This window comes from Mercurialis annua, linkage group LG8 (assembly GCF_937616625.2).
Source record: "Mercurialis annua linkage group LG8, ddMerAnnu1.2, whole genome shotgun sequence".
In the NCBI taxonomy this organism is placed as follows: Eukaryota; Viridiplantae; Streptophyta; class Magnoliopsida; order Malpighiales; family Euphorbiaceae; genus Mercurialis; species Mercurialis annua.
This window is the reverse complement of record NC_065577.1, coordinates 3,489,502-3,561,590: the sequence shown is the minus strand read 5'-3', so window position 1 is coordinate 3,561,590 and position 72,089 is coordinate 3,489,502. Positions and strand designations below refer to the sequence as shown.

The 72,089-nt window shown below is 29.4% G+C and overlaps 5 protein-coding genes across 13 annotated transcripts in view; 3 read left to right on the top strand and 2 right to left on the bottom strand.

Moving 5' to 3' along the window:
• The window catches only part of LOC130014484 (uncharacterized), a 3,825-nt gene extending 1,944 nt beyond the window's left edge, over window positions 1–1,881 (top strand). For 2 of the 3 annotated variants that reach the window (XM_050352828.2, XM_050352825.2), the window contains 3 exons: window positions 1–16; window positions 271–357; window positions 707–1,881. The exon at window positions 1–16 is cut by the window's left edge and continues 234 nt beyond it. In XM_050352828.2, coding sequence (XP_050208785.1) covers window positions 1–16; window positions 271–357; window positions 707–1,756 — 1,153 coding nt within the window. In that variant the 3' untranslated portion in view covers window positions 1,757–1,881. The remainder of the gene's footprint in view (window positions 17–270; window positions 358–706) is intronic. The other variant, XM_050352826.2, reaches the window with a different exon arrangement.
• Window positions 1,882–24,905: 23,024 nt separating this feature from the next.
• Window positions 24,906–30,853, bottom strand: LOC126661067 (methylmalonate-semialdehyde dehydrogenase [acylating], mitochondrial). Its single transcript, XM_050354827.2, has 19 exons — window positions 30,714–30,853; window positions 30,526–30,635; window positions 29,941–30,012; window positions 29,670–29,831; window positions 29,510–29,588; window positions 29,264–29,418; window positions 28,955–29,018; window positions 28,637–28,716; window positions 28,220–28,285; window positions 28,021–28,071; window positions 27,756–27,907; window positions 26,972–27,062; window positions 26,779–26,859; window positions 26,403–26,480; window positions 26,269–26,304; window positions 26,121–26,164; window positions 25,958–26,036; window positions 25,271–25,361; window positions 24,906–25,191 (listed from the first exon to the last, which is right to left on the bottom strand). Exons 1-19 carry the CDS (start codon window positions 30,739–30,741, stop codon window positions 25,079–25,081), a joined length of 1,632 nt encoding a protein of 543 aa, XP_050210784.1. The 5' UTR covers window positions 30,742–30,853; the 3' UTR covers window positions 24,906–25,078.
• Window positions 30,854–31,895: 1,042 nt separating this feature from the next.
• On the bottom strand, window positions 31,896–40,193 carry LOC126659882 (methylmalonate-semialdehyde dehydrogenase [acylating], mitochondrial-like). Of its 6 annotated transcripts, none has more exons than XM_050353203.2 (19): window positions 40,087–40,193; window positions 38,955–39,529; window positions 38,019–38,113; window positions 37,771–37,842; window positions 37,507–37,668; window positions 37,355–37,433; window positions 37,119–37,273; window positions 36,767–36,830; window positions 36,533–36,612; window positions 36,036–36,101; window positions 35,289–35,339; window positions 35,021–35,172; window positions 34,518–34,608; window positions 34,217–34,297; window positions 33,738–33,815; window positions 33,524–33,603; window positions 33,340–33,418; window positions 32,900–32,990; window positions 31,896–32,201 (listed from the first exon to the last, which is right to left on the bottom strand). In XM_050353203.2, exons 2-19 carry the CDS (start codon window positions 39,502–39,504, stop codon window positions 32,062–32,064), a joined length of 2,166 nt encoding a protein of 721 aa, XP_050209160.1. In that variant the 5' UTR covers window positions 39,505–39,529; window positions 40,087–40,193; the 3' UTR covers window positions 31,896–32,061. The 6 variants fall into 6 exon arrangements, with proteins under 6 accessions (XP_050209160.1, XP_050209159.1, XP_050209161.1 ...); XM_050353202.2 differs by having other exon boundaries at window positions 38,955–39,524; window positions 40,087–40,192; XM_050353204.2 differs by lacking the exon at window positions 40,087–40,193 and having other exon boundaries at window positions 37,771–37,855; window positions 38,955–39,061.
• Window positions 40,194–60,273: 20,080 nt separating this feature from the next.
• On the top strand, window positions 60,274–62,256 carry LOC126659883 (40S ribosomal protein S15a-1). Of its 2 annotated transcripts, none has more exons than XM_050353205.2 (4): window positions 60,274–60,382; window positions 60,764–60,921; window positions 61,027–61,187; window positions 61,960–62,256. In XM_050353205.2, the coding sequence occupies exons 2-4, from the start codon at window positions 60,789–60,791 to the stop codon at window positions 62,056–62,058; spliced, it is 393 nt and encodes a 130-aa protein (XP_050209162.1). In that variant the 5' UTR covers window positions 60,274–60,382; window positions 60,764–60,788; the 3' UTR covers window positions 62,059–62,256. The 2 variants fall into 2 exon arrangements, with proteins under 2 accessions (XP_050209162.1, XP_050209163.1); XM_050353206.2 differs by having other exon boundaries at window positions 60,321–60,388.
• Window positions 62,257–63,229: 973 nt separating this feature from the next.
• On the top strand, window positions 63,230–64,326 carry LOC126661466 (alpha-methyl-mannoside-specific lectin-like). The gene is made up of 2 exons (XM_050355319.1): window positions 63,230–63,270; window positions 63,897–64,326. Exons 1-2 carry the CDS (start codon window positions 63,230–63,232, stop codon window positions 64,324–64,326), a joined length of 471 nt encoding a protein of 156 aa, XP_050211276.1.
• The last annotated feature ends 7,763 nt before the right edge of the window (window positions 64,327–72,089 follow it).

Genomic DNA, 72,089 nt, shown 5'->3' with positions numbered 1-72,089 from the left:
GTTGGCGACTTTCAAGGTATTTTTCACCATAAGCAAAGTACCTAATCGGCCTGCGTGATTCGGTTAATATTTTTAATTTTGTAATTTTGCGCTGTAAATAAATGAGAACATTTTGATCACAAAACTAGTTATACTGTCACAAATCTGTGTGATGTGAAGCAATTTGATATTATTATGGAAATTTTATTGAATTGACGTAGTATTAAGAGTAACTTTATAGCATGTTCACTCTTAACATTCCTTATTTCACCCATGCTTTCCTAAATGTAGCCAAAGCTTGAAGAAGCTAAATTTGCAAAGAAGGAAAGTAATGCTGCACCAATCGTGGAGACGAAAGAAGTGATCTCGACTAAGCAGGTAGCATTACCTACTTGCATATTTCTTGAATATTCACCAACTATTTTGGGAAATTGTAATAATAAAGTTTCTCAATATGCAAATAGAAAAATATTTTGGAGCTAATGTGTTAATTCGCTATAAGCATACACAGGATAACTTGCTACTCGGTAATCTGATTCCAAATTACTAGTACTTATATTAAGCATTGTACATTTACATTCACTTACAGGGCGTCTCAATTTCTCTCGTTTAATTTCTCATGGTTTGGAAGTCTTAAACATGCTTAAATCCTTGTAATACTATGTACTTTTAACATTTATCGTAGCTGAATTGTGTTTCAATTCATGTTTACGGTCCATATTTGCAGGAGCAGGTCAGTCAAATAGAACCCAACTTCGCTTTGTCTGGAAACAGAATGTGTATGTCTAAGGGGATCAAAGAAACGGTAGCTGCAAAAATAATAGTTGGAGATTTTAATGACATACTTTCTTCTAAAATAATTTCAGAGGACCGGACTTGTGATGCATGTCAGGCCACAACAACGACAGGCGAGGGAGACCTCGTGTCAGGTCACAATAAGCAGGCATCTGAAATCAAGACTCCTGCTAGTGCACTTCTGGGAAGTCGAGAAATAGTTAACTCAGCAGTTAGAGATATTCCTGACAAACAACATTCTAAGCCTGTTCGAAAGATGTGGATGTGTTCTGTATGTCCGGAAACAGCCACAAGTGTGACGGACTTTGTTTCACATCTTCAAGGAAAGCAACATATAGATGCTTGTGAGAAGCAGAAACTCAAGGAACAGATGTTAAAAAGCAAGATTAGTCCACCTCCTGACGCTGGTTGTAATCTTTTTGAAAAATTACAATCGAATAGCATCCAAACACCATGGAGTTGCACTGTCTGTCGGGTAACAGTCACAAGTAAAATGGACCTTATTTCACATTTTCAGGGAAGACGGCATGAGAATGCTCTGATGCAGCTTAAGAATAAGATCGAGACATCGAGAAACAGCATTTTCTCCGATAAAATGGAAAAAGAGACAGAATCCCGTCGCACGGATTTCCAAATTCCATGGACTTGTGGTACTTGTATGGTAATAATCAAAGGCGAGGCTAGCCTTGTATCGCATCTTCAAGGAAAGCGACATTTGAATGCTTGTGATAAGGCAAAATGTCTAAAACAGACTTCGGTGGGACAGAAATCAAGTCCTTTCGGAAATGCTTCTTTGCCAGAAAATACTACAGGAAGCACGGCGAAGCAACAAGTTAAGCAAGTGAATATGAAGAGCGGATTTGTTGAGATTAGAAATTCTTTGTGGTGGTGTACCATTTGTAATATAAGCTGCAATAGTGAAGGAAATATGAACTATCATCTTAATGGGAGCAAGCACTTGGCTAATGTAAATTGTGCTTGAAGTGGTAGGGTTGCCCTGAGTTAGCTATAGTACTTATAATACAGTTAATTAAATTTGACTAACAAAATGTATGATTATTCTAAATATGGATTCAGTAGTCTTTATACTTTGAATCTTTTCTTGAATGAGATGCATAATATGTACAATGTTTACGTTCAATTTGAGGCTACATATTGAAATTGCGTGGCTTGAAAGGTATCTACCGTAAAATTATATTGCTGCATGGAAATGTTGAGATAGAAAACGATTGAGGGTAATAGATTCTGGGGGCCAACGTACTTTACGAAGCTGTAAAATAGTTACCGAATTATTTTTTGTTCTAAAATGTATCTAGACGAAGGAAAGAACTTTGGGTTCGAAGAATTAAAAAAAAACAATTTTTGATTTTATTTTTAGTATTTATTGGAATTTTTTTTATATTTGGTGTTTGTTGGAAAGTGTTGAAAGAAATTAGGGAAGAAAATGGTGATGTGGAGCTATAAAAGCGACATGGACAATGACATGACGAAGAGGAAAGCGTGAGTCAGCTTCCAGTGGACACATAGAACAAAAGTCGCCGGGATTAACTTAGGAACCGTAAGAAGTCCACTAACAATAAATTTGGTAACCATTTTGAAACAAAAAATAATTCATTAACTTTTTTACAAATTGGTGAAAGTATCGTGATCCTCAGAATCTATTACCCAAAAAACGATGAAACGATAGATTTTTATTACAATAAATTATAGTAAATAACAATCAAAGTTATTCTCATTCATTTCACAAGGTTTTTTTAGGATATCACTGATAACGCTAATTTGTTTTCATTATTTAAAGTCACCAAGTAAATTTTTGAGAAAATAACAAGAAAACAAGAAAAAAGGCTCCATATTTCATCAAATACAAAAAAATATATAGACTTTATATTTGTACCATTATTTTAACTTTAATGCCAATATTCTCTATTTGTTTTCATCCAACACCATCTTACTCTCAAGCTTACACGTGTCCCACCTTATTTCTTTAACTACCCCATCATGTTACCTTCTTCCTTTGTTATTTTTCCCTGTTTATATTACCAATTCTTTACTTTTTATTTCTAAAAAATAAGTGGCTTTTTTATTTTAACTGAGCAACGACAATAATTACATTAGCTGCTTGTGGTTTGGTTTCTTCTTCGCAATCAGCCCTAGTTGTTGTTTTATTTTGCACCATGTTTTTAGGACAATCAATTAAACAATACATATTATGATGTACGTTTGGCCCCTAGTTTTATTTTTATTTAATTTTTATATTCTGCGGTGTATTAAATATTAAAAATTAAATATACATAAAATTATAATCTATTTAGCATATTTTTTAATTCATAATATTTAAATTTTATTAATTTTATCTTTTATATATAATCTCCACTAACGATTAAAATTTAATTAATCAGTGCTAATATAAATGTTATAACTGATATTAGAGGTGTGCATGGTTCGAGAAAATATAAGAATTGATAAATTTTTAGCAAACAAAAAATTAAGCAGTGAAGATAAAAGAGTTTGTGCACATGAACACAACTGACAAAAGATAAAGAGTGCATCAAATGTTAAATAAATACAATGGTTTAAAAATTATTTTTATATTAGAGTATATGAGACTATTTATCGCTGTCAACTGTTGAATTACTTGTGACAAAGAAACTTGAGCAATGGCTGGGGTTGTACAAATCAACTTTATTAATCATTTTACATTGACATTGATTTTTTTTTCTTTTTCCACAATCTTTCTCTATTATGTTTTTAATAATTAATATATTCCTAAGCAGGAAAAGAAGAAAGATATCATATACATATCATAATCATAAAACAAGGCATTTGAAAAAAAAAATATTTAAATATATCATCATCAAATTTTATATAACAGATACATCTCCGATACATATATGATACATCTTTGATACATAGTTGATACATCTCCGATACCATTAAGTATATATTTGATACATATTCAATTTCCTTTCAAAAAAATACACACGATGAATTTAATTTACGTAAAAAAATAAAGAAATAATTAAAACATACAAGAGGTATTTGAAAAATAATGTTTGATACATATCCGATACATATTTGATACATGTCTGATACATATGTAATATATCTACGATACATAAGTTATACGTGATATTTATAAAAAAAAAATATTAAACATGATAGAGACATTTTTAAAATGTATTTAATATATACATCGTTGATACATAGTTTATACATAATATACATATTTTTTTACATATTTTTTTAATTTTATTACAAAATTTTAAATACATATTTGATATATCTTTCATACATAATTTATATATGATAAATACATTTTTACTGCTAATTATACACAATAGATACATTTTTAAATTTACTTAATAGATACATCGCAGATACATAATTTATACATGATAGATATATTTTTTAAATGTACTTAATAGATACATTGGTGATACATAATTTATACATGATAGATACATTTTTTAAATGTATTTAAATATATACATCGTTAATATATAATTTATAAATAATACATGTATATATTTTTAATATACTTAATAAATACATCTATGATATATAATATATAATTTATACATAATATATATTATTTATACATCAGAACCGTGTTCGGCGTGTATCAATCATATATCTGTAATTCATAAAATTAATTATTTTAAAATTATATTATTTCTGCATTTTTATATTTATAAAATTTATATATTAATATTTTTAGAATTAAGATTAACACTGATATTTTACAATTTAAAATATAAAATTAAAATTTAAAATTAAAATTTAAATAAATATGTTATAAAGAATTTTACAAGATTCAATTTCAGTGTTAAAATATATATGTAATACAAGTGTTTGTTCAATTGAAAAAAGAAAAACAAATAACATCACATGTGTGACCCGCGTGTCACTTGGTACACTTGATGTCAGTGGCATCATGTTGATGTATTATGCACGCTGATGTCAGCACAATTGTATGAATGAAAACAAGGTGGTGGCCATGTAAACATTTAAGAGTTTTGGTAAAAAGTGAAAAGGAAGAGTCATTTTATGGTATTTTTGTGACTTTCTCAAAATTTTTTCTATTTCATATTTCGATCTTATGATTTAATTCATGGATATTCTCAGTAAAAAAAGCTACTTTTTCCTTGGGTATTATGGTTTTTTTATTTATCATTTTTTCAATTATTTTTATAAATTTAAATGCCTTGCTAATCTGGCGTAATTGTATATCATAATATTGGTGCTTTCCCTTACAAAAAGTTGAAGTTTATAGATTTTGGCGATAATATTTTATTTTATTTTATTATCAAAATTCGGTAATTTTTTTCTAACAAATTATATTCAATATACAAATGAAATTTTGCTACTTTTTTTTATATTTATACATATAACGATCTGATTATCACATCTACTGCGAACTGTATTTCTAGTTTTATTTTATAGAGCGATTTGAATAAGAAATTAAGTTACATATATTTTAATGAGAATCTTGAAATGTTCGAAAGAGTCAGAAGTTTTTATTGATCTTTTGGTGTTGGAAATGAATACTAATTGTTTTGGCCGAATAGTATAACATTTTAATAAATCATGATTTGCCTTATATGGTGGTTAAAAAAGAAAAATTGACTTAATATGTTTATTTTTATTTTTATCTACTTTATATATTTTACTATTGGATGGAAATTATTATAATTCATTCAATAGTGATAAACGAATGAAGTAATTTTTATCATAACGATCAATGTAACTGTAGACTTACATTTCATGGCATAATAATTTTATTTTGCGAGGATTTAACATTTTAATTATAGTAGAGGCACAAAAATTTTAGGCACGTGTAAAGTTGTTACTTAAAAGTATCATCATTTCATCTTTATAGAGAATTATCATATTTTTATAAATGTACAAATTTATCCTTATTGGTGATGAGAGATTAAGTGACAATTATTCTTTGTCTATGTATTTTTTTGGTTTTCTTAGAATATAAATTTATTGTACAATGTACGTGTAATTGGGTGGCTGTTTGATGGCCATTGGTGACTAAAAATACTTTATAGATGACTGCTTGACGGAATTATCATTATATTTTCCAATAACTCACTCGTTTATAACAGTCATTTATCTTTGTATTTTACTATTTTGTACTTCATTTTTTAGAGTTTAGCCTATGATTAAAAAAACGTTTATGAAAAAGAAAATAAAACATCAAAATGTAAGATTTAATAAATTTTTGTTAATAATATTTAATGTTTTTTCTCTAGTGTCTAACTTTCAATTTGTAAGTAAAATATACCTAAAATTTTATAAGAGTAAAGTCATTTCCATATATAAACATTTTTTTCTAAAAAAATAGAAGATGTTCATATTCACCATATCAGTAATATGGTAAATTATCCTATTGATTAGGACACATGACATGAGAGTTTATGTGGCGCCACATAAAATCCGACACGAATGTTACACATAAAATCCGACATGAATGTTACGCGGCCACCATGAGACGCTCTGTCTTTCCTCAATATGTTTATAAAAAAAATGCTAGATATTCACGCGATGCGATATTCATCTATTTTAATAGAAATGAAAATTTGTTAATATATTATTATTATATTATTATTTTTATTATAGTTCGGACATATTTTAATTACGAATTAAAATTTAAATACCACGGAAAGAAAAATAAAAAAAATTCAAAATACCATGAATGGATCACATGAAGGAGAATAAAAATAGATATGAAATAGATACATTCACTAGTCTAGGTCTCCAAATCTAAAATAAGAGAATATATTCCATTATGGGAAACCATGTCAGAAAACTTATATGGCTCATTATTTTATTCTTCTAAAATGCCTATAAATAGAGATTTCATGACTTTCATTTCAGCACCAAAAAAAATGAATATGATGAAGTGAGGTTTAACATGAAAAAAGGGCTTTGTTTGATAGCCAAGGATGACTTGCCTGCTTCATGCAATTAGGGTTGGTGCACATAATATCTAACCCTAATTCATGGAGAATTCAGGCAGTCACCTTGGCTAATCTGATAAATCCTTTCTCTTATGCTAAACCGTTTCCTTCTTGTGATCCGAGTTTCGACTTTCTTTCATCTCGTTTCTTGGCGTCGTAGTCTTAAATATGCGAAAACATCCGAATAATAGAGGTTTCTCTAATTTACTGTTTTGTATGTTAGCATTTTAATAAAATCTCTTATCAAAGAAGTTTTGATCGCAATGGCGAACAGAAGATATAGGTTGGTAGCAAATAGTTACTTGCTACTCTATCTAAGAGGTTTCATTTTTCTCAGCCTATATTTCACTTTTAATTCATTTAATTTTCATTTAGTCTTGAATTTTCCATACACCTTCTTTTATTTTCTAAAAATTTACCTTAGATTAAAAAAATTGCAATTCTAGTTAGGGCTGGAGCATACGCTAGTCTAATAGTAGTTACTTCCATACTCATTCGCAACGGTGAAACCATGTTAAATCAATGGCGGATAATTTAAAAAAAAAAACATTATCATTATATATTTATTAATATTCGTGATGTTTAACTCTTTTTAATATATTATATTCCTACTACATTTTGTAATTAATAAAATTTTACATATTTTTTAAATATATTTTTAATTTTGCGGCTACTCTTTTGTATCAAGAGCTAGCTCTTGTTAGTTAAAAGCGGTCATCTTGGCTAGCCAGACAATCTCCATTTTCCAAAATATTCCACTACAATAAGTCACAAAATGTGAGGTAGGTAGACATCTCACCCTCTCCTAAAAAGTTTATCATTTTGTTTTTACATATAGTTTTAAAAATAAAAAAAAATAAAGAATTTTTCTTTTTTTGGTGTCTTAAATAAATGTCTTTTTTCATTCATCATTATCACTTTCTCTTAATTTATTTTCATCATTAAATAAATTTTTCAGTTCCATTCATTATTATCATTTTAGACATTTATTCACTTAGATTCGCCCATTTAAGCTATAGCTTTTAGTTATAGCTAACCTCTTTCTTCTTAAAATTATCTAGCTCGAGCGTTATGATTCGATGCGATCGAGTTGGCTTAATTTAGCATCCGTCACGGGATAATTGATTCCATTTGCCGGACTCAACAATATCCAAATTCACATTTGCTTCCTTTGAAAAATCAAATTTATAATTCTAGCTTTGGTATCAAAGCTATTTAAGGAAGATGAATCTTTGTTTCCGCACGTGTATTCTAATGATACATATATTATCTGAATTTATTTATTTTTCCGACTAATTAATCATTGAATTATATGTATTTTTATATCCTTTTACTATAGAAAGTGTTCTAATTATTGTCGAATTCTTCCTGTTGCAATGAAAATGTTCCATCATTCTTTGTGGAAATTATTAAATTTTTCATTTATAGGCAATATGCTTATATGCTCTAAAGAAGAAGAAATTAACATATAAAAAGAGAGAGAGAGAAAGGGACAGTAAAGTTTCAATTTTATCCTCTTTTCCAACTAAATGTAGCGATCCAATGTATCAATAACAAGACCACATAAAAATTGTGTGGATATCTAAATCAAAACATATTCATAAAATAAAAGGGAAAAGAGGCAAATATACCCCTATCGTTTAGTATATGGAGCAAGTAGGCTTTCTTTTAATTTCGGATCTCAATTAAGCCCTAACATTTCAAAAGCAGGCCATATAATCCCCTCTGTTTAATAGCGTTAACGAAACGTTAGTTTCCGCCTACATGGAATGTCCATGTCATATTTCACGTGGTCAAAATAGGGCAAATATTCCCTTATGGTTTAAGACAGGAATAAATATGCCTCTATGGTTTAGGATGGGAGAAAATAGGTCCTTTATGAATTTTTGATCTCAGTTAAGCCCCTGAAGTTTCAAAATCAGCACATACAAGCCCTTTTGTCTAACATTGTTAACGAAACGCTCTATTCTGTTATTTCATGCCTACGTGAAATGTCCATATCATTTAATATCTCAGATAAAAAATTTCACGTGTCCTACTCATTTTTAAATTCAAAAAACATTTTATCTTTTAAATAAAATTTTAGGGATATTTTTAAACTTTCTTCATATTATATCTTTCCTCTTCGACTTTTCTCCTTTCTTATGTTGATTGTCCACCATATTTACCACATATTTTTACCTCCGTCACATCATTTTACAATGTCCCACCTATGCTCGTCGCTTCGAACTAACAAACACACTATATGTATGTCTGTTCGAATCTAGCTAGGTTTAAACAGACATTTTGTTTGTAAGAAAGAACTATGTACACTATTGGCTTGAAGCCCCCACATGAAAAAATTTTGAAAAGATCCCTAAATTTTTATTTTAAAATTAAAATATTTTTTGAACTTAAAATGAGTAGGACAAATCAAAATAATATATGGAAGGAGAAAAAAACAATAATAGCTAAATTGAAATTTCACACATGAACATAGTATAGTTATAAAGACAAATCTGTAATTATTTTGAGGGTTAATGTCATAAAAATTCACGAACTTTACACGTTTTCTCATTTTAATCACGCAGTTTCAATTTTCTCATTTTCATTCACGAACTACCACTTTTTCTCAAATTCATACACAGTGCCGAGGTGTCATGGTTTCATTGGTGTAATATGCTGAGGTGGATGTCACTTTACACCAATGAATAAGTGCCACCTCATAATATAAAAAATTATATATTATATATTATTTAAATTTTAAAATATAAATAAATAATATATAAAGGATATTATGAATATTACATATATATATAACAAAATTTATAAATTTTAGTTACATATGTTGATAATTAGTCCTTAAAAATTATAATCCCCTTTAATAACTTGAAAATTAGGCCTTAAAATAAAATACTAGTTTTTAAGAATCTGAAAAACTATTTAATAAATAATTAATGTTGTGTGTTACAAACATAAATTCAAATAATATTAAAGAGAGAAAATATTAAATAAATAACATATAGACTATAAAAAGAAAAATAAAGATAGAAAATTAAATATTTATAATAAAAAATAGAGTATTTTATAATTTGAAATGCTAATCTAAGTATAATTGACTCATTGTCATATTAAAAAAAAAAATATGTGAAATACAATATTTTTATTCGTGAGTACAAATTAGAAATAATAAGGATATAAAGTTTATTCAATGATAAAACTAATATTTAATAACTTAATGTTTTCAGTAAAAAAAATAAGTTAAATTTTTTGACTTATTATTTTAAGTGGTTTTTGACTTAACTGAATAAGTTAAATTGAACTTTTTTGAGTTATCAAATCAACTTAAAATAATTAAGTGCTTAATACATTAATTTAAATAATAATTTGGGTTATCAAACACCCCCTTATAGTTTAACTGATTTCACCAATCAAGTCCAAAATTCTCTGATTTAATACCAATCAAATCATACTTTTACTTTTGTTGCTGTTAATTATAATGAATATTTTACTAAAAGGAAACCAGAAATATAATTTGATTGACAATTATAAATAATAAAAAAAACAAATCACCCTAAGATCTCCCCACGCTTGTTATAATTTACAGTTTAGTAATTCGGTTTCGATTTTGCAAAACCTTATGTTAAATATAGGTACCAAAATAATAACTAGATGAAATATGAGATATCAAATTATTTGAAAATGAGATAGCAAATTGTTAATATAATTGAAAGTGAGGTACCAAATCATTTGAATGAAAATATCAAATTATTAACTGGCTAACAGAAGCCCCTAATTATTGATCAAATCAAATCTGAAGTATCAAATTGTTGATTTTCAAATAAGAGGTATCAAATTATGAATTATGACAAACGTAAGGGGTTTTAGAATAATTTACTAAAAAAAACACAGTCAAGAAGCCTAAAAATAAATTTTATCAAATATTAGTCAATCAAGTTGATAGGACTTTTTAAATGTACAATTTGACGATCCGTACGGGTTAGATAGTTATCTCCAACCATAAATCACAATTTGGTCTTTGAGTGAATCCATTCAAAATCAATTGAAATTTATCATGTTTCGCTTTTATTTTATTTTAATTACCAAGTCATTATCTTAATATAAAATGAACGAAATGAAAAATCACAAACGTGCATCGTTAATTAACATTTACAATTATAAATAAACACTAGGAAAATAATGTATACATTATTAAAGACTAAGTCGAGATATAATATAGTTGAGAGATCATGCTTTGTTTTGATATTGAATGAATTTGAGAAAAATAGAGAAGTACTATATTGATTGAGTTTGTATATGCACGTTTAAAAAAAAAAACTTATTTTAGTATTTTTTTTTCATTTTTATTAAAATAAGAACTTGATAAGTGAAAAAAAAATATATAGAAACTTTTATGAATTCACTGATTCTTAAGGACTAAGTGAACAAAGATTATACAATAGAGGGATCTTGAAACGAATTTTGCCTAAATTAAACACTTATCGTTAATTTTGTTTCAAATGCTAAGGAACATTTTCATAGACCAATTGTTAAAGTTTTTTGCTCAGAATTTTTGCGCTAATCAATTCTCTAGAAAGGTCTTCTATTATTTGAAACTGTAAGGCTAAGAGAAAAAGTATGGGCAAAAAAAGGAAAAGAAAAATATATGTTCTGAAAAAGGGTCAATAAGAACAAAATCTTTCCTTTAATGGCAAGTTGGCTTTGACCCTTTGCTTGATCATTAGAACTTAGAAGAGGCACCTACTTTATGTAGAGAAAAATTGATAACTACCCACTATTAGCACAAATAATCCCAAAAATACGGGTCTAAGTTTCCAAATTGAAAATTACGATTCTCTTTTTATTTATTGCAAAAATATACTTTCTAAATTATAATAATATGCTAATCATAAAAATAAAGAAAAGAATCAGCTCATGATCCAAACATTCCTAAAATTGCTCTCAATTCTTAAAATTCAAAATCAAATTTAGAAATAATAAACAGAATTGCATCAGACAATAAAGAGAAAATCGAATTGATCAAAGATTCAGCGGGGACGTGGAAGTCGAGATGGTGGAGGCCGCGGTGGTGAGTTTGGGTTCCATGATGAAGGTCGTTCTTGTTTTCAGCAATGTCCTCTTCTCCATCTCGTCTTTGTATCATCTACGCCAGCAGTGATGTCATTTTACCAGCTGCGTCGCTCCTCAAAAATGAAATCGCCGCCGTTCTTCCCACCATCAGCAATGGCACCACCAGTGAAGAAAAATTGACATGCTTTAATATTCCTCTAGTTTTCTTATTTAATTTCTTTGTGATTTGAAGAAATTCTCTAATTTGATGGTTGTGGATGATGATGGTTGTCAATAGTGGTCTGATTTTAATGTTGCACTCTAAGTGTTTGAATAAATGCTTATAAGTATCTATATTGTTTCGGGTGTTGGTTAACCAATGGTTAATCTTTGGTAAATAGTTGGTTAACTTGTAATAAATTTTATTTTGAATACATCGTTGGTAATTTTTTAGTAAATTGTTGGTAAACTTGAAATATGTATTTTAAATAAACTGTACCTTTAAAAAAAATTATATACAGCAGGGACATAATAAAAAAATTTGTCGCGTTCTGTAATTCAATTTTTTGGTCTGAGTAGTATGCTATTGGTTGTTGCTTGGTATACCGTTATAACCATTGCTTAATTGTTTAGCGGTTGTTTTATTCAACCATTTTTTGACATATAAAAAATAATAAAACAAAAATTTAGCAAAACTTTATGTGTGTTTTTAATTTTTTAACCAAATTGTTAATTAGATACCCAGTTATGAACCAAACGATTACCATGTATTTACTAACTAACAACTTCACCAGTATGTAATAGGTTAAAAAAATCAAGTATAGTCTAATTCTGGTAAAAAAAAGTGATATATATTGTTTGAATCACAATGCAATACAAATTATAAATTAGATTGTATAACAATAAAAAATTATGCAATAAAAAAATACAAAATATTAGATAACTAAATAGGAACCAACTGTGTATCAAATGTTATCCAAAATAGAAACCAAATATGTACCAAAAACTGGAGTGTACCAACTAGTACCCAAATGTGTTCCACAAACTATCCAAGTGTGTTTGAAACACAAACAAAAATATCAAAAACATCTAAAGTAACAACTATATTACAATCTATTCAAAGTTTTTCTTCAATCTACCAGTCTTAAATTTTGGTTTTGGTTCAAACTCCTCGTCGCTGTCAATGTTTATATCAATCTTCATCTGTCCATAATTATTACAAGTTAACCAACGGTTTACCCAATATTAACTATTGGTTAACCAACACCTAAAACATTACATACATAATTGTTTTATTCTCATAAGCATTTCTTCAAACACCAAGAGTGCAGATTGTGCGTACTAAAAAATCGAACTAGCAGTTGCAAATCAATTTCGACCATAGTCACTGCAAATCAATTTCCATGTTAATTAACAAAATCAAAGAGCGAGAAAAAAATGAAAGGGATCGAGAGAGATTGAATCACCAGTAATCAACAGACATTATCATAAGCATTTTTATTCTCATAAACACACATTAACGTTCTATTCTCATAAGCATTTATATTCTCATAAGCATTTCTTCATCTTGTTATTGGTTAACCATTAGTTAACCATTGATTAACCAACAGAAAACCTGATCATAATAATTACAAATCAAAAATTTCCTTCATCACCAAACAATTTGAATTTGTGGCTCACTAACAGCTGCAGCGGTAAACAAAAGCCACCACCACCACACCAGAAGCTCTTCCTCTTCCGCCTTTTTTCTCCGTCGAACTCACTCCGTTCAATAACATAGCGCCGTCTCCGCCTCCATAGCAACAACGCGCCAACTTCACCTCCATTGCAGAGCAGCGACTGATCGGAAAATAGAAGAGAGCAGCAATTGATTTTGGTCGATGGCGATGATGATCCATGCCGCTGCTGCTTCTCGATGATCCACGCCGCCGAGCAGCAACTGATTTTGGTCGATGGCGATGATGATCCACGCCGCCGCATCATCTATGATCCATGGAGAATTTTTTCTCTTTTTGCTTCATAATCATCAACAACAACCGCTGCATCATCTACAACAACCGCCGCAATTTCCAATTCCGATTCCGATGACTCCATTACACCACCAACAACAAAAACAAACTGTGAATGAATTCAAATTCTGAAAACATACTGAAATATGAAATTTGAAAGAAAAGAAAACCATAATTTGAATGGAGAAAAGAAAGCTGAGAATCTCGTCAAATCTCTTAGAGATTACAATCGTATTTTTCTATTTTTAAAAGTATAAAAATTGAAATTAGAAAGGTTAGAAATAGAATAATTGAAGATGAAAAGACAAATATCAATTTTGAAACTTAAGGCCGTAATTCTCTTATTACTTTGTGCTAAGACCGTGTTTCCTCTAAATAAGTCCTTTATGTATCATGCTCCATTGGAATCATGATCCAATAATATTATAATGAATTGGATAACAAAATCATTTTTTTTTTATAAAATTGAAGTCGAGAAATCAAAAAACGCACCCGATCATCTCAACTAGGTTGACACCCTCTTAGCGTACATATCATTTTTCTCGCTACCGAATAAAATAAATAAATCTGATGGTTACATAATTCAATTACAAAACACCGAAGTGTCTAAAAGAAGAGAAATTGCAAATTCTCTTAAAAAGAAAAGTAGCAAAAGAAAGCTTAGAATAAAATCATTTAAGATAGACAAATTGACCAATAATTAGAATAAAACTTATAAAAAAATGTGATAAAATTAATTAAAATATTTTGATAGTTTGGTTTGTTAATTATAGGATCATTATTAAGTACAATACAGAAAATATGACTATATTTTTTAACCTTTCATTTCATGGCATATATAGTCCAAATTATATATACGACGTCATTTTGATCATTCACATAGCTAAAACATTATTTTTATGGAAAATAATACATAAAATGCAAATCGGATTATAGAATGAAAAGTTTTTGAAAATATTGGAATGCAAGGTGAGATTTTTTAAGATTGTTTTTCGATAAAAAAAAGCATGAAAGGTGAAAATATATAGTTAGAATAATCCTTAATTATATTGAGTATTATATTAAAGCAGTAAATAAATATAATTAATTGAAAAATATTTTCCTCATTAATTTATTTTTAGGATAAATTAATCCATAAAAAGTTACAAAGTGTCGAATTTTTAAATTAGTACTCTACTATCAAATAATATTGCTATTATAAAAAAGTCATCAAATATGTCTTCAAATATGCACTAATTTATTATAAAAATAACATGAGATATTAAATTGTATTTTATAGAAATTAGACTCTTCATATTTTTATTTGCATATTAAATACAATTATCAAAAATTGCAAATTAAATTATCTTGTATAAATATTCCTATCTTTAGAATTAGAATTATAAGTAGATAAAGCCTTTAAGATGTTAACATTCTTTTTTTCCATCGGCATAATCTTCAATCGAATGGCACTTATGATTAATGCATATGGACTTTTGATCAAATATAAAATTCATCATAATTGCTTAATTTTGTGACTTCGTTTCTACTAAATGTTTAGTGAAACTAATTAAATTAGTTCTAAGTCCTCTAATTAACAAATTAAAGTATTTTATTCCTTTCATTTAATTTATAGTTGATTATATTTTTCCATGAACTCCGACGTTCCCGTATAATTAAATTTGTATATGAGAAATTTACGAAAATTTGATTTAAGAAAAAAAAATGTCCTTTCATAACTTTAGATCATGTGGTTTTTTTATCCATTTGAAATCATAGGTACATTGCAGCGTTGCTAGTTCAGTATAGTTGTTGATATGCATGTTTCCTTTTAAACACTTACTTAAAATGCTTTGATATTTTCTATTATTATTATATTGGATAAATTATTTTCTGTTATGATCGAATTATTTCCATAAACTGATGATATTTAAATATTGCGTTATTTTATTTAAATAAAGAGATGAGGGCTCCAGACATATGATTATGGGATACAGAGGTATATATTTATCGTATCTTTGCACAATTTTAAACTAAAAAATATATTTTATCTAATTTGAGAGTAGTCATAACTCAATTATTGAATTCATAGACTATGGAAAAATCCTTTTTCTTCAATCGGAATCTGTTTTTCAAGACTATTTGTCAAATGCAGAAAGAAATAGAATTATATGATATTCTGATTTGAAGCCTATAATCAAATGGACAAGTCCACATGGTTCATATATATTGACCTCAAAATGCCATATTCAAACCATCATGCATGAACATTCTTCACAAGCAAATAGAATAAATTCCAAAATGGGTCAATAGAACAAATAACTTAAGCCATTCAACTAAAAAAAAAAAAAAAAAAAACACGCGATAGACTCTGTTCAGCACGTTATTGTACCATCCAACATGAAAATTAAAATATGGATAAAAAATATTTAATAAGACATTTTTTGAAAAAAAATTGACAAATGAAAGATACCATATAAAAGAAAAATAAAAGATGGTACAAAAAAATGGATTATAAAACGTTTATTTTCGTGAATTTTGTCAATAGTGATATTTAATTAAATGACTGAAAATTTTAATTATTTATCATGCTATTGACACTATTTAATAATCCGTTAAAATTGTATTGATTCTATTCGCAGATGACACAATGAACAAAATACATGTAAGAATTGCTCTAATCAGAATCGTGACAACTCGTATTGAGCATATTGATATGAAATTTGGTGATTGCATTTCCTATAAATAGAGATTTGAAAACATTGCATTATCATATCTAACACAAAGAAGAGACATCTAACATGAAGAAGAAAGTCTTGTTTGGTAGCCAAGGATGACTTGCCTGCTCCCATATATATTTGGGTTACATAATTGAAACCCTAATTAGGGTTTCAGGCAGTCTCCTTGGCTAATTTGACAGGCTTTTTTTTGTCATGTTAGAATTTTATCTTCTTCTTCGATGAGATATAGTTACGGCATTATTTGGTCAGACGAGGAAGAGAAGGCTTCCATGAATATGAGAGTGTTGTTTGGTAGCCAAGGATGACTTGCCCGCTCTGTCTGAGATCGACGTTTTACGATTAAAACGCTCTTTTTTTGCTTCGGGCAGTCTCCTTGGCTATGCTGACACCCTCTTCTCTTTCATGCTAGCCTCATCTCATTCCGGATTACAGAACGATCACATATACTGGTCATCGACAATTTTCGTCTCGATATTTAAATAATACTCCATTTTTATTATGGTGTTGCTTTGTAATTCATAATATTTTAAATAAAGCATAATGGATAGAAAAATCTATTTTTTTTATTTTTTTGCAAATTGAACTAAAATATTTAATAATTGTAATTTAATTTTAATAGTGTAACATCAATTCTAGCTTGATTTTAAAAATTATTCAGCTGACTTGAGACTTTAGTATTATAATTTTAATATTTGTTTTTTTATACTATAGGTTTAACATTTAAATCTATGTGGAAAAATATAAAAATAATGTGAAATAATAAAAGTTACATATTTAGTTTTTTTTAATTCATCATTTATAACAATAATCCATTTCTTACAAAATAATAAATGAAAGTTTTTCTGTTCTGTTTACGTGTCAAAATATGTATTAAGAATGAAAAATATACATTTATCTGTTAGGCAAGTAATGGAACAAAGTTGATTTCAATCAAAGGAATAAAAATTGGCGATTATATGAAAATCTCGTATAATTATTTCAATTAAATACAAATAATGAGAATTACATTCATTTTTATATCTTCCTGAAAATAATATAGACATCATCGGGTAATAGTATCCTCCTCTAGTATACTCTCCATTCTCTCTAAACTCTTTTTTCTTTCTATAAACTCTAACCGTAAGGAGGTAATTTTGGCCATTTTTAATTCATAGTTACTTTTCCACTCTCTAATTTTCTCAATAAATCTCATATTTAGTTTATTTTAAATTAATAATTACAAATTTAAAATTTGTTGGTATATTTTTTTATATAGATGTTTTATCTTTCTTAATGGAGTTTTGGTTCTTAACATTTATAGATTTTACTATTTCCTTAATGAAAATATCTACAAAGTCTAAATCTTGAGTGCTGTTAGTAGAATTTTTTATTTTTAATATTCTTTCAATTGGACTCATTTAAAAATCAAAGTTAAAGGTTATTTTGAATGGAGCGGGCGGATCATCAAATTGCACATTAAAAAAACTCTGTCAGCGCGATTAAAAAAATTAAATATAATTCTTTATCATTTTACTGATGTTTTATTATACCTTTTAAATGTATGAAATTATTTAATATTTGATCTTGTACTTCTATTTTTTTATTAATAAAATTGTTATCATTCTGAAAAAAAATCCTCCTCTGATGTGAAAAATCTATATATCATATATAATGAAGGAATCTCAAAATTCTCCTTATTTTCCATTATAAAAACAAGGCTTAATCATTCAAAAAGTCCCCCATTTTTAGCCTCTTTTATAAATATACACCCATGTAGGAATTTCTTTAATTTTATCCTAATCTACTCTTTTATGTTTCAATTGTACCCTAAACCATTAAATTGATCTCCTTTCACTTGAAAAATAAAATAAAATAATCCTCCATTTTTAGCCTATATTTCAATTAGGGTACAATTAAAACATAAAAGGGCAAATTAGTTAAAATTAGAGAAATTCCTACGTCCGGGTATATTTATAAAATGGACTAAAGGTGAGGGGTTTTGAGTGACTAGACCTAAAAACAATATTAGCTATATCTAAATTTTTCTAAATTTATTTTTGTTCAATATTTTAATTGTAAATTTTGTAAATTTTATCAAACGTGTGCTTTTAATTAATTATATTCAGTCGATGTAGACACAAATAATTCTTATTTTGCTAAATTCATATTAATTAGCAAAATAATAGTATTGATATGTGTATATGTACAATAGAAATAATAAATAATAAAATCCATAAACTTGCAATTCTGCCATCTCTAGAGATTTCAGTAGGATGACTTCTTATCGCTTTTGTTAGCTGTTTTAGTTTTATTTCTTCGAACTTTTGTAATTATATTTTTCTATTTATATTATTTCTTTGGTTACCAGAAGCATGATGCTTTCGCTAAGAGGGTGTCAACCTAGTTGAGATGTTCGGGTGCGATCCTGATTTCTGGTTATCCAACATCCTACTAAAAAAAATTATTTTGACCTTGTCAGTAATTCAATGAGCAAAAAACGGCTAAAATAACTAGTTTGATATTCTTTAAAAATGTTGAACTTACTTTTTTAAAATAAGGTTGAAATATTATTGATATATTTTGATATAAAAATATAAAAACTCTCAACTTGTATATTTAAAAGCATATGATTAATATTGTTAGATTTTAGTTACTAAGGTGAAGTTTGAAATACGACCTCCAAATGCACATGAAGAGGTCTAACCATCTAGACTAGTACACTAACAGACACTTATAACCATCTAGACTAGTACACTAACAGACACTTCATATTGCAGAATTTGTTTTGAAGAACTGGCCTGCAATTCACCATGGGAAGCACCACAGTCATAGTGCATGTTGTAGTAAAAAAAAAATGACGCTCATATTTGAGCCGCTAGTCGAAATTATTCCATTCTAGGTGGGCGGGTCGTGAAGAACGTAACACTTTAAAGCCGCCACGGCCATGACTACATCCATGGGGGAGGGCATGGAGACACCATGATAACACCACAGCCCGCGATCAGAGAGGGAGCCAGAATTTCAACATAAAAAGAGTCAAATTACAATATGGATCATATGGAATAGGAAAATTTTAAAAATTAGGGGAGTTAAATTATAAAATATTAACAAAAAATTATCGCTAATTTTAACATTTTTAAAAAATTGAACGGGCCAGAGCAGTCCTATGCCTCCCCTTTCCTTCGGCATTGCCCGTGATGATATGCCATGATGATTTCCTTTGATAGTATAAATTTGTCATAGTAAATATTCATGTTATGTGTGGCATTTAGATTTTTGAAGCTGTGTAAGAAATAATATATCTATCTATCATTTTTTAAATAATTAAAAAAGAGTGAGCGTTTGTGAAAAGATTTGAACTCACGACCTATCAGTTTTTGAGTTTTATTGAATAATTTTAATTGGTTTAGATACTTCAATAATATATAATGATCCTCTTGTAATCTCTATTTGGTAATAATAAAATACTAATCTTTTTATCTGTGGACAAAAACACTTGTCAAACCGTAAAAATTTTGTACTCTTTTTTTATTTTGTTTTTTGTTTTCCTATTGATTTCTGTTCGTCTCCTAACTTTACTTTGAAAAAAATATTCCTAACTTTACAATAAATATATATCCTAATTAATAAGATATAGGTAGAGATATAATAGGCATAATAGGCAACTTTATATTTTCTTAAAGAGAACAACAAGAGAAATTTTTAGATAGATCGAATTTATCACGTCATCCGTATACTAACTCATTCATAATACAATGCCTCATTAAAATGATGGTAATATTGTAATATCACCATTAAAATTTAAATGCATTTATTGCATAATAATTACGATATTACCATCATTTTAATGAGATGTTGTATTATGAGTGAATTAGTCTATGAATGACGTGATAGACTCGCTCTACCTAAAAAAAATTTCGATCCAATGTATAATGTCAGTAGGACCAGAATTTAAGTTCTCAAATGGTATGTCAAACATTTTCATATAAGACTTAATTATATTCAAAGTTTACAATTATATAACTACTGGGCCTAAAGATGGACCCTATTCAAATCAAAATTAGTCTAGTTAAAAACAAAAAACCATTCAAGAGGCATTGTCCACTCCTTGCAAGATTTTGAAAATTAGCATGCTCCATCATGGTTTGTACTTGGTACCATCCCCCAGAGGTGGCCATGGGCCAGATTTAACCGCGAACTGGCTCGAAATTGATCCTGTCAAATTCAATTCGAAACCGGTCAAATTTTGAATCGTGTTTAAACCGTTTTGAAACCGTCGAGAGGCCGAGTTCGAGCCAGTTCAATATTTTTTGGAACCAGAACTGTCGGTTGCAGTTTCGAATAGCGGTTCTGATTCCAAACCTTATATATACATATGATTGATTACTGTATTTATTTATAATGTATATTATTATAATTATATAAATATTATTTATTTATTTTTAATATATTTAAATTTTTTATTCCTTCTAAATACTAACCAGTAATTTTATTTTATTTAATTAATGCTAAAATGTTGGTAGAGATATGTAACATAGAAGTAAATATTTCTTACAAAAAATTGGTAAAATGTAAGGAAAATGTATTTTGAAGTCAAGTAGAATAAAATCATTCTATTAGTGGCATTGACTTTGTTTATACTTTATATTAGAAGAATCATTGGCATAGCAATGACTCCAAAAGGGATAAAATCTAAGATAGTGATAATGATAGGTGTGATCAATTCTTGAAAGGATTTTGTTGACATCTAAATCTAACAATGGACTTTTTCAATTTAAAGTCAACTTATACCTTTTTAAGATTTTGTTCTTTTTCATTCGAAGTCGTATTCATTTTATTTATAAATAGCTATTAAAATTAGTCTTAATCACCAAAAAAATCCCACCATTTAGCCCGTTTTCAGTTGCACCCTGACGTTACAATTTTGTCAGCTGCACCCTAATTCGCACCTTTGGATTTCAATTCTACCCTCAAAACCAAATTGGACTTTTTTCACTCGAAAAAAATTCATAAAAACCTTTATAATGAACTCGTTTGAACTCTTTTTCACACAAAAAGTTAAAAATTGATGACTTATTTTAATTTTTTCCAAATGAAGAAAAGATCAATTTAGTACTTTAGGGTGGAATTGAAAACCAAAAGTGCGAATTAGGGTGCAACTATACAAAATTGCAACGTTAGAATGCATTTTTTTTTTTTTTTGATAATTTGGGGAGGGGGGAGCGCTTGTGGGAGGAATCGAACCCACGACCTAGCAGTTTGCTGCTTAGCGCTTATACCAATGCATTTGAAAAGGAGCTAAAAGATGATTTTTTTTTTGTAATTAAGCCTTAAAATTAAGAATAAATTACACTAAAATAAGCTATACCATAATTAACATTTTGGTACTTCTTATTTCAAAAGTCTATTTAATGGTTCCTCATTTTTAATTATGTTAACTATTAAGTCCCTCCGTGAATTTCGACACTTATTTTCAAACGATTTAGTACCCCACTTTTAATTTTGTGAACGATTTGGTCCCTCACTTTTAATTTTATTAAACAATTTGGTCCCTCACTTTTAAACGATTTATACCCGAGTTTCAATCCGTTAAACGATTTGGTCCCTCAAATTAACAGAAGGATCTCTCTGTTAATGGAATTAAAACTGAGGGACCATTAAGTAGACTTTTAAAATAAGGGGTGCCAAACTGTTAATTATGATATATCTTAGGAGTCTCTAAGTAATTTGCTTTGAAATTAACGTTGAGTGATATTAAAAAAAAAGAAATCTTACAACTATGCAAATACACAAACCAAACCTCTCTCTTTTATGAACGTTTATGATTTGTGTTAAATGGTAAATAAAATTAGTCACTTCTGGAATGATTAAGCAGAGACGAAGCCAGAATTTATTTTTGAAGGGGTAAAAAAAGAAAAAATTAGATAGTTGGAGGGGCATAAACGTTTAAAAAAAAACTTAAAAGGTCAAAAAAGCTAAAAAAAACAAAAAAAAGTAGAAATTAAAAAATTCGGGGGCTAATGCCACTACTACCCCCCCCCCCCCAACCCACCCTCTTCCGTCCATGGATATAAGAGCTAACTATATATAAAATTTTAACCTTTAACGTTTATAGCGATTTAAATATATTATTTAAAACATAGCATTTCATGTTTTGTTTTTTAAAAATTTGATATTGTGTAGCCCATTTTCGTTTTACGGCTATTCAAAGTTTATGTGGTAAAATAGAGTATAAATAATGAAGAATATGATTATAAAGTCCAGTAATTAAAGTTTATATATATCAAAAGAATTTTGTGAAATGAGGAAAAATGGGGTGGCAGAAAGAATATATTTCATCATGGGCAATCTATTATAAGAAAGATACGAGCTTCTAGATAAGGCAAATTTGTTATAGAGAGCCCATACATGTTATCTTAGCAATATCAACCATATCTGATCTTTATAGATATTTGGGATATTTGGAAGAAAAAAAAAATTATCGTCCTCCACGTTTGCAGCGATTTAAATACAACTTTCTAAACTAAACATAAAAAAATGCTCAACATTTCATTTTTTGGAATTTTATAGCTCAAAGTCACTTTTCGATATCGTTTCATTCATTAAAAACCGACAAAATAACATAATTTGGTGAAAATAATGCATTTGTGCTCAAAAATGCCAAGAAATAAAAGGTCAAACCTAGATATTTAACTTTAAATACAAACAAATTCATGAACTATAGTGTATTATGCAATTGCACCACAAACTTTTAATATATTGCATTCGTAATACGAAGTTCTATTATTTTTTTATTTGAATCACTCATTAAAAAATCTGATCAATTGATACTAATGTGTAACTCAAGAACCCAAAAGACAAAAGGCATGATAGATGAGTTACAACGTCCATGTCTTTACCGATCGACCGAATTTTCAGTCTATTATTCGAATTGCTAAAAATTTAAAAGGTAAATAATTTTATATATCCTTAACTTTGATCGTTTTGACATCTATATTCTTAAAAGTATTTGGACAATCTAATACTTAAATTTTGTAAATTCAAATAAATATATCTAGAACATGTCTGGTCTAACTTAAATTTTTTAAAAATTTATATTTTTATTTGCAAAAGGTTATATTAAAATTACAAAACACGATGTAGCTCATGATTTTTATTTGCATCAAACCGTAGATATTTTTATGGCATGGAATAAAATGCTATAAATAGAGAGCATAAGATGAGCATTGAATTGTGTGAAAATAGAGATATGAACTAGGAAGAGTGGTGTAGCATGAAAACAAGAGTCTTAAGTTTGGTAGCCAAGGATGACTTGCCTGCTCTGCTCCTATCCAATTTGTGTTTTGCATTCAACACAAATTTTAGGTTTTTCAGGCAGTCACTTTGGCTAATCTAACAGTCTCTTCTTTCTCATGCTTCACCCTTACTCTTCTTTCTCTCGTAACAAACTCGAAGCACGGATTCTCGAGTTTTATATTTCGACATTTCTATTCTGTTTCAAACTCAATATTCATTACATATTTTTATATATAAAAGTTCTCTGTTTTGGTGTTTTCGTTTCGGAATTTACGTACTACATATATATTTTATATTCAAGTATTTATGAAGTATGCATGGTTTCAAAATTAATGAAAATGAAATCATTTTACTAGTCTCCTTGGCTGAGCAGGCAGACTTATCTCTTCAGTGTTAGCTTTTGTTTCTTATCTATTTAGCAGATAAGTCTCTCTGCAAGTATTGAATCTTTTTATCTGTTTTTATTTTAAAAAAAATGTCGTCATTTTTTATAATGGCTTAATCACCTCATTTATAAATAATAAATTAAGTCTCCTTTTCTATAATGGCTTAATCACCTCATAAATAATAAATAATCACCTCATAAAAGTTTTTATTACAAATTTCTGAGTTTTTTTTTTGACATAAAATTAAACTTAATTTATGGATCAAATCACCCTATCGAAATATTTTTCAGTTGTAGCACAACACAAACATGAACTTCAATTGTTTCGAACAGAAGATCAGCCAGTTACCTGGCCAATAACTCCAGCAATTATACAATAATCGTTCTCGCGCCATCATTGTCATAATTCAATAATACTAGTTTTGAAAATTAGCTTAAGCACAGATTGAAACATGTTTTTGGTTTAAATAGATCACTAGTAGTTCATGCTTACGATATGAAAATGAAATAAAAAAGAGGTCATACCAGTTGATGTTAATTTTTAGATTAGTATACAATAGATTAATTACTTGTATAAGGATTAGATAATAATAGACAGGCAGACAAGTCTAAGAGCACGAGCACTAGTTCTTAAAAGATACAACAGACGTGTCACGTCAATATACTACAGATTTCTCCTATATTGACAAGTTTAAATTTTTTTCTAATTTAAGCAATCAAAACATATTTAATGCAGGACCCACATATTTTAAAATTTGAGAGAGATTTTAAAATGACGTGACACATAGGTTGTATTGGATATTCTTTAAAAAGAAAACTTTACAGCAAGACAAGTAGAAGCAGAAGAAACCCATTGATTTATTGAAGGATCACGGTCAAGGTATAAATGATTACAGACTATATCTTCTGTGATGTTGGCATTGCCAGAGAAACTCCGGTACCGGCTGGTAAATCCTTCCATTGTTGAGTTATTGTTTTGATCTGGGTGTAAAAGTTAACTCCAGCCTTGCCTGCAATTTGGAATACGTTCTCTTGTTTAATAAATTCAAGTGTTATGTCTAGCATAGCAAGGATTTAAAAAATTATTACCGTAGAAATTAAGATCGCCTGCAAAAGATGCCTTAGAACCTGTGAATGAAAAAAATGGCAGTGGAACTGGTATAGGAACATTGATGCCGAGCTGCATGAAACTTGATCATGTCAGAATTTTTTCAGAGAAGTGGACTTCCCTGTGCACTCAAATTCAGGGATATGTAGCCCAATGTTGCACGGAAACATGTGGGGTGATACGTTACGACTTTTCATTTCATTTTCCGGAACGCTTCTAAACTCCCGAACCTTATAATTATTCACTATTCTTGTAAAAAAGTGATTTTCCCGCTTGAATGTTTCCGTTTTTGTGCAACGTAGCATATAGCAAGTCAAGGCAAGGGAATTTCAACCAAAAGTCATCTATCAAGCACAGAGCAAAACCTCCATGATCCCTCATTAGAAACTAGGGATCATTTCTATAACCCCCCTGAATTTAGATCCAAATTATTGTTTCCCCTTCACTCTTTTTCACTTAAAGAAAACTAAAAAGTAAGGGGGAAATAGTAATTTTTCAAAATTCAGGGAAAGCAGTTTTTGATACCTAAACTCGTGGGATAATAGCAATTAACTCTATAAACTATACTGAATAATCAACGTAAAATAACAACTAATGCTGCTAAGATAATGTGGCACTCGTAACTCGAACTATGTTCATATTACTACTGTGTTTTTTGAAAAAATTACCTGGCCAGCCTCTATCTCAGACTGGAATTTCCTAGCAGCAGCACCAGATGTAGTAAATAAGGCAGCTCCATTACCATATCTGCAGCACAAGTATTACCCAAATATAAGGATTTTGAAAAGAAGATGGTAATGCACGCCGAAGAAGTCAAGATTGAGGATATACTTGTTATTGTTGACAATATTGATGGCTTCTTCAAAGCTATCGGCCTGAAGGTTAAAATGGAGAATAACAAAGGATAAATGTTAAGAATCACCGTTGTACTAAATTAGAGAAAGGTATAAGTAAAAACAAATATGAGTACTCAATCCACCTGCATGCATAGAAGAACTGGTCCAAAGATTTCCTCCTGCAAAGGCAAAGGGTAAAACAATTACCAATTTGAGGTCCATTTCCTTTTGTATACTGATTATACAGAGCCAATTTATTTAAAAGCATGAATAATACCTTGTAGCACTCCATATCAGCTGTGACACCTGACAAGATGGTAGGACCGACAAAATTGCCCTGCTCATATCCCGGAACCTACTTTAAACAATGTATAAATTGGTAAGCGTACAATATCCTGTTTATTAAAGCTGTTTACAAAGAAGAACAGAAGACATGATCATCTTCCAAAAATACTCTCATGAGACTGAAAACAAGGCGCCAAGAGACTTTTCTAGAATCTTAAAATCTCCTAATTTAATGCCATCTTTTCTACCAAATTATTTCCAAAGCAATCCATTTTTTCTGGTAGATAATTTATGATTAATGTTTGAAACTATGCCTTGTCCTTTCAGGTATTTGATTATGGTGACAAAATACCAGTCAAATAAGATACCACTATATTTCTTCCATCAAGCAGTAGCCTGGCACCACTATCCACACCACTTTGAATTAATCTCTGTATTCGTTCCTTAGCCTGTGATGGAAAAAATAAATTTGCAAAAATGGCACATTAGATTTACTGGACATATTTCATTATCAGAACTGGCAACAGTAATCTAAATGAAAGATTATGAGATGTGTTATACTTCTTTGCTAATCACTGGACCCAGATCTGCGTCGGGCTCTGTTCCGGCATTTACTTTCAAAGCTTTTGCACGTTCCACCAGTTTATTTAACCTGCCAACATTGAAAAAGATCTGTTTTAAACGACAAGACCTTGTAGCTAGTTAAGTAAAATCATTGATTTTCCCATGACTATTAGCAATGCAATATGTACTGCGAAACACTAAAGAGTCTGAAATGATACAGTACATAATAAAAGTCCCACATGCTTATTTACAAAGAAGGGAGATCCATGCTGTTGGCTAGACAGAAATTTTTTCACAGCAGCTAAAGAGTAATTGAAAACCTATTTTATATGACTTCTGGACAGTAGCCTTAGGCAATTATAGCAACAAGCATTCCAATACTACCAGTTTAAGAGCCTACTGGATGCAGCTAGCTAGACAGAAGATATTTTATAAAAATCCAGGTACAAGCGAGGCTCCGGTCCTAGAACATCTTTTATTTTTCTTGTTTTATCAACCAAGTAATTTCATGAGTTCTGATCCAAGCAACTTACTTCTATGAACCATTTTCAATAGCCTTCTTAACTTTCTCTAGTTATGAGTCACTTTGATATGACATTGTTCCAAACAAGTATAGCACTTCAGTTCCTAAATGCATACATCACTTAAATGTGAAACAAGCAGTTATTAAGTCAAAGTTTTTAGCCTTCAAAATAAGAAAAAGCCTCAATTAAGAATATCAAAGTAGAAGGTGTAATTAGTGAAGAAAGTGAAAATGAGCGGAAAGAGACAAACTTATTACCATGCCTCTGAGTCTCCCACAAAAACTACTGTGCTCAGAGCCATGCACCGTTGTCCAGCAGCACCAAAACCAGCAGCAGTAAGAGCATTCAAAGTAGCATCCATGTTCGCATCAGGCAGGACAATTCCATGATTCTTGGCTCCCATGTTGGACTGAATGAAATAATGCAAATGCAATCAAATTCAAACTCTAATATCGCAAAGCAATCACACTGTCCCTCCTAAGACTGGATGCTTTACAAGAAAAGAAAATGAAGCACAATTACCTGAACACGTTTTCCTTTAGCGGATGCTCTTCCATATATGTGCATGCCAGCCTTTAGATGGTGTACAAAAACATGAGAATGAGACAAAAATTAAAACAAAACTATGCAGATGATTGAAATGACAACCATAAAAGAAAACAAACGCCAGAGACACCATATAGGAACTAAACATGCAAGCAAGCAGCTATGAGTAACTTACAGTATTTGAACCAACAAAAGATATAGCTCTGATATCGTCATCATCACAAATAGCATTAACAACATCCTGTAGAGAGATAGAAAAAATGTGTGACGATAAAATGTATGTCCCAATGTATTAACATTCAGAAGTCTACATCTCAGACTAAGAACTAAGGAAATAAAGCTATTTCTACAAGGCAGGTATAAGCCTATAATGTTGTAGACAAGATAAAAGTGTATAACCAAAATAGTGAAGAAATGCTAAAAAAAGGTTGAATTGAATCGTTGAAAGATATAAAACTTCTTTAAAGCACGGTTAAATTTTCGATAAACTTTGTATTGTTTATTTTCTTATTATGTGACAAAAGCAGTTCATCAAAAATCTTGAAAGAAAAAAAACATAAGGAGAAAATAGAGCATATAATTAAGACCATACATTGGTGCCATGAACTATATTTAAGACACCATCAGGAAGACCAGCTTCCATTGCTAGCTCTGCAAGCATTATAGAAGCGCCTGGCGAAACACCAAAGAACATATCATAGTTAAGAGAAGCATAAGAATTTTAGATTTTACTTTCTCCTTTCAGGAAATTATACAATAAAGCTTTTCGGAAAAAAAGCACAAAATGTCCGACCAAGAAAATTATGGAAGATATTTTAATAATGACCCAAAAATAATAATCAAATACAAAAAAATATTAACATAAGAGAACATATGCAGATGGAATATAAAAAAAAATACAGTTAATAACCTGGATCTTTCTCTGATGGCTTTAAGACAAAGGTATTTCCACATGTTACAGCAACAGGAAACATCTGCAGTAAAACGGTAGAAAGACTTAATGATAAGTTTTTTCTACTTTTTTGGGGAACTGAAAGGCAAAGCTCCAAGTTCCATAAAAAAAATAAGAGCACCAATTTTGCTACACCCATAAAACAAGAAGCTAGTTTAGTTGATTTTTGAGTCAACCTAAACATAAATAGGATTTGCAAATAATCCTAGAAATGATTATTACATAAAATAAGTGCTAACTCATGAAGATGCACGCAGAAGGCTTTACCCATAAGGGAATCATTGCCGGAAAGTTGAAGGGGCAAATCCCAGCACACACACCTAGCGGCTCTCTAATGCTGTAAGTATCAATTCCATTTGACACATTAGGGACGTATTCACCCATTTGCAGAGTTCCCATACCACAAGCATGTTCCACAACCTCTATATGAATAATGGAAGTGTTGACAGAGTAAATGAACAGTTAAGCGCGATTATTATTACCACAAAAAATTACAGGCAATAATGAACTTACCAAGCCCACGGAACACATCACCCTGAGCATCCTTCAAAGTCTTCCCTTGTTCAGTAGTAATATTCAATGCAAGCTTATCCTGCAACAATCCTCTCAAAAAATAAATCATAGAAAGATAAAACTACAGGTAGGGAAAATTTTGAAAATGCAACATGCATACCGTGTCTCTACGAATAAGTTCTTGAAGCTTAAGCATAACACGTTGACGGGTCGTAACGGGTGTATTACGCCAAGATGGAAAAGCCTTCTTTGCTGCAGAAACAGCAGCTTTAAACTCTTCATTTGTAGTCAGAGGAACCTGAGATACAACTTCTTGTGTTGCCTATATTGCCAAAAGAAATAAGGTAAAATTCGATTAGAACTCAAAAATAGCAATTAATTCCAATAACAAAATCAAACATTAAAAAAAGAAAAAGGTCCTAAGTACTCACGGGGTTTATCACATCAATCGCCGAAGATGATTGCGAATCAACAAATTTTCCTCCAATAAGATTTGGAACCCTCTGAAACACAGTCACATTATCAATACAGTGACACAAAAACACATGAACTAAAGTTATATTTTCAAAGCACCGAGCTTAAGGTCTTATTCGGAATCTCAAAGCACCGAGCTTAAAAATACCAACCATTTGCTGGTAAGTTCAAAACCAAACCTTTCAAATCACCCAATTTAGCCCGTTTTGGGATATTGTGCTTCTTTTATATTTTTGAAAATAAACAATTTTTTGCCAATTGACCAAATTCGCAGAGGTTTGGTGTTATTAATACATTCAGCCTTTTTAAAAAAAGTAAGAATCCAATTCAGTTTAGTCAAATTATCAATAAAACGACACAAAAACACATGAACTAATTAAACATTTCCAAATCACCAAGCTTAAGGTCTTATTCGGAATTTTCCAAAAACTAAGAATCCAATTCAGTTCATTCAATCATCATATCAGAAACCTACTTCTTACCAAACATCAATTTTTTCAACCTAGATTATACAAAAAAAAATATTGTAACTGAAAGTTTACCAGTGATTTACTGTGGCTTGTACCAGAAGCTGGAGCAGTAGCGGTAGTAGAAAAATCTGAGCTTCTCAAAGCGAAAATCTGCGGTCTTAATGAAACCCTCAAATTTCTCACTGTTAATAACAATTTAAATCAATGTCAGTTAGCTTAAAATAAATCAAATGAACTTAATATGAGAATTAAAATAATACCTCGTTGAATTGAGAATTGAAGCAACATTTTTTTCTGCTGCTGTTGATATGATTTGAATATAATTTTATTTTGTGATCGAATTGCACAGAGTAGAAGAAGAAGAAGAGTGAAAAAAGTTAAAGCCAGGCCGTGTGATTTTCCTCGTAACTCATCGGACGGTGTATATTTAAATTCGTATTTTCAAATGTAAGAGTTCATTTTTATCTAAACACAATATTTTTTTGTTAAACTTGGATTTTAATTAGCAACTAAAATTTTATTTAGGTCTAAATGAGCCAAGCCGAGTTTGAATTATATCGACTTCAAGCTCAAGCTATATAAGTTTAAAATCGAACTCGAATAAATTTAAATTTTTAAATTATTGAAAATTTGAATGATACTTCAATTTTTTGGATTTGATGTGATTAGTTCTGTTTTGAAATACTTTCTTTTTTGAAATGTGATCAAAATAAATTTATTTTATTGCTAAAAATGTATTTATTTATTTCATAGATATTACTTTTAAAATGTAAATATGAAATCAATATTTTAAAAATCGCATATTATGATTCAAAAAAAAATCGCATATTAAAGAAATGATAATTTAAGGTAGAATCTTTAATACATGCAAATGTATTATCAAACACGATAATCAAGTAGTTTGTAAGATTGTCTTGAAATACAGCCGGATAATGACAGAGAATCTTGTTTTATTATGGATTGCCACCTAATATCCCAGTCATCACTTAAACCACTATCCTCAAGATAATTTATTTTTTATCATCATTATTTTGAAAATCTTATTTTTTTGATTATTTATTAAAAAAATATATTTTATCAATTAATATTTTGATCTAAAATTTTTTTTACTTTTTATCATAATTTTTACATTTAAAATTATGACAGTATTATTATATTAATATATTACCTTTTTTTCCCACAAAATAACTAATTTTGAAAGGTTTAGTTTTCCCCTAAACTTAACACGAAATATCGATTAAGGCTAGATTTATGGCTAATATACCCCAAATTTAATATTTTAATTCACTTTACCTCTTCAGATAAATTGTTAAAAAATGATTGGTGGTAAAATATTAGTTGACAATTTCAAGTTAAAGAGGTAAAACAAAACCAAATATTATTTGACATGATAAATTAACTATAAATATCTAGTTTGTGTTTAATTCAAATGCAAAATAGCATAGACTAAGAACTCATATTACTAAAACTCATATGAGAAGGAAGAATAAAGATATAATACAATTTAATATGAACAAAGGGTACAAAAACCTATAATCCAAAATGAAAAAAGGAAAAAAATAATAATTTAAAATTCTATTTCTATTTCTAAACTGTCTGCTAAAATTTCTAAGACCCTGGCAGTGGCATAGCTGATGCATCTTCTTCACTTGATAATAGCATAGCTGGTAAAACATTTTCACTTGATAAATCTCTCCACTGTTGTGTCACTGTTTTAACTTGGGTGTAAAATTGAATTCCAGCTTTTCCTGCAATCGTTCAGAAAACATCAGCTTAAGAGTGCACCGAATCGACTGAATAGACAAATAGACTGAAAAATGAACCGAATCAAACCGAGAAAAGGCCAGTTCGGTTCACTTATTATAATCTTTTCAGAAGTTCCAGTTTGGTTTAAGCTTTTATTTTGAAGAATCAAAACCGAAAAATCAAACCATGTATATTCTTACATATTTAAGTGGTTAAAATTGTATGATAAATTATAATTTTAAGCCTAGATTTGTGCTAGCACAGACACTTCATTCGAACAACATGTCCCGTTTTGGACACTTGCCGTTTCAGTCACGATTTTTTTTCCATAGGATACCTTAACATAACGCCGGTTTCCCGTGTCCGTGTCCAAGTATCCCGTTTTCCCGTGTCTGTGTCCGTGCTACCTGATTTCTAAATTTATATTCTTTCCTTTCAAAAGTTTAAAGGTTTGCTATTGTATTTCCGTAAAACGGAAAATCAAACCAAATGTTACCATCCAACTTGATTTGATTTCTATTTCCTCCGAAAATCAGTCGGTTTTACCATTTCTACTACCAAATGGAATCAAAATATTGAATGCACATCCAGACCTCAGATAGGGAAAACATTTTATCCCTTCGAAAATATCGTTGGACCTTGCTTCACAAAAATAATATATCGAAAGGAGATGGCAACTTTATGGATGATATGTACTTACCATCAAAGTTGACATCTCCAGAAAAAGAAGGCTTGGAGCTGATAACCGAAGAGAACGGCAGTGGGACTGAGATAGGAACATTAATGCCCACCTGCAGATTCCGCAGTTCATTTTTCAATATCATTAAAATATAACCAGAGAGAAGAAGCACATTTGAGGGTTTTAAAGCCGTATAGCTGTACAAAAAATGACGGAACCTCTCGGAGCATGCATAAAGGAAAATTGTTATGCAACCCTAACAGGCATCCCATAAGATAATTTGCTATCTTTGAAGCATGGGAACACAAATACTGAAATTGAAAAAGCCGAAATAGAGAACGTCTAAGGAATATTCTTTTACCCGAATAGGTTTGTAGATAAAGTTTCAAAAGCATTTATAGAAATGGAAACAAAAAAAGCAGGAATATAATACTCGATAAGTTTCTTTGCAAACTGCTGACCTGCCCAACCTCAATCTCTGTCTGAAACTTCCTTGCAGCAACACCAGATTTGGTAAATATAGAAGCTCCATTGCTGAATCTGTGAGAGGAAACCAATTTGAAAATCATAAGAACACTGATGCAAAATATATTTAACTTTTTTACATGATGTCGAGAGTCGAGGCAAGTTAAAAGTTCGAATTACTTATTTCTGTTTACAATGTTTATGGCATCTTCTATGGAATCAGCTTTCATGCAAAGAAGAACTGGGCCAAGGATTTCCTCCTGCAGTGAGCATTTATACATGGACAGGTGTCAGGCTTAATACGTAGTGGAGCTACACCGGAATTCGAGAAATATTATTTTCTGTTCACTGCAACTCTTGAGATATTATTTTCTGTTCACAAAACATAAACTACCTTGTAACACTCCATGTCAACTGTGACATCAGATAAGATGGTAGGCCCCATGAAGTTCCCATGTTCATATCCCGGAACCTAGCCGCATCATAAAATAGACCTCAATCAAATTTTTCAAACAACAAAGAGGAAAAATAATTATGAGAAAGCATAACGAAATCTTTTCAGTTATCATACAGAGAAATTCTTAGGTGAACCAAGTCCACCACGTAGGATTATGAACTATCCATTTGAAGTGTGACACATGTGCTTATTTACAGCTACCAATTAATGAAAACCATATTAAGTAATTAGTATGTTTTATTTAGAAATGATGTATCATGTAGCTTTTATTAATTGGTAGTTGCCATAACGTCAGACTTAAATGGATGGTTAGCAACTGATTACCGAGAATTACAAGCATCTATCCCATTAAAATTCAAGCAAGAACTTATAGAAATAGCAGAAAGAATAAATGAACACGAGATAAAACAATATACCACAAGGTGTCTTCCATCAAGAACTAGTTTTGCGCCGCTGTCTATACTTCTCTGAATTAGCATACATATTCGTTCCTTTGCCTGTCGAAGTGGGGAATAACTATAAAGAGAGTAAAAATAGTAAACAGGATAATGCAATTGATAATATTCCAAACAGCAGTTGCAAATTTGATTGTCTAATAAAACAGAGGATATAGGAATCGCTAACTGACATAACTTCAAGATTAATTAATTTGCAGTCATCAACTTGATTAAACTTAAAATACTAATTAATATGCTAAATGTTCAGTAAAGAATGAACCTGCTTGCTAATGACTGGACCAAGCTCTGCATCAGGTTCTGTTCCAGCAGTTACTTTAAGCGCTTTAGCATGCTCTACGAGTTTTTCTTCCCTGCAATGATAGGAAATTCATCTTTAGAACACTGTTAGAATTTCTTAGTTGATAAAGAAATTGTTATTCTTTCATTTTAAAATGAGTAATACGGAAATAGAAAAGAGTAGCATTTCTGAAGGAAGAACTGTCATATCAGAGACATGTCTCACTAGTAATGCTCTGAAAGAAACATATGAATCAAATTAATAAATTGACATGTTTTTAAACAGTCTGAAAAAAAATACTCTCCGCAGGCGTAGTTTAGTGGTATGACAGTATTGTTCAAACCAAGGAGCCTTTGGTTTGAACCTCCTCTCCCCATTGTAATAAGAAAAATGGAAGCATGATCGACTAGATGATCACCAGATCAATGTAAAGAAATTAGGCAGCCCAATTAACTCGGGAATAAGGCTAAGTTGAGTTGAGTTACCATAGACTTGGGCCTCCAACAAAGACAGCGGTGCTCAGGGCCATGCATTTTTGTCCTGCACCACCAAAGCCAGCAGCTACTAAAGCATTTAAAGTAGCATCCATGCTTGCATCAGGCATGACTACGGCATGATTCTTTGATCCAATATTAGACTGAAATAATAGCATTCAGCCAGGCAGCTTAAGTTAACCATTGCACACAAAATTGTCTTGCTCATAACAATGAAGTTGAACTAAAAATTTATCAAACGCAAATTTACAATAGTTACCTGAAAACGTTTTCCTTTAGTAGATGCTTTTGCATAAACATATGCGCCAACCTAAAGTACAGGACAAGTATACAGCATTATTTGTTGTTAAAGGGAGTACAAAATCAAAATGCCAAATCGTGACGAGAATAATAATTCATGAAAAAACACAAAGAAAAGCTAATATTGACACACAGAGGCATCATTGTCATCAACACATGCTTGCAAATATATTTGTGTGTTGGTTTCCCTGTGTGTAAACAATCAAATCAGAGAGAGGTTTAAGCAGTTGCATCTTGCAATACAAGGACATAGCGAATATACAGATACTATAATAGAGAAACACAGAAAGCAGGAGGATTAAAACCTTTTATTCTTCTATAAGGAGAAAAAAAGATGCTTAAGCAAACAATTATAAGCCTAAATACTTCTCTCCAAATATTTCAGGGTAGTTTTAAAGCATTTAACTAGAAAAAAAATCGCTTTTAAGTCGCTCTTTTGACATTGAAAATGACAAGAAACATCAAACCTCAAAATGTCATATGTGGATTGTGGTTTTTGACCCCAAGACCAAACTAGGATCAAAACCAACTCTTTAGAGTTTAAATTGACCGCTACATAAACAAAATAATCAATTTCCACTAACAAACACGGAACTTTTTTGTATGTATTCATAGTGAAATCACTAGCCTCAAATTTTGTGATTATATGCAACAAAAACGTGTAGTATTAAGCGACTTGAATCAAAATCCACAGGAGCTAACTTACTGAATTTGGACCGACAAACGAAATAGCTTTAATATCGTCATCATCGCAAATAGCATTAATTATGTCCTGCATCACAACAATATTAGAGGAGGAGAAATAAATTAAAAGAAAGCAAAAAAAGAAGAAGAATCGTATTGAAACACTATGAAAGTAGACAGAATGATGGACCGACAGGATTCAGTTAGAATTTCATGTGCCATGTAGTAAAATCAACCACAGACGAAAAGACAAAGGTTTCAGGTATGACACATTCAATTGGAAAATGAAAATTGATACTCGCATACGTCTGGCACTAATTTTAAACTTTTTTTTAATTTTGTGCATGCCTAAATGGTCAGGAAAGGTGGTAAACGACGCCAACTGAACAGAGAAAATTAATCTTCGTAGCATGCATGAATGTTCTTGGGAAGGAAAACCAGAAATATTGCGGAGTAACATGTATTGGTGAAACTAAATTGAAACTGAAATCCCACATTCTCCTTAAAGTGTAACCTTACATTGGTGCCGTGAACAATATTTAGAACACCACTAGGTAATCCAGCTTCCATGGCTAACTCTGCTAACGTGATAGAAGCCCCTACAGTAATACCAAATTACAGATCACTTATGTTCTGAAGATATCTCACATGCAACACCAAATTATAATATATTTTACCCATAGATCATCATACGCACAACAAAGAATTACTAAGAGATATTAGTATAGTACTAGGAATGCATATAGCAATCACCTGGATCCTTCTCTGGTGGCTTTAAAATAAAAGTATTTCCACATGTAATAGCAACAGGAAACATCTGCATGATAACAAAATAGGAAGGGAGAAAAACAATATTAATAAGCCTTAATATTCCCTCCAGCAACTGGAAAAGAGTAATTCAATCACCTAATAGAAATGCCAAAAATTTGAATAGAGTACTCAATTCATGGTGACTAATCCACCATAATCATAGCCCACTTTGTTATTTCTTGAGATCAAATTTACAGTGATGATGATACTTGTATCCCTTGCATACTCCAGATTAATACTGTGGACTAGCATATAGAGCATGAAAGAACAAAAACTAAGAGTTTCATAGGCTTACCCATAGTGGGATCATTGCTGGATACTCAAATGGGCAAATTCCAGCACATACGCCAAGTGGTTCCCTAATGCTATAGGTATCCGTCCCATTAGAGACGTTGGAAACAAATTCTCCAATTTGCAGAGTAGCCAATCCGCAAGCATGTTCCACCACCTCTACGAGTGAACATCCAAAACTTTGTAGACCACAAGGATCGCTATGAGAATGTTCATACATGGCAAATAAAAGAAACTAACCTAGTCCTCGTGATACATCATTATATGCGTCTTTTAAAGCCTTTCCATGCTCGGTAGTAATGCTCATTGCCAGCTTATCCTGGGAAACATATTTCTTTAACTAAAATAAACCAAGTATGGAAAGATAACACGCACAAACTCTAAACATTTACCAGGTCCCTCCGAATAAGCTCTTGGAATCTGAACATAATTCGTTGACGAGTGGTAATTGGTGTGTTTCTCCATGCTGGAAATGCCCACTTTGCTGCAAATACTGCAGCTCTAAATTCCTCATTTGTAGTCATAGGAACTTGAGAAACAACATGTTGTGTTGCCTGTAACACATCAGTTAACAATTAATAAGACAAAATGACAGAATTGATAATAGCATGGGAAAAAAATTAAAATTACTTTTAAGAGCATTATCTTAAACTTACAGGATTTATAACATCTATAGTTGCAAAAGATGATGAATCAACAAATTTTCCTCCAATTAGATTAGGAACCCTCTGGCATGCATCACTGAATAGTTTAAGTTCCAACACAACTACAACGGAATTCCAATAGAGAGATGGGGAAGAGCAAGACGAGCACAGGAGACGGTCTAACTCAGGAAATACCAACTTTTTTCTTCTTTTGTTTCTTACTATTGACCTACTGTATGCTAGATTACATCAAAACTTACCATGGGATAACGCTGCCTCCAAGATGGCTCATTAGCAGAGAGAGAACTGCTTCCCGCAGCACATTTTTCGATTCTCAATGACCTGATATGCCTCACTAGCAAATAAAGAATAAAACTTAATGATTCTCTGAAAGCGAAGTGGTATTCTAATCTTAGAGACACCTAGTAGATAACAATTAAATACAGAACCCTTCACATACTTATAAATATATCCTCATGGAGTTCTCAAATGCATTCAAACTTAATCATCAAAAGAATGATCAATCATTCATGTTTAACCTGATGAAAGATTAAGATATGCAGATTAGCATGATATCAGAACATAAACCTCAAAATTATGCCTAAAAAGCTAGAACCATAATCCTGCAGGCGTGAGGATGGGCGTCCATGTCATGGTTAGCCAAGTGGCAAAACAAAAGAGCTTATTCAGGACAGGACACTAACAATGCTATTTAAGTAGTTCTTTCTACTTCAAAATCAAGTGAAAATTTTTATTTTCTGCAAAGTAAATGTAACAACAAATAGTAAATTCTAAATAAAGTTAATTTTAGAAAAAGAACACAATCAAATTCTTGATGCACCCTAAAAGAGTCAACAAAAATTACCAGAATTTCATGAACAAACCTACAGATCATTAGATGCACCAAAAGTTTTAGCCAGATACTTTAAGTAGCATAACAATGCACCTAAGCCTTAAAATTATAATTATTGTGCTTAATACATACATTGGTTAAAAAATCCTTCAGCTATCTACATTCTCAACCTGGTGATAAGTTCACAGTTTTGCGACCTTAATCAGGGTAACAGAATAACATTTATCCATTAGACTCCTTTACTAATATCTCTTACAGGGGCATATCAACCTATTATGGGTAAAAATGATCAACAAGATAAAAGTTCAAAGAGAAAGAAAAAAACAAAGAACGAAGGTCCCACCTGTCATGTTTCCTTGTCGGATTTTAGCTTTAACATTATATACATGCTTTGGAGTGGATAGAAGTTCTGGGTTGCCTTGTCTCAATCTCTTCAGAATTTGTCGAGGTTTCAACCCAGCTTCAGTCATCTCCTTAATAGACTGGATTTCCTCCTCTGAAAAACGACGAGCAGTAGGATGTTCTGAAATATCCTTAAACGGCTCATGATTGTGTACTCCATTTTTTATTGTAAGTAACCACAACCCGTCATCCTTCTTTCCCACACATTCAAAAGGGCAATTGGTAAGCCGGGAACCTGATTTCCTTCTGCGAATACGTTCACTAGAGGATTCATCGGAAGCCTTCCGCCTGTTACGATAAACACCTCCTCTATCACAACCAAGAATTACTACTCTGTCTCTCTTAGACTGCTTGATAGTTACTACATATCCCTGGGATACAGCAAAGTCCCCGACGTGTTGTATAAGTTCTTCACGATCGACAAATCTTCCAGGTGGAGGTGGAAGCATTTGTAGGTGTCCATTCAACTCTGCATTACCTTCAATCTCCATCTTTTACATATCAAGTGAACCTGCACTAAAGCATCATATTTTCCACTTAAAAATTTCATATCTTTTACTTGATCACACAGTTGGGAAAATTATACAATACAACCGTTGCGCCATGTCATAAAAAGAATAAGTAATTAAAAAAATTTCCTATCGCAAATGCTCATTGACTTGTTATAAATATGACATGGCGCAACGGTGGTGTCGGATAAACTCTCCACGGTTGTTTTGCCAAAGTTCACCAAATTATTTCTTTTTTTACTTCACTGCCCCATAACCACATTAAATCAACATCTAATTAGCAGACTTCTAATTATAAACATATTAAGAAACAATTGCCTTTCATTCAGAATTTGGAAAAAAAATTGCAAAAACTCACCTAAAAAAAAAGCTTTTATATTAATTAGAGAAAAATTACAGACCCAATTGAATTATAAGAAAAAATATCAAATTTTGGGTGTAACCCATAACTCTGCTGAATGTTAAACTAACATAATTGCATGAAACTTTGCATAACATAATCAAAAGTAAAACATTCCATTGTTTTGAGCCCTTATGCAAAAAAAAAAGTAAAATGGAGTCTACCTGAGACGGAGATCGGCCGGAAAAAGGATATGATCTAGCTCTCAGGTATGGACAATTGAAGCATAGTTTGTTTGTTCTGGGTTTGGCATTATCATATTCAATGTTCATTACATTAGAAAGTAAAATTATCCGGTTTAGTGGGTCCTAATTGTGTTTCAAACAAACAAGTCATTTAATTAAATAAAAAGTCAACCCGGCCCTAGAACTTCTGTCTCTAAATCAAATAAATCATTTTAACTTTTATTACTAGTTAATTAGATTTTTAGACTTGTGTTACGGAGTTAAATAGAGCACTTTAATCAATTGAATTCTTAAACTTGTGTCTCGAAGTCAGATAAGTCATATGCGTTTGAAGTATATACTATATAGATTAGAAAGTACTTGATCTAAATTAAGATAGTTTGGGATTTAATTGACTAAAAAAGCTAAAAAAAACTTTTAGCTTCCAAAACACAAATTTAAGAATCTAATTCACTTAAAAAAGTTTAAAATGATTTATTTGATACCGAGAAATAAATTCGAAAACCAGATTGATTCTTTGTTCTCTGCAATTTCTATTTCGGGAGAGAAACTAAAGAAATTATTGATTTAATATGCATTTTTTAATCAACATAAACTTGTCAACTATATAATCTTTAAGAAATGTCTTTTAAAGTCTTATGTTTTATAAATTGGAAAACATTGTGCTTTGTTGATCCCACAAATTTAAACTCAAATGAACTTATGAAAATGCATCTTTTTTTTATAATATTGTCACTATACTCAGAAAAAAATGATACATATGAAAATCATAGACATTCCGAAAAAATACAAAACCTAAAGAAATTTCCTGTGAATAAAAAATATATATTTATGAAAAAATACAAAATCCAAGAAATTTCCTTCGAGTAGAAAAACATTTACGGCATCGGTACCATCTCCAATCTTTAAAAAATGTTTATTTTGCATAAGGATTAAAAAATAGTTAAATAAATAATTTTTATGAACTTTCCGTAATATTCATATAATTATCTATATATGATAAATATCATTAATTATATTTTTAAAAATACCAATTACTACTCAGAATGAAAAAGAAAAACAGAATTAAATTTATTATTAATTTTTGTATGGAGTAAAATAACAATAATAAAAAATTGAATTAATAATGAATAACATTTTAGAACATTCAAAAGAAACTTGCTATTCAGTATAAAATAAGCATTTTCATATTCCAAAAAGAAAAAGCTCAGCAACAAGGGAGCGAGTTAACAGCAGCAACCAGGCAGCAGCAATGGAATGAATTTTGTAATTGCACTCTATGTTCCAATTTATTTATTTTTTCATTAAAATAAAATGGTACGCCGTACGGATTAATCCGTCTTGGATAACCCGATCCATATACCAACAAAATAAAGTTTATACACAAATGAATGAACATGTAACTGTTGGCTGTGCATTTTCAGTCTATCAATTTCTTGTTTCTGGCTGAGAACTACTGAAATCTATGTAGCTGATGCTCAATCTCTACATCATTTTCCCTTTCAGATTCAAACAAATTCAGCGTCTTGCTTCAGCTTCTCAAGTTGTCACCCATCTCGACTTTTTAGTTCGGTACTGTTTAGTTTAGTACAGGTATAGTCTGATATCCGGAGCTAGGGATGTGCATTCGAAACCGAATTGAAATTTCCCTCTTTTCCAAAACCGAAAAAGAACTAATATTTTGAGGAAGTGTAAATTTTCAAACTGAACCAGTCGGTTTCTCGGATTGGTTCAATTATTTTAGTTCGTTTAACATTAAAACTTAGCTCAATTACTTTTATGTCCAAAACCGAACAAAACCGAAAAAACCTAATTTATTTTACAATACCGAACCGAACTGAATTAGTAGCTTCACTTTTTCAGTTTCGAAAGTTTTTGCACACCCCGTATCTGGAGCCGCTGCCTTGACTCCAGACCCAGCCATATATGACCCCACAAAGCTCACTCACAATTTTTTAGAAGCTGCCCCATGCCTGGACTTGAAACCTAGACCTCTGGTTAAGGGAGAAGGAGCCCTTTATCACCCCTCCAAAATCCCGCTTACCCGACTTCGAATGGCGTCGTACTCGGCAAACCTATGAAGAAATTCAAGAACGACAACTGCAAACTAATATTAGAAGTGTCATGTTGCTTAGCATTTCAATAAAGATCAAATAGTATGAATACTTTAAGCTTACTTGGAGTTTAGGTTATTATTCATTGAGCTGTGCACTGTGCAACTCCAAGAAGTTTCATTCCTTAAACAATCAAGTACTGTGCAACTCAAGAAGTTTCATCCTTAAACAATTAAGTAAATACTAGCCTGCAACCAATTCTAGTTCCAATAATACACAATTTACTAAATGAAATATTTTTAAGAAACCAAAAGGCATTAACTAATCAAGTCAAAATCCAAATAAAAAGGGTAATTAATGAATTAATAATAAAAGTAGTCATAATTACTATTATGAAAATCATATAATTTGATATGATTCTATCTCTAAAGGAATCGCAAATTAATCAAAACCGGTGCCAAATCTATGAAATCGATAGTATATCGCAACGAATCATTGAACCGCGTGATTCAAAAATTAAACAAAAAATTCAATAATTAGGAAAAGATAAAATACCAAAAATCACCCAATATATGCCTTTTCATATACTTTATATAAAAAGATAAGAAAAAATGCATACACAAAAGTTAGTATAAGCTAAATAAGTTGCTAGTTTTCTAAGCACTTTTACTAAAAGAAATATCCTAATTTATTTCTTAAGATTTTTTACTTTTTGTGTTGAATTATTACATAGTTCAAGTTTTATGAATTATGAAATCTCATATATAATTTACGGGAGTACAAAATTTTGTAACTAATACTAAAAATAAAAACTGAGATTCGATTAAATTCTCGATTCTCAATTCACTAATCAAATATTTTGAATCTCGATTCGACACCCGACTCATAATAGATTTTAAAATGACAATGAGCTCAGGATCATGAAACATACTACACTAAAACTCAGACTATCACAATATAAGATTTGATTTTTCATAATTAGCAAAACAAATATGTTATGAATCTCAATACAAGAAAAACTCAAATTTCAGACAGATATAAGTAAATTCCACTGCAAAGCTAAAATTTGTTCTTCTTCAATTGTCTAATTACAAGTGCCTTAATGCAAATATTTACAATTGTAAAACAAAATGAATACTGTACATAACTGAAAATAAATATAAACAAGAATCACAATTTATTCAAATCCCAAATACAATTAAGACCTTACAAAGATTTGAAGTCCTCCTCAACTGAATCCTAGGTAGCACGAACGCATCTTCATTTGATCAACTTCTTCGTTTCGGAAACGTGTCCGACACTTGGCGATTCGGACACAAAATTTCATTTTTAACAGAGAAAACCTTAATATAGAGGTATTTTCGCCATGTCCATTTCCCGTGCTCGTGTCCGTGCAACCTAGACTGAATCTGTATGCACATCTTCAATGGCAGTATCAACATCAAGAATTCTTTCAAATTGCTCAAATTCATCACTCTTCATAAACTCTTTCAATTTTTCTTTACAAACTCTCAATTTTTCCTCAAACACAAATCTTTCAGATTCACATTTCATCACAATTAACTGCAATGACTGAATAACCTCATGATCATAGCCTTGAATTTGCTCAACTAATCTACGGAACTGATTCGCCTCAATCTCTACGGAACTTTTCTCTCTTTGAAGCCTCAAAATCATTGCCATTGCCTCATTAGCTGATGATTCTGAAGCCATTCTCTCTTTTTCAAGCTCTAAAGTTGCCATTTCTGCTCTTTGTCTCTCAATTTTCACTAATCTCCTCAATACTATTAGATCACATTCTTCATCTTCAAGATGAAATTTTGTTTCATAATCAATATCACTATCACTATCATCAAAATCACTAACATTTGTATCAATTTTCAAATTTTTTAGTGAACTAGGATCAAAAGGTACAATCTTTTTATCTAATTCTTGATCAAAATCCTTTTCTAAACGAACCCCAATTCTTGAATCATTATCACTATCACTATCACTAACATCAAAACCAGCACTATTTGAATGCAAATTCAAAACTTTCAATGAACTAGGATCATCAAAAGGTACAATCTTTTTATCAAATTCCTGATCAAAATCCTTTTCTGAACAAAACCCAATTCTTGTATCACCTGTTTTCCCTCTAATCTCCAATAAAAACTGAATTAAACCCTTACCATGCCAAGCAATTTGCAAATATTTTAACCCCAAACCAAACATCAAAAACAGGCTCAAAACACTAACAACATGCTCAAAACATCCAAACAATACAAACCCCCTTTTTAACTCACTATTTTGAGTTAAAAACTTCAAACATGAAGAAAAATCCATCAAAAAAACCTGCAAAATTCTCTTGTATAACTCAAAAACAGAGCAAACAAATACCAATATACAAAAATGACCCAGAAATTGCATCTGGGTCTTGCTCAATTTCCCTTCTTTTCTCTATAAAATCACTCAAAAACCTCCTGTCAAGCAAAATCAATACAAAAACATTAATCTTTTCTCACTGTTTAACAATGAACTAACAAAATTTATTTGTTTACGGGAGTCTAGAGAAATGTATTAGTGAAGGTTTATTACAGGGAAGCTTCTGTAGTGGAGAAAGAATAGGATTGAGAGAGATGAAGTGGAGCTATATGAATCAGTGTCTGTGTTTGTGAGAGTGAAGGGATATTTATTGGGAAGCTAAAAAATGAGGGTGTTGAGTCGGTTATGAATTTCTGACTCGGAGATATGGAATGGGATCGTATCTCATTTGTATTTATTGATAATCTTACTATTTTCCTTTTTTTGATATTTTTTGAGATACATTATAGATCATGCTATATCATGTTATTTATTGGTCGAATACTCCCACCGTCCCATTTTATTTATTCAATAAAAAAAATATTAAATTTTCTTATAATCATATTTTTGAATTATTGAATTATAATTTAAAATTATATATTAAAAAAATATACTTAATGCACTAAATATAACAATAAATGGTTAAAAAATTAAAATAGTCAAACTCTTGCATTGAAAATATAAAATAGTCAAATACACTATTATTATACACATTTATTAATAAATTATATCTATTAATATTAAAGGTAGAGAGGAAAGTATGTAATAATAAAATTGTGACAATAATTTTAGGACATCAAAAAATAAAAAATAAAACAAATAAAATAAAGGCTTAATATCTTAAAAAAAAAACCTGACCTTTTATCCCCTTTTCAATCCTACCCTGACGTTAAAAATTTATCAATTTTACCTCATTTTGCATTTTTCATTTCAATTGTACCTTGAAGTATAAAATTGACCTTTATTTTTTTGACAAAAATTCAACAAACTTGTTCAAAAATGGTCATTTTAATGTAAAAAGTTAATCTAACGTAAAAAGAATCAAGTTTGAGAATTTTTGTCAAATAAAAAAAATTAATTTTATGCTTTAGGGTACAATTGAAATGCAAAAATGCAAAATAGGGTAAAATTGACTGATTTTCAATTTAAGGTAGGATTGAAAATGGGATGAAAGGTCGGGAATTTTTGAAACATTATGCCTAAAATAAAATGGAGGAAGTATTATTTATGAAAAAGGTTTGTTTATGCCCTAATATTTTTCTCAAGATTCAAATTTGTTCCTACATTTGATTTTGGTTGAAATTCACCCGGCGTTTCAAAACTTGTTTATTTATGCCTTTTTTACGAAGTTAAATATTTCAAATTTTTTGTCATTTCTTTCCTACGTGGATGATGACATGGATGACATAACTGGACACCTACTCCGGTCACATACTTCGGTCGAGCACCGAACGAACATTGTGGTAATCGGTCGGAGTGCGAGAAAAAAGACGGCTGTGAATAGAGTGTGAGAGTGCATGCGTGGTTAATATATTATGTTTGTGTTTATTTCTATTATTAATGATCAGACGGTGATTTTAATATATTATTCGATTCATAAAGAAATACTATGCTTGTGTTTATTTCTATTACTAATGATCTTTAAGAATATTTAAATTGTTTTTTTGTTTACAAATGAAAGTTTTGATCTTTAAAATAAGTGTAAATACCAAACCAAATAATTAAGCGGGTAAGTGGTAATAGAGGAAGAAGATTATGAATGACATTTTTTTATCAAAAGATGCAGACTAATTGTTGAATATTGAAGAATCAGATGATAAATTAATAACATTTGATATGAAAGGAAATTGAGAAAATTGAATCGAACTAAAAAAAATAATCAAATCCAACTGAATTAGTTTATTTTGAAATTTTAAATTGTTTATAGAGTTTATTCAGTTTAATTTGTAAAAATAAAATTAAGTGCTAATATTATTTACATTTATTTCCTAAATAAAAATAATAATAATTTCAAACAAAATTTAAAATGATGTTAATTTTTTTATCACTCACATGCCTGTAAATGCTATAATTGTGACAATGATCTACCATTTTTTCATGTTCAAGAAAATCAATTTTTGTTTTCTCTTAAATTCATTATATATTGAGCGAGCTAATGGTTTTTCTTATTATTATTGAGTGTGCTTATAGTTTTTCTTATCGATATTCAACCACTAAAACCATAAAATTTGAATTAAAATTTTCAGTTTATATTTCTTGGACTTTTCTAAGGAAAAATGAAATATTTGAGGAAATTAAATTTGAACAAAAACTTTTATTAAAAAAAATTGTGCTTCTTATTTTTATGTTAGCCAAATAACTTTTTATGTCTAAACATTTATGTCATTTATCAACTACCATTAAATTTATTAATTTTCATGGTTATGTTTCAATTAAAAAAATTATTTTAGTTGTGCTCATTTTCAAATTGCAAACTAGTTTAGCTTACATGACGAGTCACGTAATGTCAAATTAATTTAATTTCTTAAAACATCATATACAACCCAACTCCATTTACTCAACTCGTTTTTAAGCGGAACCTTTTGTTACAAAACTTATAAATATATAATTTTTCTTTACATTTAATTTCACAAGCTAGACTAAAGTTGCACAAAACTAAAAACTACTCGGAACAAATGATGTCCAACAACAAGAAAATCAAGTGAAAGCTGCATGTTAATCTTGCTCGCAAAATCAACATTTTCGTAAGACTGCTAAGAGATGCCAAACTACAAAAAAAATAAAGAGAAAGTTTATTGCTTTATCAATTTAATGATCGACTAAAAGAATCAGAAATCAGCAAAACTTAACTTCTCTCTCAAAAAAAATTCTCTCCCTTCTCTCTAAAAACACAAAACTAAAAACCTTTGTTTTGAGGAGGTGGTTTTGGCTTTTGGCCGGAAAACCACCTCCTCCACTCCTTTTTCTTTTTTCACCTTCACTTCTTAATAAAATTTAGTTAGTTTATTTTACAACAAGCCTTCTTATTTGTAGATTTTTCATAATCTAGTGATTTGAAGGAACAATTCTTTAAAGAAAGTGGTTTTTTTAGGGGATGGAAAACCACCTTCTAGTTTTTACTTGTGCTTTCTTCAAATATCTAGAGTTATGAGTTTCTTTCCTCTTAAATGGTTGGAATGATCTTTAACCCGATTAAGGTTGTTGGGTTCCTTAAGCGGTTTTAAGATCTTCAACTTAAAAAGAAGAAAAATAAAATCCTTGATTTTGGTATTTTGAAAAAACTATTATCTTATTCATCAAAAAAAAAAAAAACTATTATCTTAGAGAAAGTGGTTTTTTTTTGGATTGAAAACAACTTTTTAATTTTATCTAGTGGTTTTTTCAAATTCTAAATTGAGGTCTTAATTAGAAGTCTTTTTCTTGTTTGTCTTTGATTTAAATTATGTGTTGGTGTATTCTAATGTTATTTTTAGATCTATCTTGTTGGATTCATATTGAAGATGCGGATGGAGGCTAAGGAGCAAGCGGTTTCACGGTATAATCGAATGGGTTTGATGAATTAAGACCCCGCGTCTCGGACAAAGCGCCGTGTTTAAGTTTTACGGAATTCGGCTTGATTTACTCCTTTTCGATTAATCTTTTGCTTGTTTTTTATAGCTCCATATGTATTTTGTTGGTAGATTAGAGTGTTGAAAGTTTATATGGTTGGTTGTGTATAACTTTCATCTTGTACTTTAATCTCATCTATGAATCTATCTTGGAAAAAAAAAAAGAATCAGAAATCAATATGCTTCTGTGAAATATATAATAATAAAAAGATCATACAAATAACTGAACAAGAATAAATTTTTTTTTTTCAAATAGACACATTTAGAAACTCAAATTTTGTATTGGAAAGGGCATAACTTGTAAATATATTTTTAAAACAATATCTATAAAAAATATTATTTGTTATAAATGAAAATAAAGATAATATTTATTTTAATATGGGAAAAGCTATAATTATGATGCTAATGTTCAGGTCCGGCCTTAGGCATAGGCCACTAAGGCCTATGTCTAGGGCCTGAAGTTTTTAAGGGCCCCATTTTGGACGGGGTTTTTTAAAAAATATATATATATATTAAATTATTTATATATTAATTGGGTTTTTTTTAGTGATAAATGTTAAATTAAAAAGGCCCCCATATTCCTATAAGATCTTATTAAAAATATTAAGCTATTTAAAATATAAAATGATCATTGGTTCTTTAAATATTAATTGGAACTATTTATAATCAGTGTGCCAATAAAAATAATATATAATTTATATATTTTTAACCGTATAGAGATGATCTCTCTTTATTTATTTACTTATTAAAAAATATATTTTATATTTTTTTATTGATAAATAGATATATTTTTTTAATTGTTTAAAAAAACAATTTTAAAAAATATATCAAAAATCAACTAAAAATCTACTAACGATTCAATAAGTCTACCAATGATCTACTAAAAGCATAATTTTATAAGAAAAAAAAGTGAAATGTCATTTTTTATATAAAAAAAGATAAAGCAAGCGTATATTTAAAAAAATATTAAAATAACCCGCCTAGGGCCTCATTTCATCTAAGGCGGCCCTGCTAATGTTCATCCTATTTTGCGCTTAAAACTTAATGGATTTCAAGTCTTATTTATAGCCATAATAATATAAATATTAACATTTTAAACACCTTTTTACATGCTCTAATGTTTCCGTAAACGATTTTACAGTGATCTTCTACATTTTCCCTTACATTCTTACTCATTATTTAACGTTTCTTTATCAGTGTATTGTGTGTATTTATATTTATAATTATATAAAAAATATTTTTTAATTTGAAACTCCTAACCAATGAATAAAATTGTAATAAGCGATAATGTAATAGGTGGCTTATACCACGATCTAATCTATTAGTAATAATTTCTATTATTTAAAGTAAATAAATATGTTTATACAATTCAAAAACTTATGAAAATTCTCTTTCGATTCTCTCAAGTAGAATAAAAGTATTAGAGAAGAAAAAATAGTTATTCCACTTTTAGAGAAGCAAGTCTGTGTGCCTTACAATCAGACATTAAAATATAAATTTTAAAAAAAAATTCAAATGCCGTTGATATATTTTTTCATAATAAAATTTAGTAGTAGTTTGATTTATCTATATAGTGCACCTTACAAGACAACTTCAATCGCAATAGATTTTCCCTTAAATTGGGTACAAAAAGTGAACATCAATGAAATAATAGAAATTTATATCTAATTTCTTCAAACACACGATGACAAAACTTTTAAAATGTGCAATTCGACGATCCGTCCTCTCCATTCCATGCTTATTTTAAACCACAAATTTCAAATTTGCAATTACTTAACAAAATAAAATGAATACTCAATTTGAAGAGAAATTAGAGATAGAGAGGTGATTTTGACTCCCTATTGCGGCTACTATGCAATGTCTAACTGCTAACTCCAGCTTTACCATTTTGTTGCTAACTCCGACTTTGAGCGGCGGAGATGGCAGAGGCAGTGGAGATCTCGACAACGGTGGTGATTAGAACAACAATACAGTAACTAAAGATATAAACAATAAAATTATAAAATATTTAATAAATTAGTGTAATTGTTGATTTTATTTAATTAAAGTTAAACATTTCTAATATGAATTTTTTAATTTTATCAAAATGTAAATTATTCTTACCTAATACTTTACATAGAAATTGAAAAATTATTATTATTTATATGTGGACTTAAAATTAATTATATTATTATTTAAATGAATAAATAAATATTATTATTTAATTTATTTATTATATTTAAATGTAAAATAACAATGACATGTTGACATATTAGTGATGTTTATTTAGTATATATAGTTATTATGATGTGGAAATTATTGAATAAAAAATATAAAAAAATTAGTAATGTAGGGTCATTTTTGTACCTTTTGCATTTAACATGACTGACTTTTAATTTAAACTCTCGGATAATAGAGCGAGTCTCACTCTCCACTTTTCATTCACCGGAAGACTTATAGCTACTTTTTAAAGTAGAGTGGCTAAATAAAATAAGGAAGGTATGACAAAGATGAAGTAAAATAAAATTCAAAAAATACAGAAATTTGATGATGAATTGGAATTACATCCTTCTGTATTAACCCCACGTGCGCGCTTTGACTCTCTGATTTTACCTTACCTCCCCACGTTTTTTATTGTTGCTGTTTTCCCTAATTAATCAGAAAACGTTTTCGACTGTTGCTGTTTTCCTTTATTTTCATTTGAGAATACAAAACAATACAAAGAAAGTGTTTCAGAGCTGATTTCACAGTGCAGTGTAATCAGTATTTCCGGCTGTTTTATCCTATGGACGCCGCGGTTGATAGTCAGCTTTACACCACTGAGCTGTGCCGCGAAACGTTTAAAAGAAAGCGATCTAGTCCGCGACTCAGCCTCATCGTGTTCAGTTCATTTTACAGCAATTGTTCCAACACATTCCAAGCCAACTAACTGAATTTTTTTACACCAAATAACTAATAATATTTAAGGATATAAAACTAGCTTGGCCAAAAATCATTGAGTCTAGTCAATATTTAGTCAATTAGCCTAAAATTTAAACAATTATAAATTATAGTAAACTAGTAATATTTTTTAATTAATACATCTAATTGATTTTACCGAACTAAAACCAAAAATACTTTTATTTTTATCACTAATCTAACTGGATTATTCAAAATTTATTGGAATTTTTTTATCACACTTACTTAATTATTTGATTCGTTAAGATTTCAAGTATATTAATTGAACGTAAACCTATAATTGTCTTTAAACTATATGGTCTTTTAAAACAGGGTTAATGTCAAAAAAAATCAAGAACATTACACGTTTTTTTATTTTAATCACATAATTTAAATTTTGTAATTTTCATGCACGAACTATCACTTTTTTCTAAAGGCTTAATCACCAAAAATCCCCCCACCTTTTAGCCCCTTTTCAAATGCACCCTGACGTTGCAATTTTGTCAATTGCACCCTAATTCGCACTTTTGGTTTTCAATTCCACCCTCAAGTACTAAATTGATCTCTTTTTCATTTGAAAACGTTAAAATAAGTCATCCATTTTTAACTTTTTATGTGGAAAGTTCAAACGAGTATTTTATAAGGGTTTTTATGAATTTTTTCCGAGTGAAAAAAGTCCAATTTAATTTTGAGTGTGGAATTGAAATCCAAAGGTGCGAATTAGGGTGCAACTGACAAAATTGCAACGTCAGGGTGCAACTGAAAAGGGGTTAAAAGGTGAGGGTTTTTTTGGTGATTAAGCTTTTTCTAAATTCATACACGATGCTGAGGTGATACTCATTTATTGGTGTAAAATGACCTCCACCTCAGCGAATTACACCAATAGAGCCGTGACACCTCAGCACTGTATATGAATTTGGGAAAAAATGGTAGTTTATGTATGAAAATAAAAAAATTTAAACTGCGTGATTAAAATGAAAAAACATATAAAGTTCGTGATTTTTTTTGACATTATCCCTCTAAACAAACTATAGGGTCTTAAATTCAGTTCTGATAAAAGAAAAATCAGTTTTCTATGAGGGTTTCTTTTCGGATGAAATTTATCGATCGATTTTTATCAAAAAATTATAAATGACCGAAATTATTTATTTATTGTCCACTCAAGTATCATAGATTTTAGGCCTAATCACTCAAAAACCCCTCACCTTTAAACTTTTTTTCAATCCCACCCCGACGTTGAAAATTTGTCAATTTTACCCACTTTTAAATTTTCCGTTTTCAATTGTACCCCAATATTTTAATTTTTGTTAATTTTTTTACTTAAATGATGAAATCATTCAATTAATTAAGTCTAAACATGAAATTAAATTCTTTTTTAATCAAAAAGTACAAATATTTTTAAAAACTAACTAAAAACCATAATCAAATTAACACTAGTTTAAATTCTTAATTAATTTAACTAAATTTAAATAAATTTTAAAAATATACAATCAATATATGCGAGACATGGAGAATGTTTTAAACAAATTTTCAAATGCAAAAGACGTTAATTTAATTTTTCAGGGTACAATTGAAACACAAAAATGCAAAATAGGGTAAAATTGACAAATTTTCAACGTCAGGGTATGATTGAAAAGGGGCTAAAAGGTCGGGGTTTTTTAAAATTTCGTCTAAAACCCCTTTTAGCTGGATAAATAATGGTAGAAGAATTAAATAAGTAACAAAGTTTAGTTAAGGACTATAAAATAAAAAAGTGAAAATCATAGGGACTGCACTATGGGTTAAGTCTATTTTTATTTCTCTATCTATCTGTAAAAATAATAACTGTGACAGCCGTTCACCATTTTTTCATGTTAAGAATCATTCTTTTCCCATTAAATTTGTTATTATCTCGAGTGTATGATATTTTATTGATATTCAAAGATGAAAAATAAAGCAATTGAAACGATATTTTCAAATTCCCTTCTTTAGTTTTCTTAAAATAATGAGGTATTTGAGGAAACTAAATTTGAATAATTAATTGATAAGAACGCTAAGCTCTATCAAGTTGAACGTATGTTGAATAATTACCTGTGATTTTTCCTCTATTCATCTTCTCATTTATTATAATTTTTTTAAATAAGATCGTGTCCGATTAAATGTTGGTTTGAAATTTGGTGCAAATATTTTTTCTCTTGTTTATCTGGACCTATTCATCTTTTTAGCAATATTCTCAGAGGTTTTAACTACCGATGCATGAATCTCCATCTTTAATGTACACCTCAAAACTTTAAAAGTAGTCCAGTCCCAGTCCCAATTTTCGGGTATTAACGTTTGTAGTCTGTAAATTTCATAAGGAAATAAAAATATTATATAAAATGTAAAATTTATAAATTTATGGTTTTGCACATAACCTCCTTGCAATGAATTTACACTTTTTTTTATTCGTATTATTTTCGAGACGGACAATAATTCTTCCCGAGCATAATGTTTTATTTTCTAACTTTTAAGCCATTATGAGTGTTTGGTAGATGAGCATTTTAACTAACTATCGATACAAAACTTCTCTTTGTTTTGGATTTGACAAGACTTTGCAATTCACTATTTTGCTGTTCAAAACGGATGGTTTAGATCTAATTTATTTTGAAACATAATGTTTCTAATATAAGTGGGATATCAAGTTCTAATAGAACAATTATTTGAATTATAGAACTCTTACTTTTTCTATCCAAATCATTTATCTTTTAAATTAACTTTAGTTCAATGATATAAGAAGAAATCAAATGTAAATTATGTATGTTAATATTCCCCGATTGGCCGGATCAAAATAATGTTGTCGGTTTGTACGGATGTTTTCACTCCACATTAAGATTTTAAAAACAATTTAAATTAAAAATACATATTACATTTTTATTAATCAAATTTAAAACACTTATAATAAGTTTCAATCATCCAAAACATGGTTTAACAAATTGTAGGAATAGTAATAATGATTGATGAGAAAATAAAGCAAATTAAAAGAATAAGTCAAAAGAATACTAAAAAAATGATTATATCACAATCTAAAAATTGACAATCCTTGATACACCATCAATTTTTATGTGCATGCATAGTTATAAATAATTAAACTCCATTAATTGTTGAACTAAACAAAAAACTCAATTAAATTGAAGTAATTGCAAAAAAACTAATAGAATGGAGAATGGTGGTGAGCAAATGATAAGGAAGACAGAAAACGAAGAAAATAAAAAAGTAGAATTGCCATTAGAGACAAGTCCTTACGTGCAATACAAGAATATAGAAGATTATAAGAAGCAAGGCTATGGTACTGAAGGTCACCAACAAGTTAAACCTAATCAAGGTGGTGGTGCCACTGATGCTCCTACGGTTTCCGGCTACGGCTTACCTCAAGGAATCAAACCCGTTCTTTGATCGATTCCGCCATATTTATAGATTTTACATCGAGTTTTATGGTTTAGGGTTTGATATTTAAAATAGGTTTCTTGGCTTTCAAAACCATGTTTAAGGTTGTGTGTTTTCTAATGAATTTTATAAAATTTTGTGAAATTTATTTGTAAATAAATAAAACTGGATTTGAGTTTTTCTATAATATTTTTGTAATTAGTTATAATTCAATAACCACTTTGTAATTTTTTAATTTAGTGACAGTTTTATAAAAAAAAGTATTAGTTCGATAACCATTTTCTAATTATTTTGTAAAATGTTATTATTCGATAACTGTAAAAAAAAAAAAAATAGGTAATGATAACTGCAAAAATATTTAATCCAAAAACATATCTTTGTATAAATCAAATGATTTATAGAGTAGAATTAATCCATATAAATGATTAGGATATTTGTGTCTGATTTTATTATTTTTGGAAATGTGATGTATTTAAGGTCTAATCACTTAAAAATCCTCCACTTTTAAACTTATTTTCAATTGCACCCTGATATTAAAAAATTCTCTCAAAACCCTCCCATCTTTAAAATCCTTTCCAATTGCACCCTAACGTTGGAAAATTCTTTTAAAACCGCCCACCTTTAGATTTGTTTTCAATTGTACCCCAAATTAAAAAAAATTATAGTTTTAATTTTACAAAGTTATTGGATATAATTTTAGGAAGAATGCTTTTTTACTCATTAATAATATTAGGGTTTAATTAGAATATAGATTAAAAATGAAAAATTAATTTAATTTTTTTCATATAAAAAGAGGTCAGTTTAATAATTTGGGGTACACTTAAAAAAAAATTTAAAGGTGGAGAATTTTGAGAGAATTTTCTATGTCGGAGTGCAATTGAAAAAAAAAATTAAACATGGAGGGATTTTGAGTTATTAAGCATGTATTTAACTGAAAGTTCAACGCATATACGCATAAAAAAATTGGTTAATGTCATATAATATAACCTTTCGCATTTTTTCATTTAAGCACAAACTACAAAACTTCTCAGCTTTCGTGTTTTTGTCGATGGTCTGTTTTTCGAGAAAGAACATACCTCGATGGTCTGTTATTCAAGGGAAGAACAAACAATATGGTGGTCTGTTCTTCGAGAAAGAACATACCTCGATGGCGGCGGCTTCTCGGTTGATCTCGGTGAGTTTGTAAATCGGAGGAGTACGGTTGTGGGTTAGAAGCAGTTTTTTATTTATTTAATTTATTAACATTTAAAAAATTAATTATTTATTTGAGACTTATTTGAACATTTTTTAAAGATTAAGAACTTATTTGTATTTTTTTAAATAAAAAAAAATATGATAGTGTCTTTTATTTATTTGTTAATTAATTTTCATTCTTAGAGTAATTAAATAGTCAAAAAAATTTGGATTTTTTTTTTGATAATTGGGGAGGAGGGAGCGCTTGTGGGAGGAATCGAATCCACGACCTAACAGTTTACTGCCTAGCGCTTATACCATTTGAGTTATAGCTCATTGGTAAAAAAAAGGCAAATTAGAGTAAATTTGAGAATTTTTCCTACGTCATGTATAATTGTAAAAGGGCTAAAAGTTGAGAATTGGGTGTGTTATTAGGCCTAATATAAATATGTGCGTCTATATCTATATTACTCATTCTTTTCCGTTTAAAAAGAAAGATTTTATTTTTTTATGTTTCATCTAAATTTATATTTATTCTCTTTTCTCTTATTGAAATTAATGACTATACCTCTAGATATAATTCACAAGTTCATCATTAATTGATATAAAATGAAAAATAAATATTAATAATTACCTTTTCATATATACAAAAAATTTATTCATAAAAAAAATATATACAAAAATTTGTATCCATTTAAACATAAATGCTTGTGTCAAGGCATTATGACCCAAATGTTGTTTTTCCTAATTCTCCTAAATCTTTCTTCATCGGATGAGCAATCCTTTGATTACTCTGATTTTTCAAATGCAAAAAGACTTGAAACTAATTGGAGATGCTTCATATCCAATATATAATGTCCCATCACTCACTAGAAAATAAGCATGATATCTCCAGATTTATTAAATTTTCGAGTCGTATATTTTGGCCCATTTTATTTCTGTTTACGAAAAAGCTTCTGAAAATCTATGTTTATAATCTATATATTATTTTAAAAATGTGAATTTGCTATTTTTTATTTCAATATTATCCATTTCAGCATTTCTATTTCCATGCTATCAGAGCATTTTGTTTGGGTGGTAGTTTTAAATTTTCATGTCTATAAATTTTATTCAGTAGAAATTCAATGGTCGGACTTGGTGGGTGCATGACACTCAAAGCACTACATGTCAATATTCATTAGTTGGCTGAAGGTATAAAAAAATTCTCATAGTTTTTTAAAAAGTACAAGATATTTTTTTTAATTTTTTTGAGTATATAAATCGACCATCCAATTTTTTTTTGAACAAAATAATCCTTCTGTCCAAAATTTCTGTTTACTGGTGACGTGGCATATAAGAAAACAAATTTAAAAATATCCTTAATATTTAAAATATTTATCAATTTATACTTATATATTTTTTTAGCACATTTCACCCTTTTATTCATTTAAATATCAATAATTAAATAATTAAAATTAAAACATTTATTAAAATAAATCGAAACACAATTAAACGAATCGAAATCTAATTAAATATTTTGAAATCCGATTAAATCAACCGAAACACAATTAAACTAATCAAAACACATTGAAATCCAATCAAAATTTAATTTTTTTTAATATTTTTAAAAATCTCATCCGGAGGAGATATCTCCGGTCCGGCAGTCTGTTCTTGAAGACCAATTTGGAATGATCCACCAAGTTACGTGGTGGGAACCATTGAGAGAAAAAGAATGTCCATCTCCTCAACATGATGTGGGCTTCAATTTTTACAAAGATGGGAAAATTGGTCATAATCAAACGCAGCATGTGACACAATATGTTCATTTCACCACTTCACAAAGCTTATAACACAATGTTGTATTAGTGAAAGTTAGCTGTATGGTCTCTTCTTGAGGAACAGATCTGCTGGTCTGTTCCTCATGAACAGACCGCCGGAGGCGATTTCTCCGACCGGCAACCGGAGATTTCTCCTCCAAGTGTTGTTTAAAAAAAATTAATTAAATTTTAATTGAGTTTTGATGTATTTAATTAGATTTTCATTCGTTTAATTTGGGTTCGATATTGTTTAATTATTTTAAAAACATCGAATTCAATTTTTTTAAATTGTGTTTTGAAGTGTTTAATTAGGTTTCGATTAATTTAATCGGATTTTAATTGTTTTTTAATTTGATTTTAATTGGTTTTAATTTATAAATTTATTTAATTATAGATATTTAAATAAAAAAGAGAGTGAAAATGGTTAAAAAATTTATAAATATAAAATTGGTTAGTATTTTAAACATTAAGGCTGTTTTTGAACTTTTTTTCTATATGCCACGTTATCAGTTAACTGAGAATTTGGACGGAAGGATTTTTTTGTTCAATTTTAAAAGTTAAAGGGTCGATTTATATCAAAAATAAGTGAAAGAACTGTTTTGTACTTTTAAGAAAAGTTCAGGAGTTTTTTTTTTTTTTTTACCTTCAGCCTTCATAGTTTGTTCTTTGTAGAGCTATTGACCCTTTATTTGGCAATGAGAAGTATTTTTTTCAAACACTACGGTGGATTTATTCAAATTCTTGAATCCTGATTAATTTAGTACAAGCTTTAATAGTTGTTAAAGCGCAAAGAGTCTTATATAATTATTAAAAAAAAATTAGTAGTTTTTTTAAAAGTAAACATAAAATTTTAAATGTTTTTTTTATACAATAATACTCTCATTATTTCAAAACAATTTGGTTAAATTCTTTCGTCTTCCAAATTAAAAGAGGTCCAAATATAATCTCAACGTTTAAAATATTTATCAATTTTTAATTTATAAATTTTTCAATACTTTTTCAAACCTTCTTTCTAATGAGCTATAATTCATTAAAATTCTTGTTAAAAATAATTAAGTTCTAATTAAACCCGATTAAATCAATCTAAACCCAAAACCAACCAAAATCTATTAAATCTAATTAAATCAATCAAAATTTAATTAATTTTTCCAATTTTAGTTGAATTTGTAAATTAACTTTATAATCAGCAAAACTGATTTTTTTGCCTTTTAAAATTTAACTTCTAATATTAGAAAAACCCCAAAAATAACATTTAAAAATTACAAATTATCTAACATTTTTGATAATTAAATGAAATAAAACAAATATGAAGTTAGAAATGACTAGGGGTGTAAATGAACCGAGCCGAGCCGAGCTTTGGAGTGTTCATGTTCGACTCGTTTAGCGAACAAGGTGTTCATGTTTGGTTCATGTTCAGTCGAACTTTAAACAGAGTGTTCATGTTCGGTTCGTTTAAATTTTATAGTGTTCATGTTCGGTTCGTGTTCAGCTCGTGTTCGTTCGTTTAGCCGCTAAACGAACAAGTTCGCGAACGAGCTCGATAAGTACTAAACGAGCTCGTTCACGAACAAGCTCGCGAACAAACTCGATAAGTACTAAACGAGCTCGTTCGCGAGCCCGCTCATTTAGCGGATAAACGAACGAACACAAACTTTTAAACGAACAAACACGAATATGAGCTGAATAAATTAAAAACAATCTAATCGAACTCGTTCACGAATATGAGCTGAATAAATTAGAAATATAATTATACAAATTAATCTAAATATGAATTAGTCCGCGAACACCTAATCGAGTTTCTAACGAGTTTGTTCGTGAACTATATACGAGCTCGTTCACGAACTTGTTTACGAACTCTTAATCGAGCTCGTTCACGAGCTTGTTCATGAACTCTTATTCGAGCTGTTCGCGAACATAAACGAGCCGAACACCACTATGTTCATGTTCAGCTCGTTTATATTAACGAACATAAAATCAAGTTCGAGTTCGGTTCATTTAGAATACGAACGAACATGAACCGAGCTCTTATCAAACCGAACACCGAGCTGCTCGCGACGGCTCGGTTCATTCACACCCCTAGAAATGACCAAAAAAATCAACGAAATTAATAGGTATTGTATTGAGGTGAAAAAATTGAGAAAATAAAATAGATTGAAAAAGGGGCTATAATTACAACAAAATATTGCAATTACAAAAATTAAATCTTTTGGATAAAATTACGACAACCTGTAAAAATTTATTTTACTATTAGCATAATTAGGGCTGAGCAAGAAACGAAACAAATTAAAAAATCAAATCAAATTAAATTAAATTTATTGTTCGGTTCAGTTATTCAGTAAAAGCGGTTTAGTTCGGTTTTTATTTTAGGTAATGGTTGATATTCAGTTTGGTTTAGGTATTTAAAAAATTAATCAAGTTAAAAAAACCAAATAAACTAAATTTTAATATATATATATATATATATATATTAAAAATAATATTCATATACATACATATACATATATTTAAGCGTTTTTTATCTTTATTTTTTAATTATTGTTGATAAATATATTAATAATTTTTATATAACATATATGAATGTTTATTACACTCTAATTATTTAATATTTGAATTAATTTTAATATAAAAAATAAAAATCAAATTTGATTTTAACCGAAGTAAACCGTACCGAACCGAAATTTTCGGTTTGTTCGCCTCCAAACTAAAATTCAGTTTGGTTAGTCGGCTTCGGATAATTCCCAACCGAACCGATGCTCAGCCTAAGCATTATTTTAAAAACAAATAATTTTTAAAAGTCCGATATACAAGTGAAAACGTGGACCCGAAATTGAAGGTCCACCAAGATTTGGCCCATAAAGGCCCAAATAGGAAAAAAAGGGTAATTCAGTATAAGACCCTTCTCTATATTTCTCCCATAATCTGAAACCCTAACACTGCTGCTGTTCATACTCCAAGCTCCATCTCCTCCTACACGCAGCCGCCGGTAACCGTAACTTTTCAATCTCCGTTCTCTTTCTATCACTGTCAATTAAAATAAATTTCTTAATTTGTTTAATTAAGTTTTTCATAAGAATAAAAATCACTTAAACATTCTTAGTAATCTTGTTTTTTTTTTTTAATTTTGGCGTGATCATTGCTGGATTATGTGTTTTTGATGCAAATTGGGAAATGTTATTTAGGGCTAATTTGATAGTTTTGTTGTAAGGTTTACAGTTCGATTTTGCATTTTTGAACATTCTTTAATAGTCTTGTTTTTTTTTTAATTTTGGTGTGCTTATTGCTGATTATGTGTCTTTGATGCAAATTAATAAATGGGGATTTAATATTTAGAGCTAATTTGATTATTTTGTTGTAAAATTTGCAGTTTCTGCAATTTTGAAGAATCCAAAATGGTGAGAATTAGCGTTTTGAATGATGCTCTTAAGAGCATGTATAATGCCGAGAAGAGAGGTAAACGACAGGTTATGATCCGGCCGTCGTCTAAAGTTATCATCAAGTTTCTTATGGTGATGCAGAAGCATGGTAATTTTACTCATATTGTTTTATAAGTATTGGATTTTATCAGGATTTTGTGAGGTTTGCTGCTGATTCTTGTGAAGTGAGTAACCGACTGCTATGCTTTTACAGGGTATATTGGTGAATTTGAGTATGTTGATGACCACAGATCTGGAAAAATTGTGGTGGAACTTAACGGGAGGCTGAACAAATGTGGTGTCATCAGTCCTCGTTTTGATGTTGGAGTCAAAGAGATTGAAGGATGGACTGCTAGGCTGCTTCCGTCAAGACAGGTGAGCTCTTCAATGCAAACTACTTACTGTTTACACCGAACCCATTAGTATTTTAATGGATCACTATTGGATAGATGTTAATTTGGTCCATAGGTTTAATATGTGACACATATGATACACATAGGGGGGGGGTGCAAAAACCTACAGAAACATATTTTTCAAACCAAATCGAACCGAGTTAGTGGGTAAGTGTTGAACTTGGAGAGTCTGCAGGGATGGGTTTGAATGTTGCCTTCAGCAATTCTGTTGAATTTTATCGTTCTTCTTTTAAAAAGTGAAAAACAACCACATTATCTCTCTCTTGTTTCGAACCCGTGATGAGACGTGAGGTTCCTTACCCTGTTTCACCATGTCAAGAGTGCGATTTCAGTTTTCAGTATATGTATAATATATATCAGTTACCGACTGAATGGAACTAATTTACCTCCTTCATTTTGAAAGCTCTAAAACCTATCAGTTTTGGTTTTTATGGTAGAACCGGAGGATGCAAACTCCTAGATACGCACCCATTTTGGTTGGCTGTTAGCACTATTGAATTTTCCATGTTTTAGTCCTTTTTGCAGAAGTTAACTAACCATATGTTATTGCTATTGATGCATTGGTGTAATATCATTTTGTTGTTTAAATTCAATTTGATTTCTGTTTATTTTGTTAGTTTTAGTGTTCTTGAGCTAAAACACTTTGCATGCTACGCAATCTTTGTAGATATGGTTACTCTTCATTTTTGGCTCTTTCCCGAGTAATCCATAATTTATTTAACAAATTTTTACAGTTTGGCTATATTGTGCTGACAACATCCGCTGGTATCATGGATCATGAAGAAGCTAGGAGAAAGAACGTTGGAGGCAAAGTCCTCGGTTTCTTTTATTGATAAGTGCTTTCGGGGATAATTTTTGGCCTACTTCTTTACAGTGTTTGTGTTTTTACTATTTTGTACTTGAGGTAATCCTTTGTTTTACCATTTGAGATTATGCCAAGTACCATTTGAGATTTTGAGTAGTTTAAATCTTGATTTTAGATTATGTTTTAAGTCCCATTTGAGATTTGAGTAGAAAATTTTTCCTGTTAATTCTTTTTCTATTGCATTATCTTTTTTGAGGTTTGGATGAATTTTACACATGCAAAATTTTATTTCTTGTCGGATTTTGCCTCTCATCAATATAAGGTGAGGATTGTTTCATCGGAAGTTGATAACGATCAACTTGAATCCCTGCCTGCTTGCTTAGACTGCTCCAATCTATTTCTTTGTCACTGGACGATTGTGTGATTTTGTATTGTTATTCAATATGAAGTCTTATGACATTACTTCAATATTTTCTGGCATGAGTGGATGTTAACTTTAGGGGTGTGACTTAGTCGAGTTGAGTAGAAACATTGTTAGGTTCGAGCTTGACTCGACTCTAATATCTAAAGCTTGAACTCGATCAAGTTTACTTTATGAGCTTGAGCTCAATGTCAGTTTGAATATGCAAGATTTGAGCTTGATTCGACTCGATTATTATTTAAATATTTAAAAATCTAAATTTAATATAAAATAAAGATATCATTATGTATATATAATTATAAAAGATAAATTTAATCAATTATAGCTCTTGCAAGCTTATCGAGTCAGAGTTTTTTGAATTTCAAACTTGACTTTGTAGTTAACTTGAGTAGTTCTAACTTGAGAAATATCATTCGAGTCGATTTTGAGTCGGTTAAACCGCCCTACTTGATTATATGCCTAGCACAGCGTGCTGTAATGGTTCTGCCACCACCTTGTCTATTTCATTCTATCTTTTGAAGAAAGATCTCATTGATGAAATCATTCTGATTTGACGGTACCATTCAATCTGGATGGATTCATAGGACATTTTTGTTATTATTTTAATATGTATTTATATTAAAAGTAAAATATACATGGAGATGTTGATACTTGAAACCAGAACCTGCTATATTTTGTTGGTGAAACGGAAAACACATAAAAATAAAAATGAAATACTTGTTCTTTTATTTTTTAAGATTTAAATTTTATGGAATTACTTTTACATCAAATAAATATCATGGAATTAATTCATGAACCAAATACAGCCATTGCTATAACGTATATGATTTCATATAATACATATAGATTATATATTTACTTTGTAAATTTGATTACCAAGTTTCTATAATTAGCATTCATGTGGTTTCAAGTGAAGTAATAACATCTCCTTGATTATTTTGCATTTGTAATAGGAAGGCCATTATTTCCAAATTTGGAGAAAAGGTCAGTTTAAGTTATAGTTTTTTTTAAAGTCAAAATGCAAATCTTCAGCATTGAATGAGCCACTCATATCATCCGCTGACGAGTTAAGTTATGAATTTAAGACTCAACCTCCCCCTAAAATCTGTGATTAAGAAACTGGACCATACCGGCCGGTTGAACTAGTTGAACCAGCCAGCGGTTCAGTACGGTACAACTGACTTTTAAAATTAAAAATCTGGCCCGATCGGATTTGAACTGAACCGGCAGTTAAACTAGCAGTTGGACTATAAACAGTATCCAATTTTTTTTATGTATAATTGACCTGTATATTTTCTATAACTTTGGTGTTGCTCTTGAGTTTCTTTCGAGTTTCGAAATAAAACATTCCAATTTTACTATGCCTCTGATCATCCCAAATAAGGCTTCTTTTTTCACAATTCTCTTATTTTATTAGTCTCTGATGCAACTTCAATATCCTTCAGCTTCAACACCTTTAATGAAACTAATATTAATCCGTTTGTTGCTGTGGAGTTTGATGTTCTTCACAATCCTTGGGATGATATAGGTGGTCCTCATGTAGGCATAGACATCAACTCGCTGAGATCGTCGAATAGTTCGGTGTGGGATCCTTATTTGAACGGGAGAACGATGGGTGCTGGAATTAGTTACGATTTCATTTCCAAAAATCTGTGCGTTTCTCACACAAAATTTTCGGAAAATATCGATTACCGACAGGAATTATGCTATGAAGTTGACCTTAGAGATTACTTGCCCGAATGGGCAACCGTTGGTTTCTCAGCTGCAACAGGGTCTTCTTCAGAGTTCCATGCCATTCATTCCTGGTCTTTCAATGCAACTCTTCGAACTTTGCAGCAAGCTACTAGATCGACTACCATGCGCCGACTACTCTAGTTCAGTTCAAGCACATGAGCTCATATCACCTGAGCCTAAAGATGATTGAAATATTTATGTTCTATACTTGAATTCGTGTACAGAATAAAGGCCTAATGTGCTTTGTCTATTCCTTTCTCTTCTTCAACAATATAACATGGAATAAAAATCTCAGACTAAAATTGAATTGATCGAGACGAACATAAAATTGGTTAGAATTATGAAAGTCAAAAGAAAAAAAATATGTTCTCATCCATTAGGCTTATAATCAATACATATATTCTCTGAATAAGAAAATAGATTTACAGCTTATATAACTCAACTTTACAGCTTGAATGAAGATCTAATTAATCTATCTATCTATCTATCTATCTATCTATCTATCTATAATCTATATCTATCTATCTATCTATAATCTATCTATCTATAACTATCTATCTATGACTATCTTATATGTGGGAAGGGGGGGACAGGCAAAATTACGTTAATAGGTTTCATTAAGGGTACATGTATTATTAAAAATTAAAGTTAATAAGAATTTAACTCCAACTTATATTAGAATTTAATTTCAATTATTGAGAAATAAAAAATATAGAAGTTCAATGTAGCACAACTACAAAAAGAACAGCTACAAAATTATACGAAACTGTTTTTAAAGGGATTTAGATGTTAAATAGGACTCAAACAATAACTTTCAAATGATTGTAGGCAAACGAGATTTAATACGTAAGGCCCATTATTTGAAAGTTGTTTATAGTATGGATATGGAATGCTAAGCCCCTTATGAGTGCGTTCATAGCCCAGCATCCAAATTGTATGATTTCACTCTAACTAGATTTGTAAATGGTATTATAATTAAATTAATAAATATTCTATTTTCATAAAAACTATTTTGAAGCATAGGTACATTAAAATAGACATGGACCAAATATCACTACGTAATTGGTATTCTTCAGCAATTCATTGTCCAATTTTTATTCACAATGAGATATATTAATTTAATTAATTATTAAGAATAGTATAAATCAGTAATTAAAATATATCAAAAAGTTAGTATTTAACTATAACATTGATCATTATATAACATATAGCTAACTATAACATTAATCTTAATTAATATTAATACATACAACGGGTCATATGAATGTCGTCGTGTGTGTAGCAAGTGATAATAATAAATTAATATTATATATATAACGGGTCATATCAATATCACGAACGTGATATAATTTATATTTAAATGAAAATAATGTATAACAATCTATTTAATAAAATTAGTATTTTATTAATATTTAAATTAAATTTAAATAACGGGTCATGTAAATGTCGCTCACGTGCGTAGCACGTGGCGAAACGCTAGTAACTATACTATATGTGGGAAGGGGGGGGGGGACAGGCAAAATTACCGTAATAGGTTTCATTAAGGGTATAATTTATAATTGAAAAATAAAGCTAATAAAATTAATTTATATCTAATTTTAATAAAATAACGTGTTTTGAGTTGTAATTGTCACATAAAATACTACCTCTTTAATTCTAAGATAGAGTCAAATAGGAGTTTGAAATTATATAGGAATTTAACTTTAATTAAAGAAATACGTATATAATTTCATTGCTTGAAAATTATCATTGATCAAATGGTGACTTTAATTTTGCTTCAATTGTGTAGTTCAACGGCTGTGTTGCCTTTTGCAAATACTCATTCCTTTTCCAACTTTTATTTATTTCCAAGGTAAAGGTATGTTAGTTTTTATCCACATTAATATTATCTCATATTATGTCAGTTTAAATTTTAAATTCTAATTGATTTGCAAACTCGAACAGAGATTGGTGTAAAAGGAATATAATTTATTATTGACATTAACATTATCTTTTATTATGTTAGTTTAATTTTGAATTTTTGATTAATTTTATAAACTCTGTTTGGTTGCCACAAAATATTGTAGTTTTGATAGGCAGTATGGTGTTTATTCTCGGAAATATGTTTAATATCAAAAAGTGTTCTAATAAAAAAATATTGACCAAATCTACCTTCATTATTTGCTTTGTCATATATTCAAGTTTAACAGTTATACATTCATTTTTAATTTTATTAAAATACTATAATCATAGATGATATAGTTGTTCCCTAAAAAAATGATATAGTTTGACTGTTGTCCTACAAAATTTTGATCAAGTTATTTCCTCACAACCCCGAACCAAATAAATAATTAAATTATTAACAATAGATTACTAATTTTTATTTTTATTATAGATTTAAATAAAAATATATCTATTATATTCTATTTTTTTATTAATTTTTCTTCATTATGATGACATTCTTTATTCAGATTATTCTATTTAAATTATTTATAAGCATTTACCTTATTTAAAGAGTTTAGTTCCAATAGATGTCTAATTGTATTGAGAAAAGATAAATTAAAGAAAAAAATTATTCCAATAGAAGTATAATTGTAATAGAGAAATTAAATTAAAAAGGAATTTAATATCAATATAATAATAGTACAATAAAAGAATAATACAAGTTAACAGTTTGATTCTGAAAAGACAATAATGTATCAAGCATATATGATTTGAAGTAAAAACGCATAGCTATTCCTATATGCATCGACCAATTAACCTATGGTACTATATCAATTTCGTATATAAATACAAATAATATAGTTTTCATAAATACAAATTTAAAAATATCCAGATTATAAAATTATTTTTGTATTATCTCTTTATTAATACTAAACACCTTATATGAAGGCATATAAATGAGGAGTCCTACATCTAATTAAAGTCAAAAAGGATGGCAAACACTAAAAATTAACTCTATCTATTTTCATGAAATAAATCTTTTATAGCTAAGAACTTTATTGTTATGTGTACTCTAATATAGTGACGAGCAAAAAATAATTAATAATTTAATAACTCTAAAGTGTAGATGAGTTGATAAGACGTTCTTCTGATTTAAGTGAGATCGCGGATTCGAACCATACTCATATATGCATTCAAAATTTGAGGTAAGAGTCTGCTTTCCGCAAGAGACCTACACTACTCAAGTGAGAATTAGTCTGAATGTGGAGAAAGGTTTCAAGGTGACGTCTTATAGTTGAGATCCGTTCAGAAAATCTCATGGATCATATAACAAAAAATATTAATAATTTAATCTATTTTATTATTATTATTAAACTTGAAAAGTTTTTATCTCTATTTAATAAAAGTTAATACCTTAATTAATTAAGTTTGAGTAGTTAACTAAAATAATTAACTAAATGTATATTATTCATTCAAATTTTTAAAGAACGGGACATATAGTCTATATCTATTTGGGGTGGGGGTGGGGGGTGGGGGTTTTCAATATTAAAGGTATAATTTATAATTGAAAAATAAATCTAATAAAATAAATTTATATATTATAATATAATATAAAAATAATTATTAAAGATACAAACTCTATTTAATAATATGTATTTATATATATACAATGAAAATAGTTTATAATAATGTATTTGAAATAAATTGTTTATTTACAATATTTTAATTAATATTTAATTTAAATAACGGGTCATATAAATACCGCTCACGTGCGTAGCACGTGGCGAAATGCTAGTAACTATCTTATATGTGGGAGGGGGGGGGGGGACAGGCAAAATTACAATATTAGCCGTTACTAATTAAAATAATTACGAAGTTAAGTACAAATCTAATTCTAATAAAAAAATAACTCAATTTTATAAAGCAAATGTAGAATTAATTAGAAGTCAAATTCTATTAGGAATGTTATTTTAATTAAAGAACTCTAATTATTATAGTAAAATAGTCTAATTGCCGTAATTGCCGAAATTGTATTCTAGCAAAAGATCTTAGCCCGATTATAGTGAATGAAAGGAGATAATGACCAACTATTACAATATTAGCCGTTACTAATTAAAATAATTACGAAGTTAAGTACAAATCTAATTCTAATAAAAAAATAACTCAATTTTATAAAGCAAATGTAGAATTAATTAGAAGTCAAATTCTATTAGGAATGTTATTTTAATTAAAGAACTCTAATTATTATAGTAAAATAGTCTAATTGCCGTAATTGCCGAAATTGTATTCTAGCAAAAGATCTTAGCCCGATTATAGTGAATGAAAGGAGATAATGACCAACTATTAATGTATTTCATACAAATAGAAACTCTTTAATATAAGAGTTTGAGTTATAAAAAAAAAGCATTGAAAATACATGAGATTGAGTTATATAATAAGTGCATTAAACAATATAAATCTAAAGTATTGTGTTGTTAATTCAGCATTAATTCATCTCATATAAATCTAAAGTATTGTGTTGTTAATTCAGCATTAATTCATCTCATAGGCTCGCTAATTATATGATATCGTTTCAACTTGATTGCAAGGTTAGATTTTCTAAATATCTATTAGTTTAATTTTTCTGAGTATTCAATTTTAAAAATATATATTTAATATTGTGGTGATTGAATTTTTTTGATAATGTGTAGTGTTCTTAAAGAATTTATTGCTTCGAGAGTTAGTGACAACACTGATATTGGCTCGGCTGAAAAAATTGTTGCCTCAGTTTATAAAATTATATGCAACTTTAATGGTGGTTGTTTATAAAATTATTGATTTAGAAGAATTAAACAAAAATGGACCGATCAACATTAACAATTCTTTGTCAAAAAAACAGTAACAATCATATATTAATTTATGTATATTAGTGATGATTGTTTGTTGTGGTTCAATAAATTATCCTTCAATAATTAAAATACATGTAAAATTAAAATTTAGTAAATTAAAATTGTCTTCCATAAATTTATTTATTTAAGTAACCATGGATTGTTTAATTGCAAATAAAAATTTAATAATATAAATTAATTATGAGTTTTTTTTTAAAAGAATCGAAATACTTACACATATATAATTTTATTGCTTCCTCAACAACAAATTCATGCAAAAAAATCATATGTAATTTAAAACACATATGTACATTTTTCCGTTCAAATGATATTTCTGCAACAAATAGGACTAAGTGATTAAATTTGAAAGTTCTAGGACTCTATTTGAAAGACTTTATTAAATAGAACTTTAAATATTTAATTTTAACATAAAAAATTATAAAATAAATACGAATATGTCCTTAAAATTCTAACAAAATTGTTTTACTCAGTATAAAACTAGAATTGTGATTTTTAATACACACTGATTTAACTATCAAACTAGACAATTACAATCCTAATAAAATATAAATAATAATAATATATTACTAAAATAAAATAAATAAAAATATATAATTATATAACGGGTCATATGAATATCGTTCACGTGCGTATATAAATGTGAAGGGAGGGACAGACAAAATTACGATATTAGTTTTTAATAATTAATTAAATAATAAATAAAAAGCTTTAGTACCATTGGAATTCTGAACAATGTAAACTTCTAATCAAAGCAAACTTCAAGTATATCAATTTATAAATATAAATCATATACGAAGAAAAAGTCACGACTAACACTGATTTATCATGCCTGATGTCCTTTATATACTTTTATGTATTTTTTTGGGTGTGTTGAGGCACTCACTTAATTATAATAACTCACGGACTTAAATCGATGTAGGTATCATTATAAAATTAATCTTTAATACAAAAAACAATTATATATATATATATATATATATATATATATATATATATATAAATATAAATATATATATAATTTACTGCAAACTAAATATTTTATTTAATATTTATATAACGGGTCATATAAAATCACTCACGTGCTACGATTTCAACTAAAATAAAAATCTAATTTATAATAGTATATTAAAAACTAAGAAATTAAATTTTATAATTTAGCTAATATTTAATAAATATAACGGGTCATGTAAATGCCGCTCACGTGCGTAGCACGTGGCGAAACGCTAGTCTATCTATAACTATCTTATATGTGGGAAGGGGGAGGGGACATGCAAAATTACGCTAATAGGCTTTATTAAGGGTATAATTTATAATTGAAAAGATAAAATAATTAGAAATATAAGAATTTTATTGAGAATTGTATAGATTAGCTAAAACAACGAATAAAAACGTGCAGGTAGTTGAGAATTGTGTAGGGTTAGAGTCTTAATGAAACTGAAATGCAAACTCTCTCTTTCTTTTTAAAAACCCTAGCCGCAACAAGAGGGAGGTGATTTTGGCCATTTTTTGGTTCAAAATCACCTCCCTACCTTCTCGTTTTCTGTTCAAATCTCGTATTTAGTTTATTTTGCGTCAATAATCACAGATCTGTGATCTGTTGGTATTTTTATTTCTTCCTTTATGGATGTTTTGTCTTCCTTTGTGGAGTTCTGGTTCTTACCCTTTATGGGTTTTGCTATTTTTTTGATGGAATTATCTACGGAGTGTAGATCTGAAGTGCTATCAGTAGAAATCTTATTTTTAATATTCTCTCAATCGGACTCATTCAAAGACCAAAGAGTCGATTTGTGGTTTAAAATAACCTTCGAGTGGAGCGGACGGATCGCCGAGTTGTATATTCAAAGAGCTCCGTCAATGCGATTGAAGAAATTAGATATACTTTTCTGTTATTTTACTGATATTCTCTTATTGTACTGCTTGAATGTATTGATTTATTCAATATATGATCAAGTTGTATTTTTATTTCTCTATTAATGAAATTTTCATTATTCTCAAAAAAAAAAAGAAACTGAAATGCTATTCTAATAACAATATAATTAAGATAAAAATACATAGTAAACAAATGTTAGTATTTTAATAGGAAACCACCAACTCTTAATCATCAAATTCTATTTCAAATTTTCACTGCCGAAATTTATAAACATTATATTATTATTAGAAGTTAGTATTTAAATAGATAACTACTTGAAAAGGGATTGCTCCTATATATATGTGTATTCTTAAAAAATATTTATTAACACAATCATTTGATATTTCAAATTTGTTATACAATAAAAAAAAAGTCAATAAAAATCACGTTTGGAAGTAACAAAGAATAAAAATATGGATTCTCTACAAATTGATACAATTGAAAGTGAAATTTCAAATGGAAGTGAAATTAATAGTTGATATTGAGGTAATTCTTTTTACATATATATATAGACGATTTTTGGTTTTATTAAATTTATTTGGTTAAAATTTTATATATTATAATTTTATTGATTGTAATTACAATTTATATGTCTGTATAATGCAAGTTATTATCAAATTATTAACATAATTTTATATGTCTGTTTATTGAATGCTTAAACCATAAGCTTGATAGAGCATATATTCCCCTAAAAATAAGCAATTTTGACAATAATAATACACCGAATAAGTGGGTTTATGAAATTATCTATATTTTTCTTGTTAAATTTGCTCCAATCACCAATATATACTAAAACATGTTTATTTTATTTTAAAACATGTTTATTTTGTTTTAATTTGTAAATCTATTGCTCTCTTGTGTGTGTGTTTATATATAAAGTTACTCATATAAATATTGCTTACATGCTACAATTATTATTTAAATTAAAATATTTTATAATAATTTATTTATAGATAAACATTTTATTTAATAATTTAATTAATATTAAAATTAAATAACGGGTCATATTATTACCAGTCACGTGCGTAACGCGTACTACCAATCACAATTCATTAACAACTAAACTATTTTATTTAATATTTTAATTATTATTAAATATACAACGGATCATATGAATGTCGCTCACGTGCGTAGCACGTGGCGAATGTGGGAAGGGGGGGGGACAGGCAAAATTACGATAATAG

What these genes read in the sequence shown, in the direction of transcription:
- LOC126661067 (XM_050354827.2), bottom strand. Translation starts at nt 30,741, where the DNA reads ATGTTGCTTCAATTCTCAATTCAACGAG. An exon ending in AACTTATTCGTAGAGACACG is followed by an intron (nt 29,589 to 29,669) that starts GTATGCATGTTG and finishes GGATTGTTGCAG; the next exon opens with GATAAGCTTGCATTGAATAT. An exon ending in CTTTTGTTGGTTCAAATACT is followed by an intron (nt 28,072 to 28,219) that starts GTAAGTTACTCA and finishes CACCATCTAAAG; the next exon opens with GCTGGCATGCACATATATGG.
- LOC126659882 (XM_050353203.2), bottom strand. Translation starts at nt 39,504, where the DNA reads ATGGAGATTGAAGGTAATGCAGAGTTGAATGGACACCTACAAATGCTT. An exon ending in GGAGGCAGCGTTATCCCATG is followed by an intron (nt 37,843 to 38,018) that starts GTAAGTTTTGAT and finishes GATGCATGCCAG; the next exon opens with AGGGTTCCTAATCTAATTGG. An exon ending in CTAAAGGAAAACGTTTTCAG is followed by an intron (nt 35,173 to 35,288) that starts GTAACTATTGTA and finishes CTATTATTTCAG; the next exon opens with TCTAATATTGGATCAAAGAA.
- LOC126659883 (XM_050353205.2), top strand. Translation starts at nt 60,789, where the DNA reads ATGGTGAGAATTAGCGTTTTGAATGATGCTCTTAAGAGCATGTATAAT. An exon ending in TATGGTGATGCAGAAGCATG is followed by an intron (nt 60,922 to 61,026) that starts GTAATTTTACTC and finishes ATGCTTTTACAG; the next exon opens with GGTATATTGGTGAATTTGAG. An exon ending in GGCTGCTTCCGTCAAGACAG is followed by an intron (nt 61,188 to 61,959) that starts GTGAGCTCTTCA and finishes AAATTTTTACAG; the next exon opens with TTTGGCTATATTGTGCTGAC.
- LOC126661466 (XM_050355319.1), top strand. Translation starts at nt 63,230, where the DNA reads ATGGAATTAATTCATGAACCAAATACAGCCATTGCTATAAC. An exon ending in AATACAGCCATTGCTATAAC is followed by an intron (nt 63,271 to 63,896) that starts GTATATGATTTC and finishes AATATCCTTCAG; the next exon opens with CTTCAACACCTTTAATGAAA.